Below are 62,243 nucleotides of genomic sequence, written 5' to 3'. Positions count from 1 at the left end.
ATCTGGTGATATAATTTATTACAAGAAAATGACTTTGGAATCATTGTGATATAACGTCAGGCTGTGTCCCTTTGTAATTTTTATTTTATCGTGTCTGTCCCTTTAATTTTAGGTGCTATTTTGAGAGACAACAAATGGTGAAAATGTTTCCGCTTCCTCTTAAGTTTATTTAGTCCTCTTCAGTGTATCTAAAATGGCTTATTAAAAAAACCTGTGTAGTGAGGATTAAATAAGATCTGAATTGCCCAATAAGTGCAGTTTAGCTCTTAAGTTATTTTCCAACTATTTCTGTTGCTGCTCTTTGTAACCTTTACTTTATTGATTCAGTACTTTTTACTGCTGCAATCACTGAATATCCAAACTAAATATATAATTTCTTATTGACTTTGTCACACTAAGCCTCTTTCACATGCACAGGTCTGAAGTTGAATTGCTAAAGCCTGTGTTGAACAAGAGGAAGTAATATAGATAATAATAATAATAATAATAATAATAATAATAATAATAATAATAATCTACCTATTTTGTCTGCACTACTGATCCTTCTGTTGTACATCCATTACTTTAATTAATTAACTCAATTACATTTCCTATTTCTTCTTTCTTATTGCTCTTCTTTAACACTATCACTTTTCCTGTTCTTTAAATTTCAGTTCATCTCAGGGCAGTAATAAATCATGTTTTCCTGAAACCTGCTGACACCGTGTTGGTGATTGTGGCGCCACCCTGTGGTTAAGGTAAAGTCATACTTCATGTTGACATGTTTACAATCCTGAAAACATCTTTTTTTTCAAATCCTTTTTATCAACTGCTTTGTGGATTGTTGTGCTTCATTGTTTGTGTGCTGATGATATAACTGACAGACATGTGATCTTCCTCATGTCTGTGCTGCCATCACGACGGCTCGTCTTTGTTCCCCGGTGCTGAAGCTGACCAATGTAACCACTAGGTGGCAGGAGAAAGCAACTTAATCGTCTGCACTGGTTCTTGCGGCCAGTGCATTGAAATGATGACATCACACTGAAGGTATCAGACTTCACACTGTCTGAATAATGACACAGATATAGTTCTTCTTCTTCTTCTTCTTTCTTTGGCTTATTGGCGGGTGGCATCCAACCTCATGGTGCATTGCGCCCTCCCCACAATCGACAGAGAGAGAGTTGGGAATTTTATTGTAGTTTAATTTTGAAAGTCCTAAGAAACAGAAACACCAAAGAAGACAACAAAGGCATGAGAAAAGAAAACTGTTTTATATCCAGTGCTGTGATTCAGTTGTATTGTTTGTTTTTTTATCAGCTGACTGCAAACGACTCTATCTGTTAAACCTGAGGTGGCTGGTGGGAATGTTGAATGTCAGAGACTCCCTTGTAACAAATAACAAGAGCTACAAATTTCATCTATACATTTATAATATCAATAAACAAAAACAATAACCAAGAACTTAGTAGATGGCTGTTGGCCATTAAAATGACACTTTTTGTTTAAACTCTGCATCCTGGGTCCATCTGCCTAACCGAACCTGACAGTGAAGAAGAAGAAGAACCAGAACCAGAACCAGATATTGTGTCTATTTCCAAGGCAAGAGTTCTATGAAGAGGTAACCTAGAAGTGGAGATGTGAAAACATTTTGTGAATTCATGATCAGAAACATTTCCGGGGTTTTTCTTCCACTGTTTGCAAAAATGAAAAGCACACCAGTGACCAGAGGATTCAATACAACCTACAAAAAATATCTTTGACTTGCTTTTATTTGGCCTCTTTATTGTTATATTGATAATCATGACGGTGAACTAAAGGTGCAGGCTCAAAGATGATGTTGTGACTATAATGTTGAGAGAGAAGATAAATATACTAAGACAAATTTTAATAAAAATACATTTTGTCAAAGAACTCAAAGTCACTTTACAAAGGATTCAAAGAGATTAAAAAGATTGACTTACAGACACACTAAAGTTAAAAACATGAGTAGGGACCTGAAAGTGTTGGTGCAGTCCCAGAGGAAGGGGGTGGCTAGAGACTAAGCTCTGTCCCTCGGGGTCAGACACCTCGTCCTGTGTGGTATGGAGAGGAGGTTTGCATCAGAGGAGTGGAGGCTGCGTGAGGGGGTGTGGTAGTGGAGCGTGTCTGAGAGATATAGGAAGGAGCCTGATTGTGGCGGGCTTTGTAAAAGAGGAGGATTTTGAATGGGATTGCGCTGAGGGACCGGGAGCCAGTGAAGGTTCTGGACAAACAAGAGAAACCCCTTTTACTATTTGTGTTTTCTTACTTTCTCCCAAAGTGTCTTCACAATAGAACAGCACCAAAACCATCTACAGTGATGAAATCAAGTCCGTAGGTTTCATTTGAACCTATTGTGAGTCAGCTGAGTCTCATGGATGCAGTAAAACCTTTAGAGAATAGCTAAATGGAGACAGTATCATCTAAAAACACCTAATTTCACTTATAATTAAGTTAAGCAGTTAATGATTCTTTCCCTATTACCCTTACGAATAAAACATGGCCTTTCTGAGAGCGCGGAACATGCACAGGTCACGTGACTTAAAATAAGTACAGTCTTCAGGCACGTTATGAACTGTGGCCACATATGGAAGCAGATTGTAACCACTGACATCTTAGTTATGGGATTTTCTGAAGAGGTCAGTTGGATTTGGTTGAAATCCTCAGGAGACACTATGTGAACGGACAGTTCAGAATATCTTATTACAGATGTTAGTTACCAAGGTCAATCATGTACGACCACATTAGTTTGATTTAATCTTTATCTGGTAGCATCAGAAGTCTCATGGTTTAATATCAGTTGCTTTAATAGTCGGATTATTAAAAAAACACAGATGGAGCAATATACCATATTTCTTACAAATCTTATCTATGAGGAACATAGTGATGCGACTCTGTTTTCTAACATGTCTGTATCGGAACCCAGAGATGCAGCAGACACCTCCATCACTCATGTCAAACAGACCGACTGAAACTGTCTCAGTGTGGTTAGTTGTAGTTTCGCTCTGTGTAGGAATGCTGGCACTGACGCTACTACAATCCAAAAATCCATCTACTCATGCAGGGGGCCCATATTCTTCAGCTCACTCACATCAGGGCAGTGTGTGTTTCTGTGTGAGTCACTGTTCACTGCTCTTCTCTTACCTCCAACTGACTGTGGCCAAGTTTGCTTCCTGTCCCCAAAAGGAAAGAGGAACGACGTGACAGTCGCTTTTCTCCCATGTGGTCACATTCCTGACATAGTTTGACGTCCATATTAGAGCAGGGATGAGTGAGTCCTGCTGACCTCATAGAGAAAGTGTGTTGACATAAAGAGACCGTTCACCAAGCAGTGTCCTCATTATTCTGTATTCCCACAATGTGGAATTGACAAAACCTATTTAGCAGAATGCAGCAATCAGACTCTGTAATTCACTCTTTGGAATTGTTATTGTGGCGGTGGATTAAAAAGAAAAACAAGGTGCTACTTTTAAATTAACTGACTAGATTGTAACTTGGGATTTTATGTCAGACAAGGCTAACATAAAATCTCACAACACACATGACTTTTCTCAAGCCAAGTCAAAAAAAGTTGCTTATTATTATTATTATTATTATTATGGTTGTTGTTTATAACAATAATATTAACTAATACATGTATTTATAATTTGTATTCATTATTTATTTATTTTCTCAAACAACAGCTCCATACAAAAATGAAGTAAATATTTTAAAAGGGGTCCTCTTTGGAATTTATACAATAGATTGAAATTTGTCAATTATATAATTTAAAATATAAATATATATATTTTACATTTGATTAAAATAAAAAAATATATACAAAAATAAAACGAGATGAAACACTATAGCTATTGATTGAGGTACTGTTTGCTGTAGGTGGTGTTAATACACCAAATGATGCCTAATCTGCCATTAAACCTGAAGAAAAAGACCAAGGTTGAGGAACAAATACTGCAATGGTCATTTAGTGAATTTGTTGGGTGTTGCATCTGTCAGTGTGAAATTGTATAGAAAGTCTAGCAAAGTTATTGCAGCACTTATATACATCATTTAAAAACATTATAAAACATAACAGTGTCACTCATACATCTGGACACACCTGGTAGTTTGTCTGTAAGTGACAGTTTAGCTTAATCCCCTAGGGATTCATGAAATATTTCAGATTTTGATGATGTTAATATATAGATGTTTATGAAAAAGTCATAAATCCTGAATGCTATGCAGCTAACATCAGTGTTTTGCAGTTTCCTGTTATTTCATGACATTTGCATTAAGTGGCATTGAACTACGCGTAGTTCTCTTCGTCACTTAGTGTCGGGACTTGTTTGTGTGTCATTGTGTCACAACTCATATGTTCAACCATTTCAGAGGAATTCCTAAGGATTCATGCCATCATGGCCCCGCTATTTGTTTGTCATCTCTCCATCTCACATTCCTCTGTCTCCCTCAGCAGAGGCCGGAAGTGGGAAATAGATAAGGTCACATTTTTTACACTACAACTGCCTTGTCTGGGGAGAGCAGGGGAAAGGGGAAAGGGACACAGACGGAAGTGGAAATGAGGGGGGTTACCTTTGAGATTGCGCTCATTCATCCAGTCTACAGCAATGAACAAATATTTGCTCTAGATGTTTTTGTTCCCTCTCTGTAACAAATTGTTGGTCGGATGCCAGTCTTCCTGTGAATGCATCCTTTTGGCACATCGCTTGCCCACTAACCTCTACAATGACCACACACAGATACGCATGTCTCAGCAGTGTTTTTTCCTGTCACTCCTTTTATCTTCTGTGCTGAAAAATTCCTCGACGCTCGCAAGATTTTCCAAACTTGAGTTGAAGCTCCTCAATGACCTAAACAATAGTTCTCCTTCCTGTTTTTATCTGTGACCTTTCTGTGTGGCTTCTACCTCATTCTGACCATTTATGGTGACGGTACATTTGTTTATATAACTACCTGTTGAAATTTCACAAAAACTTTACCATTGACTTTTAGAGAAAAAACATTAATGACTTTACCTGTGTATAATATATTCCCACTGAGTCTGATGTAGTAGGAAAAGTGCTGGAAAACATCTGCTTTCACAATTTTAGATATAGATGATTGTGGCAATGCTTAATGGATCAGAGATGGCAGTTTGTCTTTATTAGAAATGACTTAAATTGTGCATGTATTGTAATTCTTATTCTTATTTAGTGTTTGTTTTAAAAGGGGTCCTCTATAAAATCAATAGAATAAAACACAAAAAGGTGATATATATTTTACTTTTTTTTTTAAAGAAATAATGATTAAAAACTATTTTTAAAAAGTATATGTTGTAGATCAATAACATGTCAGGGACTTCTAGCAGTAAATAAATAATTATAGCATAATTTGTATAGTTATGATATATTAATCTTTTTTGAAATGATACATTTTATTAAATAATAATTAATACAATTTTATTGAAGAAAGGTATGTGTTGTAGATAAATTAAAGTTGAGGGAATTTTAACTAAAGTACCATAACATTATTTTTATATTGGTTATATAATATTAGAATATACTAAGATAAAAGTTTTGTGATAAAGAAAAAAACTAAGTAAACACAATATAATAGGCAGTATTTGGTATATGAAATATACATTTTAAACCGGTCTCTAATGAATGCTGTTGATGGATTGTGCTCTCATGCCCCAACAAGAAGCCTTTAAAATGAAAGAATAATATGAGGATTTCAGATTTGTCCTTTGACCAAATCTTTGCATGAGTTTCAAAAGTGTCATTCCAGTTTCTTCTTAGTCCCTCCAGTCCTCCTTGTGGTATCCTGCTACCAGAAGCACATACTGTCATTGGGCCTTCATATTTCTACATGCCTGTGGATTTGCATTATGTAATCCATTCTATAGCTGATTAGAGGAGGGAATACCTCGGCATGTGGCCATGACATAGTCTACTGTAACTGTTTGGACTGTGTGGGCAGCCGGGCTGTAGTCAAACCCATGATGTCTGTTGTTGTCAGTGGTGAGAGATAGCACGTGTGTGCATGTTTGTCAGACGACTTTCAGTGGCATGTGTGTGGGCAGAAGAGAGCTGATGTGGCAGGCGGTATCTCTGTTTCCGAAGGTCAAAGCGTGTAACACACACAGAGATATTGTTTTGTAACAATGTATGAGACCATGGTGCCATGACCTCACCTCCTCCTCAGGGGTGTGTGTGTCTGTGGGGGGAGGAGGGGGCTGCTGACAGCTCTCCTTGACTTCGTCATCCTCGTATCATTGGTGTGGCACATGCAAACCCTCCGTCTGTTTGTGGGGTCCCTTCATCTGCCGCTTCTGGCGTCATCTCATCCGCATGCCCAACGCCTCTGGAAAAACAGGAAAAACGAGAGGAAAAGAAAGAAAAACACAAAGCGTGCCATGACCTCACATAACCTGAACGTCACTGTTTCATTTTGCACTGAAACACAGTATATCTACCTTCTAATTTCACAATCGTCTGTCTATATGTGGAACGCATATCCTGCAAACCGTTCATCTTATAGGCTTCATACTTGGCATATACAGATTTGGAAAGGTGATATGTTCAATATTTAAAAATATTGAATAACTGCAGACTGAGTTGCAGACCGAGATGTCTTCTTCTTCATCCTTAGATAAACTCCAGTAGCAGTCGACAACTGGGTCAAACCAAATGATCAAAAACCATCCTTTTGATCATTCAATTTTGTGTTTCACCATATTGGACTGACACGCTAAGGGTCAGTAAAAGGACAGTGTTCGTTTCGTTGCTGCGATGCTTCATTAGTACAGAACTTTCACTAATGACGAGAAATATTTCTAAAGTAGACTCGGGAGAATTAAAGGGATAGTTCAACAACAAATGAAAATTCACTCGTTAGCTACTAACCACTATGCCGATGGAGGGGTGTGTGTGTGTGTGTGTTTGAGTCCACAAAACACTTGTGGAGTCTCAGGGATAAACAGTGTTGCAGCCAAATCCAATACAATTAAAGACACTGGTGACTCCCTCTTCAGGGACTAAACTACAGAAAAAAAACACAACATGCCTCCATATTTGACTCGAAATGGCATCATCTACACTGTGTTTTATGCCTAAAAGTCCTCTGATAAACAGCAGATATTGAGTGGATTTTCATTTTTCAGGTGAACTATCCCTTTAACACAAGACAAGCAAACAGACAGGTTTAGAATGGACACTACACTAGTTCATAATTAATAGGTAACTATGGTTGAAAACTCAAGTCAAGAATGAACCTCAACCACTCTTCATTTGTTTTAAACCATTTTAAACTGTACTGTAAATAGACGTCAGACTTAACTCAAATGAGGTGAAATAAAAAAATGGATTATACGTGATTCATTTACATCAAGTCTTCCAGTGAGCTGTTACTGTGAGTTGATACCAGGATGCTGGAACTGGCACACCTCAATGGAATGCGCTTGTTTTTAATTATTCATTTATCCTGTTATACCTGGGCTTTCTCTCGTACGACAAACCAAAATACATAAGTATCGATGATCGGTACAAATAAACTGGTAAATAATGTTTTTCAAACACAGTAAGGATTGGTTCATGTGTGTTTCTTCTTATATTATTATATGAGTATAGCTGTGTTATACTGTATTTATTAGTCATTATACACCAGTTTGACCATTGGAAATGTTTTTAATATTTGACAAATAAACACTCATAATCTGGTACTAACATTTCATTAAGTCATAACACACTCTTCGTAAATTCTGAATAGGAAGATTAAAATAAACTACAATTATTATTACAGCTACATTTTTGTCTTTAATCTTGTAGCATGTGATGGGGTTTGACGACACAGTCTTAGCTTACAATTTTTAAATTCTTTTTCCTGTTTCCTCTTTACTTCTTCTTCTCTTTTATCTTGCCACAATCTGTGTCACATTCTTTTGCTTCTCTCACTTCACCCTCTGATACAATCACACCAACTGTGGCAGAAAACAAACACACACCCACTGTGATACATCAACATGTGCACACCAACCAAATTAGTTTCAATCTCAACCAAACTCTCATATACCTCCTTCCATAAACATTGATTTTAAAGTCAAATATTGTATATGTTTTGGATTTCTTTTACTTTATTAACATATGAGAGGTTTGGTTGTTTTTTTTGCCTTTTGCCTCTTTATGTTTATGTCCCACGTGTGCTGCTTGGATACTTTTATGTTCTGACAAGACAAAATGTGGAGCAAAAACAATTTTACTGACATAAATAATCCACTTTGATGATGCTTGAAACCATCATGGAACAGGAAGTACCAAAAACAATGACTGTCAAAAATTAGTGGAAACCTTCTGACGTCCCCTTCTTTTGCTCATCTTGGCCAGTAGGAGGAGCTGACACAACTGTACACTGAGGTCAGTGCTGGAATGCGAGGAGGGCAGGTGGAGTATGTGTGTGTTGTGTAACAGCATTTGTCTGCATAGACAGATGAGAAAACAAAGGTGGGAGGGGCCATGGTGATATCTCACACTGAGTAGGGGTATAAGAAGACGTCCTGGTAGGGACATGAACACAAAACACCTGTTGCTGCTCTCCTGCCTCAACACACCAGACCTTTTAGACTTGTCTGCACCTCCTGGAGACTGTGAACTTACAGCTGCTGCACTTCCACATCTGAACATCAGACATCGAGGATGGTGATGGATTCCTTTGCGTGCAAGACCCTGATGAGTTTAATCATCATCTGCATGGCTCTGCAACATGGTGAGAGACTTGTCTTATTGGTTTAGATAGTTTTTTTTAAAGCAGCTGTGATTGCATTACCATTTTTTGTTTAAAATTTGCTTTCAAAATATATTACATTTGGTTGTATAAATAATATAAACCAGTTCTTTCTTAATTATGGGCTGTTTAAATAAGGGTTTCAGTGGTATGGTTAGAATTTGCTGAGCAATGTTTCATTATCAACAATAAAGGATTTCAAACTTTAAAATGCTTTCACACCGTAAACTAAATGATTTAATTTGACCATCTGCAGGAAGATTAGATGCAATACGAGAGCTGGCCTCATCTTTCCAGTTACTTTAATAAGTTACCCACCTTTTATTGAAGAATTATCACATTCTTACCACAGGATTACTACTACAACCACCTTGAACTTGCAGGATTGTTTGACTTGGGTTAAGTTCCATGACTTATATGATAAATAGCTTCCAGAGTAATCACAGCCACATTTGTTTGAGACACACTGATGGGTGTTAGCTCGCAAAGTGAGTTTGTGTGACAAGCATGAACTGCAAAGTCATAAAGCAAAGCATTAGTTGGCGCTTTTTAATCTCTGGATCCTTTGTGTTTTTCTAGGTTGTGGACACCCCTTATCAGAGCGGGCAGAGCTGCAAGCTCAGGCTCCACATTCACAGCATGTCAGGACCAAACGCTGCTCCTGTAGCAGCTGGGATGATAAAGAATGCATCTACTTCTGCCACCTGGATATTATCTGGGTCAACACGCCAAGGTGAGGCTGCTGATTGCTTCAGATCCTTACATCTAGCCCCTAACACCCAGACCCTAATGCAAACTTGACCCTAACACCCAGCAGCAATTAGGGATTATTTCTAAACCAATGCCTGATTTCTACACCCTCTCAGCAGAGTTGTTGCTAATACATTTCCTTTTCCTTTTACAGTAAACTGATTCCCTATGGTTTGGGAAGTCCCCCGTCTCGCCGCCGCCGTTCAACCGACCGTTGCAAATGCGGTAACTCCTCGGATAAGACTTGCACCAGTTTCTGTCATAACAGGTGAGCCCTCTACCCTTCTAACTTTTTTCCATCCACCTAGACCTACACCACAGTGAATCGTCATCACGTAGCCTCCTTTGGATGCTAGATATTATCACAGTAGCTTTTCTGTCTCTCTCCACTTTTAGTCAAGTGTAACAAGCCTGAGCAGTATGTTGTTGTAAGGGACGAGTCAGTGAGGAGACAAAAATGATTCAGTCTGTGATAATGTTACAACATTATGAGGGTAGCAGTCGCAGCGGAGGGAATGGCCCGCATTTCCCTAGAAGGTTGAAAGAAATCACAAATGTTTATTTGCTATTTTAGGAAAGTTTAGAATGTTTGTTACTTCCTTACAGTTACTGACGCCATAAAACTGCCACAATGGATTAGTAACCATCTCTAGATCTTATCCTAGGTGGTGGTTTGTGAGGCACGCCCTGCATTTCTGCCCATAAGGCATCTAAAAATATATTAGCTAGGAATTCAAAGGAATTTGTTCAGGCAACTCTAAACTACTTTTGCTTCAAGTAACATGATAATGCAAGACAGGACCCACATTAATTCCCTGAGGTACTTGGAGGGTCATGTCCTTGTTTTAATGCTCTTGTTCTCTCTGTCCACAGCTCTCAGAACCCAAGCACTGATGTTTTGGGCTCCTCAGTAAAATCTGGAAACATACACAGCAACACACTGCTGCAATCTTTCAGGTGAATGAGAAAAGAATTTACAGATGTACCTTTAAATCCATATGTTTGGTGGCCATTTTAAAGATGTGACAAACCTCTAACCTGCTATTCTTTGATTTTTTTCCCCCCTGCAGATCTGTGGTCAAGTCCAACATGGCCATCGCAAAAGACGTTCTGTCATCAAACAAGAGCATAGCTTTAGTCAAGATGCTCAAGGGCAGAACGAGGAGATAGAGGATTGAAAGGAAAACCAGAAGGGGTTTAATTGCCGTGGATTCAAATTCATGGACAGGGGACTCCTGCAGCGGCCTTCAGTGCGGGCACCAGGGTTCTACAACATTTCAAGACTCTTACCTGAAGGCACGGGAAGCACGTGGATCAAGCCTCTGATCAACAAAATAATGCGATCCTCAAGATAGAAATCAAGTCTTATGAAAGGAACAATGCTGGGTGGAGACGTTAAGAGTCATTTCTTGAACTCTGCTTGAACCTTTCCGAACCTCATAACGATCTACATGCCAAGGAAGGATCTGTCAAAACCAATGACATGGGAACTGACTTTGGAACAATTGTGCAACCACATCAAGAAAAGGCTTCAATGACCAAATGGTGACCAGTTGTTTGGTTACTCTGGACAAAGCTCTGGGTTGACTCATCTGTAAGGATACTTTTAGATCCAGAACTTATCTGCCCTGAGGATTATAGGATCATTACATATTCCAGAGCTGTATAAACTCTATTTACTTTTTCCATGGATACTCAAATGTCCTTGAAACTATTTATTCACTCTTCATTGCTGACCTTTGGTTTGGTTTAACATTCCTCTGTATCAGAGCAGATATCTGCTGTTTATGGCAAATTAGCCAACAGCTTTTTAATTATGAAGCTTACTTGAAGATGTCATCTTGCTGGCACACACTGCTACGGTGAACTGAAGGCCACAACTTTGGGATTTACTTAACAAACAATCAGCTTTATACTAGGTCTAGTAGGACTATTGTGTTGGTTACGTGTTAACTGCATAGCTCCTCTTTAATATTTGATTGACGTTAAGAGTTTCACTGATGTGCTGCATGTAAAAAAATGCTGTTTTTCTCCCTCTGACAAATTCACACTTACCTTCTCTGCATCGGCTCTGTATCCATTGACTCCATCTGTTTGACCTCAGAGATCAGGAAGTGATACACATGGACATTGTAACTCATGTAACTCAAATACTCATCCTCAGTGCCGTGCATGATGGCTACTTCACCAGCTTACTGTTTACTGTTGAATGCTGAACGATTTAATTAATTTATTTTCTAACTTATTCCAACATGTATTTATATTTGTGAATGATCCGCTGAATTGTGTATGAGAAAATAAAAGTGAAAGAAAGTATTCTTTGGCCCAATTGTGTTTTCATTATTTGATCTATGCCATTTTTATTGCTGTGTCACTTATCCTCATTTACAAATGGCATGAAATAGTGTGAACTATCATTTGAACTTTTCCAATACTGATATGATAGTCAAACTATTTTGGGATAAAATACAGAATTTCCTCCTGGAACATGCGTGTGTACTATGACTGTACACAGCATGTGACTGATAAACATAAAAGCCTGATGAATGCTGGAAAGTAATACAAGTAAGTAATAAAGGTTTGTGTGACGAGGATGTACTTTGCAATACTTTTGCATTCTTTCTAAATACTTTTGCGTTATCTCACAATAGTTTCCAGTTCCCATCATGCAACATCATAATTTCATCAAGTGTGCTATCAACTGTATCCATGCAGTTGTCCTGTGTACAAGAAAGAGCTCTTGGTCTAACAATTTGTTCAAGTTCACTTTAATATATATTACCATGCCTATTGAGGAGTGGTACTATATCAGCGTACTTCAAACCCAATTCACAGGTTCACTCGATGAATTGATCCATGCTGTGGGATTGCGCTGGAAGGAGATGAGCAGAAATGTGCAACGTATTAGAGTATGGATATCCAACAAGAGCCTGTCGGGAGGCAGGGCTGGTTCAGAGGCATATTTTTAAATGAAAGAAATGATAACAAAAAGTCAGTGCAGCTTACATCTACTCCATCAGGCTCAGGTCGGGTGCGGACACAAAAACAGAATACCTGTCGGGATCAGATCAGGCTCGGTTAGTTTTGTCTTGGGCTCGAGAATAAGTTATCTGAGACCCTAACCGCGCTCTACTCTTCTCTCTAAGAAGGAAAAGTAGATGAAAAGTATTGGGAGGTAAAAGTATAACGTAAAACTATTGGCAGGTAATGCAATATGTATTGTGACATCAAGCAAAAGTATTGCAAGAACACAAAACACCATTTAGGTGCTCCGAAGAGTCCATACTCCCGCTGAAAAAGGCTAGAGTCATTAAAAATATAAATGGATTTGATGAGAAATCTGTAATGAATAAATACATGCAGTTGTAGCTGAACTCCAAAGTGTCACTTTATGAACCAAGGGTCTAATCAGTATCAAACTGCATTTGCTGGCATGAGCCTATGTGCATTATAAACTATGTTCAAGGATCAGAAGAGAGTGACCACCTCCTGCATGTCTCTGTCCATAAAACCCTCATAAGCCCTCACTTGAGCAGACAGAGGGCAGGAATGTCTGCTTTGAAGTTGTGCTTAACATTTAACTGCTGAACGGCCCCACAGTGAGTAGTGAGAGCAAAATAAAGAGATGTATGCGGTTACTACACACACACACACACACAATGTCTTTGTCTGTAGTGTAATGTGTGGTGCTTATCTCCTTGTAGTCCCCTCGTCGCTCCGCAGGCCGATGTTTACTTTAGATAGTCTGTTGTGCGAGAGGAACATGAGCTCAGAAAATGTTTAATAAGGAGGATGGTGGCGACTGCTGGCCTCCTGGTATCTGCAGGATGTCCTTGGTTATAGGTCAAGTGTTTAAGGAATGACAATAAGAAGAAGTGTTGTATTAGCACTATTCAAACTTCACAATCACAATCATCTGTACAAGAGGCTTCATTGCTCGTATTTTGGTGAAGAAAACGTGATCAGCTCCTGTGTTGGAGTAGAGGTGGAGGGATGACATACAAACTGGGTCAGTTTGACTGCAGGAACAACATGCACCTGCGTCTCCATTAGCCTCACGTGGTGACTTCCTAGTTATTTACCATGACGTCGGTATGAACTCGCAGACCCCCCGCCCCCAAGCGTGCACTACAGAGTGTGAATAGCTGACTCAGAGAGTGGAATGAAAACAGGATGCTTTTTCTGCATTCCTGCTGAATTCCTTTAGTGCAGGAGAGACGCGGCGGAGGAAGAGAAACACAGGAAAAACAGGAGCATGTCTGCTGTTTGCTCAGGGAACTGATATGGGCTGGATGGAGGAATGAGATTGCAACCTTAATCACACCGTTGTCATAACAGGAGCCGCATTGTTTTGCTTTGTTTTAGTCTTTAAATGTCGTTGGTGCCCTGACTGTTTTTTCTCCTCTAGATGCTGGGTGGTAGTAAATCATGATTATGCGATTGAGGCTGTTTGTGAGTCTCCCTGGGGCCCAATTGGAGCAGTTGTGTTATGTTTTTGAATTCGCATTTATATGTGACAGAACAGCTTGTTTCATGATTTCATAATTTTCGCTGTGATTTAATTTCATCAATACATTTCAACAGTAGTTGACCAAAATAAAATAAGTAACTTTTAATGATTGAGCCATTTGCATTTTTTCATTACCTTTATCTTTAACCCAACAATTAAGTACATTTTATAAATTTTGGGGTTAAAACAAACAACAACAACATGCTGGGTCAAACCCATCAGCCTTACTGGGCTGTAATAAACACTGGATCGGTTCATATTTTATCCACAGCTTTGACTGTATTAGCTAAATGCTAATGTAACGTATTTACATGACCACATTGACAACACTAAGTTGCTATTGGTTTGCAGTTATAATGTTTACCTCGTTCACCAACTTAGCTTAGTGTGTTGGCATGCTAATAGGTTTTAGCTAGCACTAAACACACATTGCTATTGTACAGATACTCTATAGCAATCTGGATCAAAGTGGTGGACAAATCCAAAACGTGGCAACATAAAGAATAAAGAAACAGAAGAAACGAAAAGACGAAAGGCAATGTCAAAAATTTCCCATTTTTCTCAAAGAAGTTTCTGTCATTTTAGGTTTAGTTCACAGATGTATGTTCAAGATGATTGACAACTGCTACCGCAGCTCCTTTCCCTGATCACAATGCAGGCTCTGGCTCCTAATGCACAAGATGGCAGCGTTCGTATACAGGATATGTTGGCTACATTTCTGGATAATGGGTGGAGGTGTAGACGTGTCGCCCATCTAGCCTATGCATGATCTAATGAAACAATTTTATACACAAGGGTATAAATCACAATTGGAATTACAAATCAATAAATGTTGGGGCAAATATACATAAAAAGAGGCTGAATAATAATAACCCCATTTTATAATTATTATTATAAAATGGGGTAAAAGTTGTTATATTTTATTTTTCTAATGATGCATAAGAAAGTGCAGGAAGAAATGTTTGGTAAATACTACATTGTGGGATGTGGAAGAATTAAAAAATAAATCCCTGAAATAGTTTCTGACTTCTAAAATTAAGACAAACCTTAAAGAATAATTTGTGGCTTTGTGTCTGAACAACAAAAATTCTTGCAACATCCACTGTTTTTGTTGCTGTTGCACAGTTCTAGTCCGAAACGGTTACAATTACAGTAAGAACCGTTGTTTGCCACATTCCTTCTCTTCCTGGTTTTGTTTGCAAGGACTGGAGCGGCTTGGGGACAGACTGGCCTATCAGCACTGCCGGTCCAAACATGCATGCTGCTACCAAAACATGAAGTCTAGCCGCAACCGAGCCACCAGGACAAGCAGGAAGGAAGCAGGCTCGGTCAGGAGCAGAGGGAGAAGTTTCACTCAAGGTAACTTTCCAGTCATTTCAGAGCAAAGTGTCATGACTTCAGAGAACTGGCTCACAGTGAATAAACACTAGATGTTATGCATGGAAGACATTCCTGGATGCTTCCTCACCAAATTCAAATTAATCAGATTAATCATTCAAAGACAAAAAAATGTCAAACAATATGAATATTTAACAGTATACGTGGTCGATGTTTCCTATGGGACATGACCTGCCTGCCAGTAATGGCCTCAGACAACAACACATTCCCTCCCCCAGATGAAAACTTGTGTCTTTATGTTTCAACACTACCTTGCTGGCATGCCTGTACTGGATGGCATTCTTCACAATATGGTCTAGAGATGGTCTAGAGATGGTCTTCGCATCCCATGTGTGCGGGCACACGTACAAGAGATACAGTGATAGCTGCACACGGTGCGTCTGCCGCTCAAATTGCAACAGTATAAACAGTGTCTGTAAAATTCTGTAAACGACCAGCGTCCTCCGAGCGACACGGAAGATTGAAATCTTAATTTGCCATTCAGGCACCTGACGATGGCTGGCTGCTATCTCAGCAGGTAAATGCGGGGCAGGTGGATACGTGACGAGCTGTGGCAGGAAAAGTTTGAACGAGGCAAAGGGACGATGTTTATATGCACGTCCACAAAGACCTGATGGACAAACACTGTGTGGATGATGGCAAACACAATGAAATCTATACATAATTAAAGTAAATATATATGTTTTAATTAAAGATAAACACGTAGACATACATGGCATGTCGGTTACAAGTACAACATTTACATTAAAATTATTTATTAGAAAAATATATTAGCAATTCAAATAAATTATTGATTTGAATGCAATTATATAAAATAATAAATTATGCTTTTTACTCTTTCTTCTCTCATAGTAAAGATGAGGAGAGAACTTTTCTGTCTGCAAATGAAGAATTGTAACAGTTAAGTTGCATTTTAAGGAAACCTTATCTCAAACTAAGACCAGCAGGTCCACACATATTTAACACATACAGGAGGGATGTCTTTCTCAGAGAGGGACAGGGGCATGGTGGTAGTTTTCTTCAAGCTTTCAGTTTCCTTTTATTCATTCATCCGCAGCAGGCAGAGGCGCAGAGACAGTGACAGCAGATACATGCCAGGCATGCCAGCTGATTGCTCGGGTGCATCAGAAAGGACGATCACAGACCTACACAGCTCATGTGATTTAACAACCACAATAACACAAATTGACTCACAACCTTGTCTGCAGACGTCCACACAGATTCCGGGGACTTTTTGTTTCTGACATGCAGTGAGAATTGTGGGACATTCTATACACATATTCTATGTCCAATCATGTCAGTTTCCCACAGGTGGATATACAGTCCACACCTTATGGATAATTAAAGTAAACCAGACGTACCTGACTAAGAAATTTTAAGAAAAGAGGTGAGATCATTTTAACATTATAGGTTATTGAGGTGTACAATAGTAGCAATTGTATCCAAAATCAACAGGACAAAGGGAAGGGGGTGAATACTTTCTGAAGTGTTGATGGTGTCCTGATCTTATATTAATAATATATGATCATAATAATATGTTTCTGAGTGTGGTGTCGATGGACACAACACAGTTGTACAAAAAAGTTTGTATGAATTGGTTAAAGATAACTTTTATCTGACTTTTGTTGGACACTAGAAAATGAGGGGAAACCCAGAGACAGAAAGAGGGAATAAGTTAATTTAAATAAAGGATACCACAGTTGCATTGGATGCATCCTACACCTCTTAGCAACTGTTTTAGTACAACCTTTTGAAGGCGAAGGAGGACTGACAGATTGAGGAAAAACCTGGTGACATAACAGCATACTGTGACTGAGTGTAAGAACTATCTCCAATGATATTAGCCAGAAATAAATTCCTAATTCCGTGTGTGACTCGATACACTGAATACGGAGTTTTTGAAAGCTGCAGCTCACCAGAATTTGTGGCTCCCCAACCGCAATTTCTTCCTAGGAAAACCTCAGAGAGGACTTTTATTCATTCAGAGATCTTCCATTAAACTTTGTTTTACACTGGACTCATAACAGAGACTGTAGATGCCTAAAGAAGGTGGTTGATGTTTAATACTCCACAAAAGTGACAACATGCATTTGTGTCCCGTATTCAGAATGATTTTACATGGCTGGATTCTTGTTTTACTCATGTCATCGCTAACTTCCTCCACACAGGACATCGCCACAAAAGGAAGTGTTTTGCCTTCCCACCTGCACATATAAGTCATTCAATAAGAATTTCTGCCTCCATTCTTCTCCACGTGGGGTCTCCGCTCAGTTGATTATTAAGTGCTTCCTCATCTCCTCTAACCATTATGTGGACCATAAATCTGTGACACCCTGCAGCCACCTCCAGCATCTGCAAATAGAGAGAGTGAGCGAGCACTGGATCACTGCATCTGTTCGTTTATTATACTGAAACAGGCATCAGGCACACAGTTTGTTTGATTTTCTGGAGACCCTCGCACTCCCGCAGACCTCGCCCTCCTCGACTCACACCTCATTTAACAAAGCTGTGCTTGTTTGCCCAGCCGAGGAGATTAACCGGCGCACCAATTTCCAGAAGATACGATCTTTGTCAAGAGCTGGTGACCTTCTCCGAAGTTGAACCTCACTTTCGGAGAAGGTCAGGTATAAGTGAAACAGGCATGTCGATTACACACAGGAATTCTTTTAACTTCAGAAAAATACTTTAGCATATTGATTCATGTCATCCCCACACAAGGTGTAGCCGAGTAAGTTTGGAATTTTCTGTGTTATCACTAATGTCAGTGAGGAATGCTGATTGAAATGTGATGACGTTATTACTAACAGATGAAGATCCCATGACAGAGAAACTCACTAATATGGTAATAATCTGAAGAGTGGATTGCTGATTCACGGTGACACACACACACACACACACACACACACACACACACACACACACACACACACACACACAAACACGTTTGTACAGCTATCTTAGTGAGGACACTCATTGGCAAAATGAATTCCCTAGCCCCTTTCCCCCTTTAAGGACCCTTTAAGGACCCTAACCATCCAAACTAAATGCCTAACCCTTAACCTACAAAGTGAGGACCAGCCAAAAGGTCCTCACTTTCCCAAAATGTCCTCACTCCGTTGGTCGTAGACTCAAACTGGTCCTCACAAAGAAAGCTGTACAAGAGCACACACACACACACACACACACACACACACACACACACACACACGCACACACACACACACACACACACACACACACACACACACAAACAGAGAAATAAAAATCTTACTTCTGAGAAAGGCTCAGTTATTTTTTAGAAACAACTGGGCACTGTAGTTTTCCAGTAAATGTTTCTCAAACAGGAGGAACTATGTATTTGTTCGGGAACGTAAGAAAAAGGATTGATGCACAGCTAATCTTCAAGTGAATTGTATGTGTGTGTGGCCTGACTGATGTGTAATTTCTTTGAAACACTGTCACCAGAAACCAGAAAGTAATAGTTTGACATAGTAAAGAAAAAAAACATGATATTGGATTGTTATTGTTATTGAGGAGCACATGGTACCTTTTAGACTTGTTGTAGCAGGTAAAGCATAGTTGATAATTGATAAGATTAAAAACGGCTGTGTTCCATTTAGTGTCTCAGTAAACCATCACAGTGAGCACCACAGCAGCTCAGTGCAACTGGCTCAGCTGAATGGAATGTAGCCATCTCTCACTGTTGTAACTAACACCTGTGCTATGACATGTTGGCATTTCTGTTAAGAAACTAGTCTTTTAAAGTCATTCACAGAAAATTCTAGCATCATATACATTTTTACTCTATTTTGCACAATTCCCTGTTTGTTAATGATCATTGGAATAGTTATACAATCTGAATCTTTTTGTTATTTTATTTTATCACCAACATTTCTTCAGCTGTCTTCATTTAAAATAACTTTGCTGAAGAATGTAAACAGGTACCAGGTCACTGTTGAATGAGGAAGACAACTTGTAAAACCACATCACAACACCACCATCACCTTATAACAATATCAGGCATAAGTCAAACATAAAATCATTAGGAACTTCTGATAATCTCTATCCATTTATCTGGTAGGACAACACGAGCAAGGGAGGACAAAACATGAAGGCATGGCATAATCTTTTCAGTTTTATTTCAGTCAATGAAATAAAACTGCTGGATTGTAACTCTTTTTGTAGCGGCTTTGAAAATCTAAAAACAGACAAAGAAACAATAAAGCAATTTACAAAATGTAAAACACTTAAATGCCCCAAAAAATCTTTTCTTTGCCTGTAGTGGCTTGACAGAAGAAGAAAAAGGTATAAAAAGTATAGATGCGATCCTCTTTAAAGAACAGTTCACCCTTGAGGAAAATATACTTTAAAAAATGTTTTTGTGAAACAACCCTCTTGCACTGGTGACGTATTTGTGCTAACTTTAACTCAAACCCATATGAGTCAGTCTCAGGTGTCAATTGTGTCATAATCTGTTTTATAGTATCAAGTAACTACTTTAAAATCAAATATTAGTATGATAAGAACTACCGAAATGACAAGATAAACATCTGGGTTATATTGTTTGTAACTAATTTGTAAACTGACAGAAATATCTGTAATTTTTGTTTAGTTCAAGTAGGTTACATGGCGGAGCTGTAGTTTATTGTGGTATCTCTCTCTCCACTTGAAGTGAGGCTTACCAGAAAATATAAAAGCACAAATTAAAGGAATATTTGTCGTACTTTGTTTATGGACGGGTTAAAGAAAAAGATCTTGATACAGCATGTAAACACATAAGATACAAAGATGTTGAATCTTTTTTTGTTAATAAACATTAACATTATATTAATAATATATGTTTTAAATAAAAAATATATACTTTTTAAATAAAGTGGCACTCCCACAGTTACAAATTTCTCTTCTTGCTGAAACTTTCTTCTCAAACATTTGATATTCTGAACCTAAGTATCACCATCTCTGTTTTTCTGCAAACCAGGACACCTTGACCCACATCTCAACTCATCTCATCCGAAACATTACCTGTGCTTGAGGCAATCTGCTCGTCTACAAGCCAACATGCCACGGTTCATGGAAGATCAGAGAATGGGAGCGGTTTGCATTGCAATGACACCCTTCATTTGTGCCGCCTACTCAAACCGCAGTAAACACAATTAAGCAGCTAATCTCCAAACATTAACACTGCCTCCAGGTAGTACATGACGACCATCCTCGGCATGAGAGGAACTAATGTTTCCAACATTCCCATCAAATCCTGTTTTAATGTGACCTGGGCTCGTCCTTGTTTGACTCAGATTTTTCCACTTTTAACAAGTTGTTCATCAAAAACTGTGGGAGGTAAAGACATGACAATGACCTTGTTCACAAAGGAAGGTGAATTCCAACGGGTAAATTCCATCTTAGTTCTAGACACTAACATGTCATCATTGTAAATGTGGAGTAAAACTGAGCTATTGCTCCGTTGTTGAATGTTTATCCCCTTAGAAACATTACAGACACTAGCCCACACCTCAACCTCTGTAATGTTTATCCCCTTAGAAACATTACAGACACTAGCCCACACCTCAACCTCGTCAATGGACACTCTGACAAATTCCATAACTTCAGACAGCTTTGTTTTATTTCCGAGCCTAAATATATCTGACACTCTGCAGATCTTTGGGTAACTAATTATAGTCTCAGGAATCTCCTCTTAAAACAAAAACTCTTGCCACAGACAACAGTTTTATCAAGTTCCCATGAGGCTCCCCGTTTTCTCCACATGCTCCCATTCTTAGCTTTATCGAGTGGGAATGCCCAGGATGATGACCTTTATTCATGATGACTGGAGAGGGGGTGGCAGGAGGAAGGGTGGATCCAACTGGGATATGCCTCGTCATGGCAACAAATCAATCTGCACATTTTTGGAATAATATTGGTTTCTAGAGTCTTGGCATAAGCTGTTTCCCAATTTAGGTGTAATGCTGCAGGCTGCTTTTAACTCCTCCAAATCCTGATGAAAAAGCTATAGGGCCAATTGATAAAATGCTGAGCTAAAGGCTAACTTGTTTGCTTGTCAAAAGGAGCTCCCGGAGCTACTTACTGTTTTCTCTTTGTTCTATAGTTTACTCGCCGTGTAAACTACACACAAATTGAATTTTTTTGTTCAATAATAATTCAACCAACAAAGAAACAGTTATCTAGGCTTGTGTCTGGCATAGTCATTAATGACACAAATTTGTGGGTAGAAACTAACTGAAACATGAAAAAAACTCTAATGGATTTTGTCTTTGACTCAGTGGGTAGATTCTAGATGAAACTCTGTTTCTCCTTTCCTTGCTTGAATCTGAACCTTGTCCCAAACCAGTTGTGTCTGTGATGCTTAGCCTGACCCTTACCTTATAGAGTTACCTCTGCCAACTCTCAAACCTTGGAATCTGATGTTTACCCTTTTCCAGCACTGGATGCTGATAATGATGCTGATAATGTCAGGCACGTTTTCGATCAAAAAATCTTAAGTTTGTTATCTGACTTGGTTTTATTTACAGAGGATGTCTTAAAAGTTTCATTATCACAATGAGCTATTCTATCTTGCCTTTCCAGGGTTGTTGGCAGGGGGAAGCCAGTGTATTAAAGAGGATGATATCAGCTGCAGTCAGTAGCTGTAATAATACGGCTAATGCAGCTCATGACAAAATCCTGTTTTTCTTGGACTAGGTGGTCGGTCAGTCTCCTGGCTATCAACATGGCTAAAAGCTGAGGGTTTCTTTTTAAATTTGGCCCAAAACAAAAACATCTTATGAGTAAACATCAAAGAAGCGCTAGAGAGTCACTTTACAATTCCACTCTAGTCCATGAGATTGTAATACATGCAGAAGGTGCTAGGAGCACTATAATCGCTATTTTTATATTGAGAATAACTGATCAACCATTTGAAAATGACAGGAGCTGCTTGTAGTGATAAACACACAGAGAAAAATAGTTATAGCACAAAATAGGTAAAGCACTTGGTTGATAAAGAGACACATTATTGTTTCTGGAGTAGGTGGAGACCAAATCAAAGCTAAATGGACTAAATTAATCAGGTGGACACACAACTCCAAGTAGTGATCATTTTCATTAATCTGCTTTAAATTGCATTCAACCTGGTCCTTTTAAAGGAGAGAGTATACTAACTAGCTTAATGTTAAATCACCTCATACACCACATCTCTAACTATGATGGATAGATTACGAAAGGTCTTTGAGTCTTTCCAACACGTAATAAAGCAAACACTGTATGTGAATGCTACAATTTGAGACAGTGACACTAATGCTTCCAGTAACTGATGCTGTATTTCATATATCTTCTGTCCCCCTGTCTGCCCATCATAAAACTGTATTTGTTCTGTGCAGTCACATACTGTTTCTAATGTCTGAGTCCAGGTACAGACGATGTATCATTCTTCACAGACATCCTTCCAGAAAACCTAACCTGATAACCTTGTCATTTGTGTTACATTTGCACAAATACGCCTCCTGCACTTTTCCTAAAGCCCTTTACAAGTTATGGAAACATTTCTAAACGATACTATTGACTTTGTCTGATTACGCAGACTCTCCTGTTTGATCTGTCAGGCAATAAAAAGGCTGACAACCTGTTCTCTAGTTGTGTTAGTGTGTTGTGTTGCTGTAATATGACTGTTTTTAACATTAGTGGTGCATTTTCAACTATTTGCAACTGCATTTTCCGGAGCGTAACTTCTAATGTTGATGCTCTGTGCTCCTATCTGAGAGACGTTCCTTTTGTTTCCATATTATCCTGTCACCCATCGGACTATCGGCCACTTTATAACAACAATCGAACGCATCTGTGCCTGTCTTTTCACAGCACACATCAAGACAAAAGATAGAACTGACAAGAAAACTGTGTGAGAAGTCACAGTTGGGGTGAGATTTGTGTCATGTGTGATTTGTATCATTTCTCTGATCCTCAAAGATTGCGATGTCAGCCTTCAAGCTCACACTATCAACGTATTTCAATCTGCCTGTCATTTCAAATTTCAGTTTCTTGTATCTCTGTGAGCCACAGCTAAACCAAGCTCATTTTCCACTTTCTCAGGGTGGATTATATTGTCAGCTGGGTCAGCTGTGAGGTGCCTGTTTCTTTTTGAGTGACTTGGATGTAAATCTAAAGCGAGAAGAATAGGGCTGAGCGAACCATTTCCATCAAGAGCAATATTAAAATGTATGGATGTAATGTTTATTGTGAAAGCATAGTGAGGAGGTATGGAATAATTGATCTACCTCAGATTTGTAAGTGTTATCATGTGCAATTCTGTGATCATAAAGAGGAGTTTAAAACCACAACCTTCAATCAGGAGCAAAAATCTGATTTTAAACTATAAAGAAATAATAATGTGACATTTATAGAACAAGAAAGGTTTGATGATGCAAGAACAACTTCATTATCTCTATACGACATGATCATAGTGTTTTTTTCCTTCAGACACCAGGTGCTCAGACTCAGATGACACACCTTTGGACTTCATTCTGTGATAAGGGGCTTACTCCTCCAACAAGGGAACGTGAGCAGTAGCAGCAAATGACGTGGTGAAACCAGCAATAATACCTTGTTTGTGTTCTGTCATCAGACGTTTTTGTGACGCTAAAAGATTAGGAGTCTATTTTAATAACAACCTGGATCTCACACATTCCTCCTGTGTCCTTTTTATTGCTTATATTTTCGTATTGACAGTTCGTCTTGCTGTTTTTTCTCTGGTGCATCATGTTCAACGTCACAAACGCACCAAAACCTTCCGTCACCTTGTATAAAAACTGGTGTTGTTAGGTTTTTGGACCAGTGGAAAATGGGCTTAAGTGACACTTTTACCATAGTTGCTAAAAAGCCAGATATTTCCCTCAGGAGTTCGGGGGCGAAAGCAATGAATCTGAAAATAGAAGGGTGGCCAAAAACACAACTCCAAATGAATGTCAATAAAGATCTTGGACGATTCGACAACTATGTCGCTGCAGCCAAGTGGTCAAAAGATGAGTTAATGCAGGTTTATCATGATTAACATAATGAACTTAAAGTATCAAAAGCAGCTAAAACTATTCAGTGCAGTGAGTAAAGGCCTATGCTTAAGCCTAGTAAGGCCTATACAACAAAAACTATTTCCATACCCAGTGACATTGGAAACCTTACAGCCTGTAAAGAATGAAGAGTTGAAAATCCATGAGTGAAAGGAGTGCGAGTTGGAGGTGTCAGTGAAGAAAATTAACAAAGGTTTGCTTTTCGTACGCACACCAAAAGCCAAATATGTCACGGTTTTGTATTTTTGAGTGTTTATTTTTACGCCTCTTTATGAAGAGTGTTTTCTGTTTAATTATTACCTCGTGTTTCTTGTACATCCTTGTGGTTATGTTTGTCTATGAGTTGTTTCGGTGTCACATGTTTTCTGTTTCCTGTTTTATTTTGTAGGCTCTGTTCCTAGTGTTTTCTTCACTTCCTGTCTTTGTGATTGTCTGCACCAGTCCTCATGTGTTCCACCTGTGTCCAATTGCCCCTGCCTTCCCTGTGTGTGTATATATGTGTCTGTGCTTCCCCTTGTCGGTTCGTTGTCTAAATGCCTGTCTTATGTCCCTATGTATCCCTTGTCTCCTGAGCTCCCGTCCTCTGCATCTCCTCGTAAGCTTCTGGTGTTTTCCCCCGTGTGCTTTTGTTTTTTCTGTTTTGACATTTTGAGATTCCTTTGTTTGTTTTTTCGTTCCTGTTGGACATTCACCTATTAAAAGGACACTTTTTGTTTAAACTCTGCATCCTGGGTTCATCTGCTTCATCGAACCTGACAAAAAAGGTGTAAGGCAGCAACTCTTTTGCTGCTCATTAAAACTCATGTAAATACAGTTGAATACTTAATCTAGGTCTGTAAAATGAATTATGTTCTGATCATATGTTTGCATTGAAAATCTTATGTAAAGTAGGTCGTTTCTCCCCTTTAAATAATGTACTTACTTGCATTTGACCAATGCATCCATGTGTTTTTAATAACCCAGTTGACCTGCATGGACGGTTAAAGCCTGTCTACTCCTAATAGTTTACACTTGACTTGCTGACAGCATTATTTATATTTACATAGTATTTAGTGTTGCATGGTGCAGCTTGCTATGGCAGATTACAATGCTGACAGAAAGGGAAAGTGTTCAGTGTCACTGCTCTCTATCATTGACTGATTTATAAAGCAAGGTCAATAATGAGGGTTGCAATCACGAGTCCACCATAATCTGTTGTTCAGGATGGCTTATCTAATTGTTTTCCTGTCTGTTTCCTGCACGCTGACACGAGGGAAGTGTAGGCGGCTCTATTATCAGGACAGTGGTTTCACCCGTGCACCCAAATATAACCCACATTTGTGTTTTTGCTGTTTCACGTTTTCCACTTGTATATTATGGTCATGCGTATAGACTCATTTGCACACAAAGTATGTTCAGCTGTCGTTGCATGCAAGAGTCTAAATTACACACCACACAATTTTATTATTATTTTCTGCATTGTGGCAGCAACAATAAAACATTTGGCTGCAATAAACTTCTCCCAGATTTATTATAGAGTATTCCTTCCTATAAATGGCAAGTACATATTACATGCTGGTATTACTTCAGTCACTGAGTTACATTCAAGCGTGAATATGTTAGTTTATCCTATAGGAAGGATAGCAATAATGCTCCCATGAGCTATCCAAAAGGTGAACATTTCCACGTCTGAATTCATCTTAACACAGTTTGCTTTGTCAGCAGAGGAAGGTTGTTATAATTTACCAACTACTTTGCTTTAAGGTTCAGCGATTAAAAGACATTTCACTACAGATTAACGTAAAACATGAATGCAAATGCTCCAACACAAATAAAAAAGCCATGCAACAGAAACAAAACCACAGTGGAAGTGAGCAACAGAAGATGCTGACAATGAAAAGCGTTGAGTTCTGGCCCAATCAAACATATTCAAGTGCTTCAGTGGCGAACCTTCGCCTCCTGTTCACTTCCAATTAACATGAGCAAGGAGGCGTTCAGGTGGAGTTCAAGTTTGGTGAACTTACATTAATGCACTTGTGTTACATGGCCTCTTGTGAACATTATACTCTGTTTTATTTCTATTTTCTCTAACTTTACTGAAAAAATACAATTGTTAAATTACTTGTTAGATAATACATTGCTGCGGTTTTACTTAAGAGTTTTAATTTTCTGCTTATTACGTCTCCACATATTATAGTGAAATATACTTTTTACTCCATTTAGTAGTATAGTTTAGTTTAGATTGAACTGTTTAAATGGATATTAGTGATCATTTCAAATGAGCTCCACCTCTACCATTTACATCATGTTCATTCAGCCTTATAATAACTCAACAATAGACCAATTACACTGCAGATATTTTGACACACATTTTTTCACAGTAGAAAAATCACAGGCATAAATAATGAAATGAATTACTGGGACCCTTGAATAAAACATTGCTAATGATATCAGTTACACTTGGGCCTCTCCTTCTGTGACAACTCAAAATAACTGCTGTAAAAGAGACTTATGTAAAATATAATACATACATTCATCCATTTTTCATTTGTCTATGTTTAATATGCAAATTTTACTGATAATAATTCGGGCTCCTTACTTACATAAACATTGTATAACTATGTTAGAGATGTACTTTACCCATTGGTGATACTGTAGTAAAGTATGTGATTGGGCTAATGATTTGTTGTGGTTAAAGAGTTGAGATTTGACAAAAAACTGAAGCTCTCCAATCTAGTCTAGCTGAATTTATTTTATGCAATAACAATTGACTAGCTATTTGGGACAGCTAATACTGTTTAGCTAGTAACTACTATGTCATTTATTGTATCTGCAACATGCTGCAGTCTAGTAACTGTGAAAGTCATAAATGTGTAATGACCCTTGAAATCCAAACGTTGAGCTCTGTGTTTTCCTACATACCATTATTAGTATAACATCATCAAAGCTTGACCAACTCTACAGACCACATATTTACCACATTTAGTTTTCCACACCTGCTCCACAAACTTTTCAGGGATATGACGAAATAAGAGGATCCCATTATACACAGGCGCTAAAGGCAGGGAAACACTGAGTTGACACATTTAAGCACAGTTACTCTTGTTTCAGAAGTGTTGTCTTCTATTTACTTGAACCGTCTTGTTTTATTTTTGCTTTTTATTTATTCCATAGAATTTGTACAATCTTTAATTTGGTAGATAAACTTTTCCACATGGAGTAAAGACATATACAAAAAAAACAAACATGCAAAAAATAACACATAAGACATGGATAGCAGTTTTTCTATATTTTAGTTCTTAGTTATTGACATGGCTAGTATCTATGGTACTAGTGTGCATTAGTTGGTTGGTGTTTCTTCGTGTATTGTTGAACTCTGTGGATAACTTCTGCCAGTGTTCTTTTGTTTTCATGGTTCATCTTAATTTCTTTGCAGATTGTTTTCAGTTAGTGATTCATTGTTTTCTTATCCCCTGTTCCGTTTTGGGAAGGGCTTTTTGTGTAGACCTTACGGTTATTAATACAGATACTTGATTTTACTTGAACGCATCCTGCTGGTTACTTGTTTTTTGCCCAGTTTATTTTTAATTGTTTGTCCCGCATACCCTAGACATCTTAGGGACGTAACATGCTGCTTTGTTTTCATATTATAAATTTCACTCTTATCAAATTAAAATTTGTATTTTTATGTGGAAAACAAATTTCTCCTGGCATCAATGTTTGTTCACAGGAATACTCAATCTGATATGACTTTGAGCAGAGAGAAGCAGAAACTCTCTGTGAGCCATCCCCTATCTATTAATATGTAATGTTCTGAAATCTGACAGAAAATGTATTGAGTTGAGGTGATATGAATCAGCGCCTTTCCCCTCTCATTCATCCATGGAATTTATGGTCAGATCGTCCACATTTGTCACAGGAAATGAACGTCTGAAAAAGAGACGCAACAAAGGCTGACACATAATCCTAGTGAGTAATTATAGAATTGAAGATGTGGGTGTAGCTAATAAAACAGCACCATGTATTGTGCTGTCTCTATTCACTATGAAATGGTCAGAGTATCTAGCATATTTATAGTTAGCCTTTTTGGGGTTCAGAGACGCAGGTTTCCTCTGTTTGTTCACTGTTTCAAAATGCCATGGAAGATCACAATGCTGTCAAATTATTTTTACAAGAGGAAATTGTGGAAAATTACCAGAAAGAAAGGAAATGTAGATCATGTTCAAGAACAACATTTTGGTGGGGGTTTAGGTTGGAAGAAGGAAGAATGGGCCCGAGATCTTGATTATTAAAGTTTGAAAGAAAGGTGTGTTTTTTCAGCCTCATTGTTCCAGAATTTATTTTCAATTTATTGATATGTCATGATATTTAATGAAGTGAAAACACAATGGTTATTCCATTATCAGATGTGTCAGCAACTTTAAAGCTCTTTAATTGTGTATAAACCATAAACCAGACCACAGAGGCATCTCAGCATGTAGACATGTGTGCTGCTGTTTATGTGGGATTTTATGGTATAGTATTTCTTTACTAGCATGTGGACATGTAAAGTTGATAAATATAGTGGAAGATAGGCTACATAAATGTACATCAAGCACTTATGGGCCATATAATAATAGCCATTATGCTTGAAGATGCATGTTATTGGTTCATGTTAAAGTTGAACAATATAGATATACTACTGACTCATGCACGTTGCAAGTCATTTAGTGTGTTGCTATCATCATCTAGAACTAAATCACCATCTGTTTCCTCACTGTTCCAGCAAGTTGACAAAGAGGGCTCCATCCCAAATCTCATAAAACTCAAAAGGGGTTGAGCAGTGGCCCAGAAAATATGCCTAAGATCAAAATCATAAAAGGGTACTAAAAATAAATACAGTAAGAGGGTGGGATGCCATGTCTGGCACAGCAAGACTGGGTCCACCTAAAGGTCACGAGCAGAGAAAACAGAACTGCAGACTGGGAATTGCCCTGGCTGCTATTCTCACAGCAGGCAGCACGTCATGGTGTTTACTTCCTAATACCAGGCAAACAAAGGGCGCATAATTTTTATCAGAGTTGCATGAACTGGACGGCACCACTATCAGTTCTGGCATCAATGTGTTGCTCTGGGATTACTGCAAACATTACTGGAGTGAAAAAAAGATCTGAAAACTGTTTTTGTCTGTATTTCTTTCCTGTTTGTTCAAATTTGTACAAGAGATTAATGTTTAAAGGTTCAGTGGGTAGAATTTACTGGCATCTAGTGTTGAAATCACATACTGCAACAAACTAAATACTCTCACCTCACCCTCCCCTTTCAAGCGTGAAGGAGAACCTACAGGAGCCTGCAGTTAATGTAAATGTGTGATAGGTCCTCTTTAGACCCAGTGTTTGATTTGTCCATTCTGGGCTATTGTAGAAACATGGCAGTCCAACATGGCTGACTCCGTGGAAGAGGACTCACTGCCAATGTATATATAAAGGGTCAGGCTGAGGTAACGTGAACATAATGATTATTAGTTTTAGGTGATCATACATTATTAATACTACATGAAATGTACATCTACATTCTATGAAACAAACAATACTTCTTGATGCAATTACTTCTGTGATTATATGAAAAGACTTATTAAATAATTTTGGATGGAATTTTTATTAAAAGAGTCATCCACACAAGCACTAAGTGACATAGTTGTTACCGGCCCAGTAGAGGGCGGACAAATCAATGCCACTCATCCATGGTGAACAGTCAAACATGTAGTGCACTCATGGCATGTAGTTCTGCAAATGACCAGAAGAGATCACAGTCTCCAAACTTTTTAAAATATGGGTCTACTGCGGAAAAAAGATGCATGGTGAGCTCATGTCCAAAGACAGCAGATCTTTCCCCTCACAAAAACTGTGGGACGTATGTGAGGTGAAGCAAAAGCTCATGTTTCACTGGATATTTTCAGCATAAAGTTTAAAATAAATAACATTACTTTCTCACTTTCAGTCAAAATCTCCAATTATTAAATATATCAAAAATAGGTAATATCTACATCGCACCTGATTCACTTTGGTCAAATCAAGTACAATTGGACACAAAAGTTTAAAGCATTTTCTAGAACTGTATTACACCCTCGGGAATCTGGCAAATCAAACATAATAAAGAAACATATGTTAATCTATGACAACTATCTTTATTCAAAAGCTGTTTAACAAACACACTCTTCATCTTTTCTACTGCATTACTCATGTGAAAGGGTTTTATCTTTTCCATATTCAAGCAGTATCAATAATGAAATGGAGTGTGTCATATGCAATACCATATATATGTGAAAAATAAGAAAAAAAACGAACATATAAATGTTGATATATGTGTCGGTGCACTGTACAATACAAAGACCATTTTCTCCCTCAAAATAAATAAATAAATAACTGGGCTTTAAATGATCTGTATTTATATAGTGCTTTAACAGTTTTATCGACCGCTCAAAGCGCTTTCCAATACAAACCACATTCACCCAGTCGCCTGAACATTCATACAGCGTTACTATATGCTCCAAATTGTCTTTCACACACTACTCACACAGTGCCAGCCCAGCCGATAGAGTGGACGATTCTATCCCCGGAGCCACAGTCACCCTTTACATTTGGATTTTCACATTATCCATCACATCTGTTCATCACTCAATCACACATCACACAATCTTTCTTGTACTGTCTGCAAGTAAACACTGTGGAAATCAGTCTTATATTAGGCCCCTACAAACATTCAAAGCACATTTCCTTTTGCTTAACATCTATGTGTAATCCTGCAGTGCAGTTTTTGATAAAATACACTGAATTGCAACAACCAGATTCCAGAAAAGTATTTTTCACAAGGCTGAACACGCAGAAGGTTTTCCATAAAGGCCAGTAGAGATGTATTGTTTACCATGCATTAGTTGATACACTTTTCTAGTGGGTTGCTGCTGCGGATATTAGCACATCAGTATTGAATATTTTCATATTTTATTGTAATATTTTTAGATTCTATTTACTTTATATTCTTAACTATCTATGGCATAAGTAACAACTAACTTCAAAAAATTCATTAAAATTATATAACATAAAAAGGTTGTAATAAATGGTTGGTTTCAAATTAACAGGAGATACGACAACCGTGGCGATAGTATACATATCCTCTGAACAAAATTCAGAAGCTAGGATATTAACTGGAACTATAAGAGATATGTTCACATCACAGCTGTTTTATCTGTTTTTACATTGACTAGCAGTTTATTTTAGGATTGGTTTTTAAATGTTCTTGATGACTCTGAAGACTCTTAATGGCCTGACCCAAGGCTCTGCCTCTGATCCATCCATCTGCGTTCCCTACTTACCTCTGTGCAGCTTTCAATCTTGGGCACGGATCTGTGGTCACTCATAGGCAGAAAACTAGGGGGGGGGGGCAGAGCGTTTGCCATATGGCTGTTTGAGATGGTGTCTGCTTTTGAATCTCAGCGAAAAACACACTCTTTTTGGAAGGCATATTCCTGACATTTCTTGAGGTGCCAGGCTATTCTGGTCTTTTATCTCTATTATGATTTTGATGATGATGATTTTGATGATGATGATGATGATGATGATGATGATTATTATTAATCCACCTCCTTCTGTATTTAACCATTTCCTCTCTGTTGTCAATCAATCAATCAATCAGTATAGCCCATATTCACAAATCACAATTTGTCTCATAGGGCTTGTTGTGCATCACTTTGTACTTGTTGTGCATCACTTTGTACTTTGTCCTCTATAATTAAAGTCCTAATTATCATTCTAAGTGTTTCGGTTCCATAAACATATCAGTACTTTACCTACTTATATTTTTTTTCTCTCATGGCAACAATCTTTACACAACTTGAGTGAAGAAATGATTTGTCTCCATGTCATTGAAAGCTCGTGTGGTCACGTGGTTCCTCGGGTTCCTTCAGAATTGTTTTCACTGGAGTGGAGGGGGGGGGGCGGGACGGTGTGACGTCCCAGTCTGTCAGTGCGCATGCGCGGCAGCATTTAATCCTCCCACCGAGTTACGTGTACGACACCTTCTGACAGCGGAATATGAAGAAAGAAGTTTCGATCACAGATTTAAACTTGTCTCCTGGTGTCTGTTGTTGATGTCTGGGCGCTTCATTCCCGCCGCCCGCTTCAGAAAGTCACTTTAATGACCTGGTTCGGGTGCAGAGGTTTTGTTAGTGAAGCTAGTTCCGCCTTGGCTCTCTCCCTGTGATGGACAGCGGCGACAAGTGTCAAAAGTAACCGGGGGTCGACGAGATACGAGGGGGGAAACACGTCTCCTGTGTGGCGGACACATCCACACGAGCGAGGCGGCCACTGGAGAAGGTGAGCGGCCGTTGTTTACCACCATACACACGTCGTGTAGAGCGACAGCTAATTTATGTGAGCTAACGAAGCTAATGCCACAGTGCAGGGGCTGTAGCCACCTGTTGCTGGCTCCACTCTTGGCTAGCAGCAGACACGGATTAGCATTATGACTGCGGTTGTTTTGTAATGCGGGTCTATCTTTAGCTCACAGCCCTTCTCTCTGTTAGGGAAACCAGAAAAAGAGGGAAACGCACAAAGACAATACAAAAAGTAGAAAGGACGCTACTCAGGCTGTTTACGGACACCTGAGGCTGACTGTGCACAGTTAGCCTCAGGTGTCCGCTGCCTGTACCTGTATCTGATGTAAGTGTCCACGTATTGTTTGCACTAGGCTGAAGAACGGAGCAAACCATTCTTATGAGTTGTTTGAACTACCTCTTCTCCACAGGACAATGAAAAAAAAACACCTGTGTTTTCCACAGGGGGGTGGGGGGAGGCTTCAGGTGTGAATTACTTGAAGCATTCCACTGCATTCCTTTCACAGGCCCGTCCGCTTGTTCCAACAAGCACCCACAAGCTTTCAGCAGTGACTGGAAGCGACAATACGCCCCATAGGAGAGAAGAGAGAGGACAAAAGGAGCTGCAGAGTATTGTACTCGGGCCGTACATGTTGTTGAGTTTGAATACAGAGAACTGTATGTTGTTGCATCTCACAAAGATTATCGAGCAGAGATGTTTAATTTCATCGCACACAAGGTGGGTAGCAGCATGGAGTGAGGTTGACCCTGAGAACCAAATAGAAACCCACCATGGCATGTAGCTGCAGTCATGTTTACGATGGTGCTTTCTTCGGCAGATAACCGGCTGTTTGTCTGGAGGGGAATGCTGTGGTCCTTACACATTTTTAAATTAGATTTGGTGGGAAGTTATGCACATACACTATCTAGATTTACATATAATTACATATTTCTAAACCTGCATTCTGCAGCTTTGTACAGGTCTTTTAAGTCAATTTTGATTTGAAGTGGCAGACTTAATTAAAACGTGCTTCCACGGTTGTTAGAATAGAAGTGGATAGAACACGGAGATGTGTTTGAGCATCTGAATATTGTGGGTCCATATGTGTGCGCCTTATATAATCAAAAGTGTGAACCATTAACAGCTAACAGCTACCCATTGACAGTGTCTCTTTTAGGTCCATGCAGCTCGCTCACTAACAAACTCCACTTTGGCTCTTTATTTAGTGATTGCTAAGTCTGCAGAATGAAACTTGGCACAATGGCTGATTGTACTCCTCTCCGCTTTGCAGAGGTCGGCCCCTTTATCCGATGAACTGGGAGTTCTTAATGAGCTAACTGGGAGCTTCCTGTGAACAAACAGGATTGTGTAAAATTTATAAACCACCGTGCAGTGTGAACCAAACGCTGCTGATTTTAAACATTGACTTTCCAGAGGAATCGCAACGGTTAAGAATGCCAGTGAGAGTATGAAGTACCTCTGACATGTCGCAAAGTGTATCATTCATCGAGCTGGCAATCTCAGGAGATGTTTTTACTTTGCCAAGGCAGCATAATCTCTCTGTTGGCTCCCTTTAGAACTGTATGGAAATGTACATTATTAAGGTTTATTTAGTTTGGATTGCTACATTAGTAGCAAGGAAATGGTCTTATTTTCTATATTTCATATTTGTTCGAATAAACAATCAATTTGTAGTCTATGGCTGTTAGATGAAAGGAGTTTGTGTATTATTTGAATGACAAGCAGCAAGGCAGGAACTAAACTTACCCAGTTAGCATGACAGCAAATGAAAGTGTTGGTTTGTAATCTTTTCTGTGGCTTTGATTTATGAGAGTGAATTACATCTTGCTTACCATGACTCACTTACTGGTGATATGATTAGTGCAGGCAATCACGTGAAAAAATATGCACTCTCAGAAAAGCTTGGTTGGTTATAAGCGGAAGGAATGGTGGTGAAATGATTGTTAACGAAACAGATTTTTTTCAGATGATGCTGAGATAGTGAAACCACAGACAACAGTTCATTTCAAGAAGAAACTGATACATAAAATGTCAATAGCACACCATGTGCTCTGATTGCGATTGTATTAGTTGTTGCATGATCATATAATGCATACATTTATAAACATACTCTTGTTCATTTACAACCTGATTTAGTCACCTCAGTTTATTGTTCTGCCATAAACATGTATATTAGACTTATGACAATGTACTGACATTTTTGCTGAATTTAACCGGTACGAGGTGTCAGTAATAACGTGTCCTAAATAGTGTACACATTACTCAGGGATTTGCAACCTTATTGTGTAAACAGGACTGAAGCCTCACCTCCATTAGGAATACAATAAAGGTGGACACTTACACTTGCACTTGCGTGTAAGTGCTGAAATACCACTGTTGGATCCTGTTTCTAAACCTGAAAATCCGCCTGCCATTTTTCCGACTGTTCTCTGAGTTGTTCTCTTTATAATGCTGACATAGTCAATGTGGGCCTGATACACAAAGAACTGCATAGAAGTCATAACTTGAAGCCGGGCACACGTTAACTAAGAGCAGGACGTTTCCTCTTGAGCTTTTGGATGCTCAGTGAGATAGGGACAGGGCTGGGTGTGAACCTGTGTGTGTGTTTGTACATGTTCATGTGGTGTCCTGAAGGCTTCAGCATTACAATATGGGGGATGGCCCAGCTGCTGTCGTTTCCTCTGTTATATGCTCACAAAGCGGTGCACATTAACTCACCTCTGTTTGCTTTGCTGCCAGCCTGCACCAGCTAACTGCTACACACCGGGAGGATATTTGAGAACAGAATTGGGTTTCAGTGGTGCTGAATTTTATCTACTGAATTATTTGTTAGTTCAAGTGTGTATCAACTTCTCCCTCTTTATGGGCATGTTGGAAAAGATGAATAAAAAGTTGATAAAGTTTTTTATTTTATTTTTTTAATTGCAAAACAAATCAATCAAATCAAATTGGGCTGCCATATTTGGTCAGCTGAGATTTTATAGATATTTTGTGTATTTGGGGGGGGCACAATATATTATTTCAGCATCATGATCACGGTCAGGGGTTTACGTACCTTTTTAAATACAAAATAGTGTTGCACCTTTTTATGGTGGTTATTGTCCAATTTTTAAAAAAAAAGTTTGAGTCAAATTCAACTCCATTGTTTACTGAGCATTACCTGTATATGACAGTTCAGAAAACAATCTCACCTTGCCCCCGCCCCTTCTCACTGTTGCCTGGCATCCGACCCCTGCTTTCCCCTCCCCTCTCCTTAGCTTACAGCGCATGATGGTTGCACACTCTCAAGACACAGTGTCTCTTGCTAACTGACTGAGCTGCTGTGGGTCCTTCCATGCTGTAGAAACGGTTCCATGTGACGCAGCAGCTCATCAAAACGGGACACATGCATACGGTGGACTTTTCCCTTTTAACAGCCATACACAGATAAGATGTTTCTCCGATGTGAGACGCTATAACCTTTAGCGCAAGTCATAGGCGAGTTTAGCCTCTTATTAGTGGTGATTGAGCACCCCCCCTAAAATTATTCTCTGCACCCCTAACAATATAATAATGTCGCCAGATATTAAAAAATATATATTTTGGCCTGCATTTCAGACGTTTGGGTTTCATGTCACTCCATCTTTGGGTTTTAAATACACTGCTCAAAAAAATTAAGGAACACTTAAATCACAAATTAGATCTTGATGAACAAATTATTCAAGTTGAAAGTCTTTACTGATGTACATTTTATCATTTGCTGAGAACAAAATTATGCAACAATGGTCAATCTAAACCAAAATCATCAACCCATTGAGGGCTGGATTCAAGACCACACCGAAAATCAAAGTAAAGAATTTAAATCACAGGCTGATCCAACTTGTATTCATTTCATCACGGCAACTCATAATGTGACTCAGTAGTGTGTATGGCCTCCATGTGCCTGTATTTACTCCGGACAACGTCTGGGCATGGAAACAACAGAGATCGCAGTGAGATGAGCAACTAAAGGTCTTTGGTTTGTCTTTTAGATATGCCCTGTTACTATTGATGATAGGTGTTTTTATCTGTTAGAAATAGATCGTTATTTTACAAAGGTAAATAGTTGACAGTCATCCTATTTACCTTTAGTATTTCCAGATGAATCCATTACTAAAATGGTAATGGGCCAATGAGAGTGTTCATGGTCTTTTGATTTATTATAAATTTTTTTACTATTTCCCTTCTGAGGTCATTGCCCACACTAATTGAACAGAGCCTTTTCATTCTGCCAGGGGTTAAGTTTCCTGAATTAGCTCACTGTAAAGATTTAACAGCATTTGATCAATCATTAAGCTCTAAATCTTGCAGGTGCTCCTCTGAATCATCTGCACTGTACATTGTACACTGATTGTTGAGGACATTGATAACCTGAGGAAGATATGGAGCAGTAGCATACAGACTAGAGGAATGCTCATTGGCATTTTCAGTGAATCATTTGAGGTGGTGTACAGTCTATACATGTGATCCTGCCTGCAGCTGTTGAGCATGTGTTGTGTTTACATTATACACAGACACTGTGTTTACATTATACACAGACACGCATAGGTGTTCATGGAGTAAAATATAGCGGATTTCCTGAATACCATCTTTGAGGCTTCAAAGCATCAAGGAAGACTTAATCACAAATGTTAGAAGCTTTAAGGGAAGGGGTGGTTGGAACAACGTTATACTTTCTTAGCATGCAGGTTGGTCCCATATGAATAACCAGAGACCGAAAAAGAGATTTTTTTCAGTTGTAAGACAGCTCAGCTCCTACTTCCAATAATGACAATAATATAATTTATGCAATAATGAAATCCAACTAAATTTGTCATCGTGAAAGGCCTAGTGGTAATGTATAATAATAATAATACTGATAAAAAAGGAACCATTCGAATACTAATTAACATGGCAACGACCAATGTTTTTGGTTTGATTCAAATTTGAGTATCACACATCTTTTTTTCAAAATATTTTTTTATTGCCACACTCGTTCCTAATTGTTTTTTTTTTATTGCACTGATCTAGTGTACTAACAGTTTGTATGGAATGTAATTTTGAATTTCAACTGTAGATAAGCATATCATCGCAGCCCTATGATAAAAAGGTCAAGTACTTTCTTCCCATGTTACAGTCTCTCTTTTATTCTGCAGTTTGTATTGTGCAGGGTAGTTAGTCACATGGGTTGGGTTCTGCCAGTTTGGGACTCTTGACATTCCAAAGTGCAGACTGATACTGCTGTTTGCAACCTCCCCTTTCTGATACTGCACCTACGGTTGTGAACCAATTACAGGCAGGGCCATCATTTGAATAGTTGCTTGCTGTGAAGTTCAGTGGGAGAGAGAATGATCACTGATTGTCTGTATGATTATTAATTTGAGCTGCTTATCTGTCCTTATCATCCTGAAGTTGACTCTCTGCTGCTCACCCCCTTCCACCCACTGATCTGTCTTAAAGCTACAGCACAATCACAAATTGTGAATTCCTGACTAAGTAATGATGGCTTTATTGACATTAGATTATAGAAAGTAATATTTAAAGTTGCAATAGAATGCAATACAATGCATTTTACAGGAAAAAGTCAACTGAAATAAATCTAGATGGATGTAAATGCATTGTTTATTTCAGTCTGGACTAAATAACAGACCTCATAGAATTTAGTGGAAGTGGTTTCTCCATTGTTGGTACTTTGTGGAGCTTTGTACTGGAGGAATGTTGAATGAAGGTGACCCAGAGCGGCAGAGAAAAGGCGGACTTGAATTAACAAATTCAACTAGTATAGAACTGTTTCACAAAGCTGACTTAGCCCTAATGGGGGCATTCTTTTCATGGACCTCCTGTTTAATTGCATATAATAAAAACTGCCATCCACCGTGGTGTTTGGACTTCAATAAATGTCTGATTTTAGTTATTCAGAATTAAAATGTATTTTAGCAGTTTTCTTCTCACACAGAACATGACGAGTATGGCTCATTTTGTGTCAAATCATCCCACTTTTGGGCTTCACCATCACATATCTAAATTAAATTTGGCATACTGATTTGGTCATATGAGAAAACTTGGAGCTGCAAGTTTATGCATTTCGGATCCTAAATAAGTGTGATGTTAGCTAAAGAAGTTTGAACTTTTTGGGGGATTCTACTAGACATATCTGCTGTTCTAGAAAGTGCTTTAAAACAACCCCCAAACCATCATCTCAGTTTATTAGGTATATTATAGAATTAGCAGTGCATTACCGACAGACATGTCTACTATTTTGTTTATTATTACTTTAATGTATGTATATTTTTCTTTGTAAAACTACAGTATTTTGTCTTTAACTTGCTCAGGTAACACTCAGTTACCATTTTTGTGTCACCTGTGAGCTTTACACATCACCTCATGGAAGAGATTAATAAAACGAAATTGCACACAGCATGCATCAGCCCCTCTTGTAAATTAAGAGTGTATTTTCAAAGCAAGATCAATGTGCATTTGGGGAAATAATGTATTCCCTGTATTCCCCAGCTCACTGCCGTTGTGTGATGACATCTTAAGAATTAGACATGTTGCTCTGGCAGGATTCAGAATTGATTTTTAGTTGGCTTGTGAGCTAATGAACACACTATTTTCTCTTCACTAACACATCAGAGCTTTTGTTAGGCTTCGAAGTCTCTCCCCCCCCCCCCCCCCCATTAGCTGCAGAGAACATCCAATCTGTTGAGTGCCCTGAGAGCCATTCATTGACTTACTGAGTAATAATGGACAACCAGAGTCTTAAGTAATTGGAAAACATTTTGTTAGAGTAACTTAAATATCTGCTGCGTTAGGATTGTGCTTCCTTCTACTTCCTTTCACTGAATTCGTTTGAATTCACTGCAAATTACGCTATATTTCTTCAGTGACAACAAGTGAGATTATTTAATTATTATAAAAAAATAAATATTTGTTTATCCCGGAGTCTCTTTTAACAAACATCTTATAATGAAGTAATGTGTTGTGTTCTGCTGTATTATTGAATATCTACCAAATTATACATGTTTCCTTTTGTTTATCAGTTTCAGGAGCTGCTGACTGCTGAGTTTTGGACACCGTGATGGAAAATCCTGGTAATAAAAATGTTTTTTTAATACTGCAGTTTAAAATTTGTTGGCAAACAAAGACTCCTACAAAACAAAAGTTCTTTTTTGCAGAAAACCCAGTCTAACAGATTTTAAATATTGTACTTAGGAGTACAGTAACTGTAGTGAGACTAATGCTATATATAACTATAACTGTAGTATCATGATGACAGAAAGTGGTGAGTCAGAAACACAGTGCTGTGCTATTACGAAGCTGTCCATCAAGGGGTTGGCCCTGTGTGACGCTTTGTGCTGCTGACGCTGCAGCCATCTGATTGGCCCTCACCCAGAGGACACACCTGTAGGTAAGCAGAGCTGCTGGTTTTTCTCAGTGCCAAGCATGGCCTTGTGCGGGTTTCACCACTGACCTCGATCATTTGACGACCTCAGCGTATCACGTATACACTCACATTGCTCAGAGGACCTTTGTTCCTGAACTGAGGTGTTGTTGTGTATTTGTGGAATCTGTGGGAAACGCTTGGGATGGCTGTGCAGTCTGAATATGTCTGTGAGTAAACCTGCTTTCTTTTTGTTGTTGGATGTTAAAATTTGAAGGTTATCATTTAAGTTTCAGATGTTTTAATTTACTTTGGAATGTGTTCTAAACTGTAGTTCACTTGTCCTTTGTTGACATGCGATACAGCAGTGAAAGCAAATGATTATTATTATTTTATAGTTATTATTTATACACTTATATTTTGTTCAATGCCAAGGCAGACCGGTGCAAAGCTCCACGAGTACCCTACTGACAATTAGGCCATGGCAGGAACAGATTAAGTAAGCTTGATCAACTCATCCCTGCCCGGCCAAGCAGTAAAAATAAACTGGACTTCCTCCTCAGCAATTTTCTACAAGTGATGTTTCTCTCATGAAGCCTCACATGTTCACGTATTTTGATCAGAAAGGATAAAGTCAACCAGCGTGTTGGCTCACATGATGTGAGTTGTATGTTTTGGGGATTGTCATGATGACATAATGTAACAGCACTTTTCTGAGTCATCAAGTTGTTGTTCTGGTTTCTGTGAGGCCTCGTGTTCTCAGGTTTGTTTCAAAGCCTGAAATATGTGTTTGTCTCCATCTGCTGCTTCTCTTTAGAAACAATGAAAAGAGGCTTCAATGCCGCAATGAGTCATGAGTTGGAAGTTGTCAACCCTATTTATTAAACAGTGATTTTCAAGGATCGTTTTCCTGATTATTGACCTTGTACCAAAAAGCCAATGTGTGGTCTTGCATTCCACACATTCCTGTGTCAGTTGCTCTTCTGTGCTGTAGCTTTAATTGGACTGTAGAGGGAGCAACATATACGTGATGTGAGCTCCTTTTGATGTATTATATGTCAGGAAACACAGGGATAGTCAGGTCCCTCTTTTGTTACCACACACTCTTCTTGTTTTGACCTTTTTTTAAAACATAAGTTTAAGGCCACATCTATTAAACCCTGATAGCAATATCATGCTGTTGTTAATAAATAATAATAACTAGAGAGTAGAGAGTAATATCTAATTTAACTTTTTGGGGGACTCTGGACTCGATAAAGTCTTATCAGTGTCCACGTGCATTTCATAGTTTAAAGGGACATTCCTAAGAGAGTCACTGGACTCCCCCACTGTGTCACTTCCTCTGCTCTGGCACTGAGCTCCACCTTGGCCCTGACTCACCTTCCACTTCTCAAGTTACCTCACCCTGCAGAGCCCGCCCCTTGTCCTTTAGGGAGCACTGTTGTGTCAGTCTGGGAAATGTTGCTAGTGGGGGGCCCCACTGCATCCCAAATCCCTCAGGGCTTGATGGCTGGACCTGCCGAAGCTCAAAGCTCGCCTACTGCGAACTTTGCCCCTGAAAAATCTACTCTCAGGAATGAAAGGCATCCGAGACTGCCGGATTACCTTTTTCGCGTACCTTATTTATGAAGTCAGAGCTCCAAGAAGGGAGGGACCAAGAACTGAGTAAGTGAGTGTGCTTGTGTTTTAAAGCGAAAGAAGGAGGGAGGACGGGAGGGAGAGACCAAATAACATAATCGGCAGGGAGGGGGAGGCAAGAGAGGCTAAGACGACACAAGTGAGCAGTCAAGACAGTCTTGAGTTAGAGGAGCTCCATGTTTAGTTGGAGAAGAGCGAGGTGGCTTTGAGTTTTCCTCTCCTGCCGCTGGCCTCCGGAGAGGCAGGGCTCGGCAGGCCAGTTGGGACAGAAGCTGTAGCATGGGACAGAGTGCTAGCAGTGAGACATTGGCACAGCAACCAGCCCAGAACAACACGGGTGAGTCCGAGGGCAAGGCTCAGCACTACACGGTACCCAAAAACATAACTTTGACAGATTTTAGATGTGGAAGCAATCTGGCAAGCATGTTTGCATTTATTTAGAATGGAAAGCCAACATCAGGATAGTGTATACATATTTATAAACAGGTGTTTCGTAAACCAGAGAGAAACTGGATGGTGGCATGCATAGACAAGTGTAGAAGAATGCATGTAGATGGAATGTGGTGATTGTGAAATCTACAAACCACACAAACTCCTCTCTGTCTGCATGCTGGGCCCCATCTCCCTGTAAAAAAAGAAAAACAGATTTGAGGGTACAAGACACCAACTAACACCAGATCTCCGCCTGTGGATCTACATTTTTAACTTCAGTCACTTCTCAAGTCGTATATTAGTTCCATAGGTACACAGTGAGTCATGAACCCCCTTACTGTCTGGTTAAGCAACCGTAGTAATAACAGTTCAAACACATCAGAACCTGTTTTTGCTGTCAAAAGCAGGATCTTGTCCCAAGTTGCATTTGCAAGTTTAATAACACAGCTCGCAGCTCTTGGAATCCAGCATCTGTGTAATGCAGGCCACCCGTTTGTCTGGCAGCTCTTTCCTGCTTAATATCAGACTGTAATTTGGTCCCAGCCTTCATTATGTTAATTAGAACCAATGACTTAATTTGCTATTTGTTGGATCAATATTTGCTTTATTTTTTTCAACTGTCGGGTTTCCCTACAAACACTTTCCTACATGAGGCGATTGACATGAGGACATCCTCTTTGTTACATATTTGCTCTCTGTGCAAGATGTATTTTTAACCCCTGGTGTGAGGTTCTTTGTAGCTGCTGGCAACATATCATGTGACTGGCATGAGTCATACTGTATGGACAGCTTGACCAGAGGAGTGCAGGGTTATTGCATTAGTGTCAGCTGGGTAGTGCAGCTTTCATGCTTTTATTAGGCCCTTGAGTTTGAATGGCTGAACATTTACAGGAATCCACATTGTTTAGTCAGTCTATAAATGCAGATCTGTAGTCTTTGTGTTAGTGTTAAGTCTTTTTCCTCTCAACTGTCTTTAACTCTACAGTTGTTCTGTGAAAAGCTGCCATCTTGTTTTTTTGTGTTCCACTGTAACACAATGTCACTCACCACATCACACTTTGATTCTGTTGCAGCTAAACCACATCAGTATTATCCCAGTTCACTGCCACTCCACCCCGCCCAGTTTTACACCCGCTGGTGTCCAGGTTATGTGTCAGGAATAGCTGCGAGGGCCAGTGTACTGCACAGAGTTCATTTCACAGACCCCTTCAACAGCCTGGTTCTCTTCACACAGTGTGTCGACAAAGTAATGTAAACATTGTATGGAAAGAATGTGATGCAGTGGTCGTCAACACAGGGTAGATGCCAACTAAACTCTACTTTAACATGCATGTTTTGGTAAATAATCAGTGCATAGTAACATTTGTTTTCATGATAAATTTATATGCCAATAACTTTTATTTTATACCTTAGAAAACAGTGACATTTTTAGTTAAAAAAATTCAGTTGGAATTTTCACATTTGTTTATGAGAATAGAAAAATGATGTGTGACACAACACATTATCTTTGTAATAGTTTGTCATTCATCCACTATTTCCCTTATGTGTTGTGCTGTTTAGTGATGACCAGATGAATTGAACATAGTGTTCATAGTGACCATGATATTTATGTTGTTAATATTAATGTTGCTGTTAATCAAACATTTGTCATTCTCTGCACATAAAGAAGAGTTAAAACCACAACCACCATTCAGACTCAAAACAAATATTATTGTGATATATATCATTATATTAGTGCAGTGGGAGAGGCTTACTGCCATCAACAAAGTATATCCAATCTGACCTATGGAAAACTACTTGTGCACTCACAGAATGTGGTCTGATTGTGGTTTATCCACTGTCCACACAAAACATATATTTATCTCAACTGTATGGAAATTGGATGGAAGCCACAAAAAATTGACAGGGACAGAACCAATGTCTGCAGATCTACGTTGTCAGCTCCTATAATCCTGATTGATCAAATTCTAGTGGGGGATTAATAGATGAATAGGTCATGCATTAATCATTAATACCACCATTCAGTACAGAAAAACCAGAGGAGCCTGGTGTCCTGAGCTTTTAAATTACTCTTAAATATCGGCTACATTTATCTGCGACCTTGAGAAACTCATCCACAGGATATCTGCTTCATGTGGATTAGAAAAGGGTAACGATCCCTTTTAAATCCCTCGGTGTAATATGTGTGTGTGACAAACCCGCAGAACCTAATACCTACCCCACGTTTAATTTAGACCTGCCATCAAGTTAATTAGCGCTAATACAACAAACCACCAGCACATTTGTTATTTTAACAAATGACAGAGATGTTCAGTATTACATAAAAATGAGAAGCTGCAGTGCTTATGGTTTTTGCTAAACCTGAATGCTACCTTTATGCTCTACACTCACTAGTATGTTGCACAATGTTGTGTAACTGCTGCCAAACGACTCACTGCCTAAGAATTATAATGGTGTTTTCACACCCAGTTATTGCTCCCATTGCATTTTCAATAGTATAAGAATAACTTTGGAATTTTGACTCATGGCTTCTGTTTTCTTTTTTTTTTTTACAACTCTGGATGCATAACTCTGTTTATAAGAAAGAATACTAAAATCGTAGAATGTTTCATTTCCAATATGAAAAAAAGTAGATATTACGTGATCCTATTTGTATCACCACCATGTCAAAAATCACATTAATTCACACCACGTTGTGAATAATACCAGAAGAGACTGACCATATTTCACAGTCTGTGTCATGTGACAGCTGACACAGCGAAGCGGACACTCAGAATGGAATTTGGACCAACGTTTTGAGGTTCGGTCCTTTAGTGTGACAGTTTAATAAAGTAGCAGCACTGCCCTGTGTATGGACTGACTGTTGCTGACAGAAAATATGGATTAGTTTGTTTTTGGGCATTGACACTAGTCATGCACTGAAACAGGAGAAGTCTACTGTTGGATGTAGTCGCAGGTAGTTGTCATCTGAATGTGGACATTTTGTAAGACTGCAAATTCTTTCCATTGTACCCAGTTTTAACAGAGGCAGAGATAACCCTGTAGAATATGAGGGTTTGTCAATACAAGGTATCAGCTACATTCACACAAACACAATGAACTGCGCTGTGCTGTCAAAAATTGTGTATGAATGTATGAGCAGTGGAATAAATGCTGACGTGCATCATTTTTGAAATGTTCTTCTGTCACAGGTTTTTAAACTTATCTGATTGTACTGAAAGAGTGCCTGGTTATTGCTTTGGGCTTCAGGGTACTCCCAGATCAAATGAACTAGACAAAACCAAAGTCATTTTAGTTTTCTTTCAAGTAATATTTTGCAGTGATAGAAATGCAGCATGAAGCTCATTGTAGTTATTCCTGTATAAATAAATCAGTGTGAAGGTTTTTGATTATCTGCAGTATTGGTGTCAATAAAAAAACATGTTCACCTGTGATCTTGTTTGTCACCATGCCATATTCATGCAGACGATGAGGTAGACCTGCAACACAGCACAACAGGGGGTGAAGAAGAGAACTCTGGTGGGGGAACACCTCCAACCAAACGCAAAGGAAAGTTCTCCAAGATGGGAAGAATCTTCAAGCCCTGGAAATGGAGGAAGAAGAAGCCAAGTGAGAAGTTCACTGAAACATCTATAGGTATGAGAGAGTGGACTATTTTCACCTGTTGTGTTCATTACACTATACATTATACTTATTTATTTTTTCTCCTTTTTTTTAACAGCTTTGGAAAGAAAGATTTCTGTTAGAAAAAGTCGCCAAGAGCTGATTTCAAGAGGGCTTCTAAAGGACATCCCAGAAAATGGTATGCAGGGTGTAATAGTTTTTTTTTCTTAAACATTCTCCGAGTGAAGTGGCTCCTTCTTTAATGACAGTTATTTCACTGTTTGTGTCTTTATATACAGTGAGCAACAATGTAAATCACTCCAAAGCACCGCCAGTGAAAAATGGGCACCCTGTGTCAAAGGACGTGGACAGGGTGTCGGAAGCTGGTGCTCGAGTGCCTCGAGGGGAGTCTGACCCGAAAGGGAATCCCCTCAAGATGCTCCAGGGAGATGATCGTCGAAGCAGAGCCCCGTCTGATGCCTCCCGAAGTAACAGGGCACCTCTGGATGTGGACACCCACGCACGGATGACTGTGGACGCAGACCGACGAAGCCGTCTGCCATCAGATGTTGACAAGAGAGGAGGATCTTTATCCAGAGGAGCTCCTCAAGATGATAGATACCGCAGAGAAGAGAGGAGAGATGGAAAAGATGATAGAGAAGAAAGGGGAAGAAAGGACAGGGAAGACATGGAGAGAAAGGACAGAGATAAGCAAGAATGGCGGGATGACCGTGAGAGGAGAGACGAAAAGAGAGATCGCGATGAGAGGGAAAAGAGAGATCGCGATGAGAGGGAAAGGAGGGATCGAGATGAGAAGGAAAGGAGGGATCGAGATGAGAGGGAAAGGAAGGATCGGGATGAAAGGGAAAGGAAGGATCGGGATGAAAGGGAAAGGAAGGATCGGGATGAAAGGGAAAGGAAGGATCGGGATGAAAAGGAACGGAGGGACCAGGACGAGAAGGAACGGAGGGATAGGGATGAGTGGGAAAGGAAGGACCGTGAGGAGAGGGAAAGGCGAGATCGGGACGAGAGGGAACGGACGGACCGTGATGAGAAAGAAAAGAGGGATCACAGAGACAAGAGAGAAGATAGGGATCGGCGGCCTGAGAGGGAAAAGAGAGAGAACCGAGGCGAAAGAAAAGATGATAGAGAAGACAAGGGTAGGAAAGATGTGCGGGGAGAAAGAGACGATAGAGACAGAAAAGATGACAGAGACCGGCGGGAAGACAAAGACCGGGCCAAAAGAAATGAAAGAGAGCGACGAGATGATCGGGAAAAGAGGGAGGAGAGGAGAGACAAAGTGGATGACCTGCGATCTTTAGTTAGACCGGTCTCTGAGATGAACCTGCGGCCTTCTCTACAGAAGAGCTCGTCAGAGGACAAGAAGAAGCCTCGTCCTGCCTCAGAGTCTGACCGGAGGACCACCCTGCCCAGATACAGCCCATCCACAGAGTTCAGAGAGCGCTCAGGTAATGTCTCCTCTTTAACTTCATTCAGCACTGCAGTTATTATTCAGAAAGTTCTAGTGAGAAAGTTGATGATTTGTCTGAGCCCGAGCCTTATCAAAGGAAACCATAAAAAACCCAGCAGCCATCACGTTGTCTTGGCACGCTGTGTGACGCAATTGATTCTGATGTTTCACAACAGGATGAAAAGGGGATAAGGCACACAAATGAGGCAGAATCTTTTGTCCAGCTCTTATCATGCAGAGAGAACTTGGTAGAAAACAATTCATTTCCTCGGGCACTTGTGTTTATCGGTTTTACCAGTTTGCCCTGGACATTTCTGATATTGTTACTTCTGAAACTCAAATTTAAAACAGCTTAAAGCTCTTTCATCAAAGATCTGATGTTCTTTTTTTTTTTCAATATTGATTTAACCCTATGGGTCTAATAAGATGAAATAACATAGAAACTATGTGGATTATGTTGACGGTTGAGATTTTTGAAAACAAACCGAATAAATAAAGGCTCATTGAGTTTCTTTTCTCTGATTGTAAACACATTTCCGATGAAAGAAAAACATTTTTTTTTTAGAAAAAACATTCTTCTCCTCTGTGTGATAATGCAAACTGGATTAATTCAGCACTTTTCCCTACAATGCATTTGTACTTTTACATTGACTGAGTAATCCTCACATAGTCTCCATGTTTCAAACACAATGATGTTGTATTTGTGGTGGTAGGTGGCCTCTCTTATATTATGTAATGCAGTATACAAGGTGCTCGTCTGAAAAGGTTTTTGCCTGTCAAGTAGTTTATGTCAAGCTGCTGAAGAGTATATAGCTCTATCTCTGTTTGCTCTGTCTCTCCTGCTACCTTTGCCACAGCAGCAACTGCGATGCTGTCCTCCTCTTCCTCTCACATCTCTCTCTTCGTGTCCCTCTGTTGCTGCTTCTGCTGCCACAGAATCACTGGTCAAAGCCTGGAAATAATCAAAACTAACCAATAGGATTACTAGTGACTCTGGTCAGACTGTTTCTGCTTTCTTTCTTGTGCTTTAAGTTTCGGGGCTTTCTGTTTTGCTTGTATCTGTGGTCGGTGGACTTGGCGCTGACGAGTCTTCTCTGCAGGGAAAAGCCAACAGCAATCCTTATTCTTATGCATGATCACGTTTTGATTCCGTGTGCATATAGAGATGAGGGGCTGTTCACAGACAATCCATAATCAATAGGAGAGTAGATGCCGAGCAAATCAATATAAAAGACTACTCGCCATAAATCAAAATATGGGAAACGATGTAAAAGTGAATGAATGGAAGCTCAGTTGATGTGGTTTTAATAAATAAACAAGGTAACTTTACAACATAAAATACATAAATATAAAGCTGTGGTCTCAGTGCTAACAAGCTGAACTACATGCTAAGTTTGTCGCACTGTGGCAGTGACTCAGATGTTAAAAGCGATGACTAAGTGTGTTAATGTTGAGATGATAAGCAGTGATATAACCAAGTCAATCGAATTTACTACACAAGATACATAGAGTACAGCTGATTTTTGTCAGAAGCTCATTCTAGGGCCACTTTATTAAATCTACAATACTTGTTCATATGATCATCCAAAAACATGCTGCTGTCGCCTTGATGCTGAGATATGATGTAGTTGATTAAATACTGCATTCATTATTCACTAGTGTCGGTGAATGTTAGGTTGCTAACACACAGACGTTCTGTCACTTGGGTTCAGCAAAAGCTTTTTCTGAGTGAACAGTCAGTGAGTGAGTGTTTTTGCTATGTTGAAATGCCAACAGCAGATGTGTAAACCAAAGTCTCCTGATGGTGCTGTCGAAGCATATAGAGTAAATGATTAAACTGTTAGTCTGACAGGGGTTATCCAGCTGGAACAGTAAATATCAGGCTTTCAAACATGGATTTAGGTGAGCATGAAAAGAGGGAAGAAGAAATCATTAGGACTCCTCTGTGCTTCTTTGATCCGTCTCCATATCTGATTCTTGTTACCTCTCTAAACCTCTCTACCGTAAAGTCTCTGAAAGACCTTTATGTTTCATTTCAAGGTTTTCCAGCCTGTTCTCAGTGTTTTACTGTATGTGAAGACCCTTTTTATACTTGTTATACGAGGATCTTTAGAACCCTTGTTGTAACCTCCTGTTAATGTCTGTGTTTGTGTATTTGTGTTTGTGTTCTGTAGAGTCTGCTGTTGTCCGCTCCACCCTTGCCCCTCATTCTGCACAAGACTCACAGCAGGAACCTGCCCCTGCCCGGCAAGCTCTGCTTCCCCCAAAATCCCTCACCGCTCCCTCCACTGAGTCCGGTAGGAGTTCGACCCCTTCCTCCTCTTCATCCTCCTCCTCCTCCACTTCGTCAACCTCCTCCTCTGCTCCCATAGCTGTGGCTAAACCGCCAAGGACTGTCTCCCTAATAGTCGATGACCCATCTCGACCCTCCCTCGCTGCTCCCTCCTCAGCTGACTCTCACATGCCGCCCCCTGTCCCTCCCCATGCCAAGCAGCCTCCCGTCCCGCCACCCAAACCCACCAACCGAAACAGCAACCCTGCACTGCTCGGTGAGTTTGTTAGCATCTGCTTCTGCAGTTTTATTGCACACATAAAATTTGCCGGTTTAGACTTTGTGTACTTTTCTTTGTGCTATTAGTCAAAGAAGCTCTGCAGGAATTTAATAAGGGAGGAGACAGTACTCAACGTTGCTGTTGCAGTGTTTCTCAGAACTGTAAAAGTGTATTGGATACTCTGACTGACACTTGAGAGCACAACTGTGTATTAGTTCAAACGCACTATAAATGCTTATTATGAACATAGTGGAGAAGTAACATAACTAAGTAAAACAGGTTCCACCCCACAAGTTAGTATATACCATAGAGTAAAGATATAACTTAAAATGTATCCAAGCATCCCAGAACACATGGAAGTGAATCGATTTCACATTTGGCACAAACATTCACTTAAACTTGGTTTTCATTTTGGTAGCCAAAGGTCAATGTCACAGTGGCCTCACAAAGTATACTTTCCCTTGGACTCAAATATGAACTGATTAGATTGTGGTGACTGGAGGTCAAAGGTTAAGGTCACAGTGCCCTCATGTTTCTGTGAAAGTGATATTTCAGGACTGCCAGTAAGGAATTTCACTACATGTGGCACAATTAACTTGAATGGATGACTTGATTAGAATTTTGCGCTCAAAGGTCACTGTGACCTCTCAGACACATTGTGAATGTAATATCTCAGGAAATTCTCAAGGGAATTCTTTCAATTTTGGCACACATGTTCACTTGGACTCACTAAGTAACTGATTCGATTTTAAACATGTTTTTGGCATCTTAAAATGTGATATTTCAAGACTGCCTTGAGGGAATTTCTTCATTTTTTGATCAGTTGTCAACTCATCCTGGACTCAAAGATGAAGTGATTATATTTCAGTGGTCAAAGGTCACAGTGACCTTATAAGAATCTGGGGGGGAAGTAGAAATATGTGGATGGAACCTGCACTGGTTGACAGAGCCGTACAACCGTAGTGCTGGATGAACCATCACTCTCGGAGACAGTGTTTTTGATTGTAGTCAACGTGGTTAGGATGTAGTTTGAGGAGATTGTAAGACTGCAGACATTGTTAATTCAGTGTGAAATTTAGAGTTGCATTACATTATACAAGATATGTCGAGCTAGTGCTAACGGTGAAGAGCACCAGTGTATCTTCACCAAAACTGTAAAACAACATCAAAGCAGAAAATGGCTCTGAACAAGAGAATACAAAGATGGTTTTGGTTGGTTAGGGCTGAGGCCAATATTTCAGGCCTCAGCCCTGAAATATTCTTGTCAATCAGAAGCTCATTCAAACAAAACAACTTAAGTGAGGTGTCAGTTAAGATTTGGATTTAGATGGTATGTTGGGTGTGCAAGGTTAGTGCCCACACCTATTTCAAAGCTGTGGGCAGTAACCTCGCACACCCAACAAGGTGTTAAGATGTTACTTTGTGTTTGTTACTTTGTGTGGCTGTGATGATTGTTTTTTCATTATTATTTCTGACAGACTTAATGGTTTGGTTTGTGTGTGGAATAGGGAAGTGAGGAAGAGTCTGGATGGTGGAGCAAGATATTCTTTGAAAATATAAAATAATAATTGATTCGTGACTGATAAGTGAAAGAAAATAATTAACAACTAGATATAATCTGTTTTGTTTTGATGTTTCTCATCATATTTAGTTCAGTAAGTTTATTCCCTGCACTGATGACTGATTACTTTTTAGATATTATAATGGTTTCTTATTGCAGGGTATGTGTTTGAAAACACATCATGAAGAATAAAACTTGTATATGATACTAATAAAATATTAGTGTAGTAGCACTGCTAGAATTTGTTTACATTTGACTTAAAGTTGTCAATGTGCTGCTGGTTGGTGTCATTTCTATCAGCTTTATACATTTAAAATTAAACACATAGTACATTTCCAAGGCTTGTAAATGTCCTCTCCTGAATCTATTTGTGAGATGAGTCTGTCAGTGAGTCAGCTGCCCGTTGCTTTGTAGGTGTTTTCCAACATGTTGCTAGTGTGCATGCTCAGTGTCCATAACTACCAGCCTCTGGGGAGGGGACATGCACTGGCTTATCTCTGTACCATTTGTGCAACACCAGCACTTTTCCTATTTCATATCCTTTGTCCCCGCATGCCGCAGCTGCTCTTGTTTACAGCCCATCCCTGGTTTTTCGGTTTGTAACAGTGTCTGTGGCAGTGACACAAGTTTCTATAGAGACTACATTTCATTTGTAACTGCTACAGATGTGATATTTTATAGTACCGTATTGCCACTGAGATTACAGTGGTAATGTGCTGTACACTGGATAGTGTCTGTTTCAGTGTATGCAACTTTGGAAATAGTTTACATGTATTCAAATTAGGGGTGCTTGATTATGGCAAAAACCTAAATTATTATGGTCAATATTTTTATCAGGATCTTTTAACACGATAACTGATTGACTTTGGAAACATCACACATTTTTTTAACTTAAGTGTCTACATTGCCTGTATGAGCAGGGAAGGTGTGTGTGTGTGTGTGTGTGTGTGTGTGTGTGTGTGTGTGTGTGTGTGTGTGTGTGTGTGTGTGTGTGTGTGTGTGTGTGTGTGTGTGTGTGTGTGTGTGTGTGTGTGTGTGTGTGTGTGTGTGTGTCTTCACACGAACTGACAATGACGTGTATTAAGTTATTTATCGATGATGTCGGATCATGAATCCGAGTTCCAGTTACTTTAATCCGGATGTTACGTCTCGTGTTGTGTGTGGCAAGTGTTGGACATTTTTTTCAATGTGTTTAAATGCATGTCTCAAACTCTAGAGTGAATCAAACAAACACAAAGTACTGTTCATGACCTAGTAACTTGTGATAAGTGTTGGTGCTTATTGTTAACGTGTAAAGTGAACGTAGGTTATTTTTATTATAGATCCTTTTAATTGTTTTTTTTAAGTTGTAGCCAGGATACATACTAAGTGGAGCATTTTACAATGTAAAAGTCAGCTTGTCAGTGGAGAAACTTCTTAAAGGTGACAGCTTTGCTCAATCAAACCCAGTTTAGAATTTCTGCAGGGGAGGTTCTTGTTACTATCACCACATGTATGCACTAGTATCAATATATCTGCAGTAAGCATATATCAACAGTTCTAATAGGGATGAATCCGAGGAAACAAGTTCAGCAGTTTTACCATCATGGATAAGCTGGAATTTGAGAAAACCATCATAATGAAAGTATTTGTCAGTGGGAAGTACCACTTTGCCTAAACAGGAGGATTCACTAAAGCATTTTTTATCTTGTGTTTAGAAACTTGAGTTATTACTCTACAGAGGTTGTTTATCATCTAAGGATGGATGTACGCTCTGCGTCTGGACAGTGTAAAACCCAGACAAACATTATCCCTCTCGTATTCTCTCCCGGCTTGGAATGTAAACCCAGCCCCATCCCTGACATCTCCACTCATTTTTGCCAGCTTCCTCATTGAACAGGGGCTCTAAGGCCAGGCAGCCTTGTTACTGGACCAGCTGGAGACGTCAGAGTGAGCTCGGCCTCTACCTCTCTCTGCCTTTGTACCTGCGCCAAAGAGCTGCAGGGACCTGCTCAGGTACCCAGCAAGGGCGCACGATCTCAATCCATCTTAGTGAAGTCTGTCGAGCGGTGGTACAGGTCCACATGCTTCGCTGCAGATGCAGTTCTCCACCTCCAGTTTAACACCAGCACTTCATCGCATGCGTGTTGCATCCATTGAAGCTGTCCGCTCATCTAACTTAACATTGCATGGAAACTGGATGGATATCTAATGTGCAGGAATGCATTGGATGTGTTTTCTGATCACTTTGAATGTTCATGTAAGACTGTTGATACAGTTGTTTGTTAATCTGCGTGTGTCACCCTCCACTGACTCAGCATAAAGCTCAGCTGCAACAGGACCGTTCCCCTACTAAAACTTTTGACGAATTTGCTTTTGTGCTTATTTCAAATAACATTAACTTCACCCTTTACAGAGTGAATGTGCATCTTCCCATTCTGACAGCAGAGAATGTTTGTGACAATCAATTTATATCACCAGTACTGATTATTGTTCTTGGCTGGTTTATTCACAGCGGAGCTTTCTCAGCCTGGCAGCGGCATCATCATTGTTCCAGCACATGCAAAGCGCTCTCCACCAACTCCACCAAAGAGGATGACCCCTGTCACCAAGCGCCACTCTGTGGATCCTTCCCCTCCTTCTCAGGTCACTGAGTCTGCAACCGCTGACCCGGCTGCTGCCCCTGGACCGGCGCACCATGCTGGCCCCAAAGGATATAACAATGAGGAGAAAACAAGTGCAGCAGCTCCTCAGACTGCCACCGACACTCTGCCTTCACCGCCGTCCCACATACCTCCATCACCTCCCAGGGCTCAGTCGCTCCAGCCGCCCGACACCACCTCCTCTGGTCCTGTGTCCATCATACAAGCGGATCCACCCAGCCCAACCACTGAGCCTCCCAGCCATCCTCCAGCCATTCCACTGCACATCCTCATCCAGAGAGCCCTGGCCAGCCCTGGCCAAGCTCAGCCCAACCCGGAGGGTTCTCAGAGAGCCCACTCACTACTGTTTGAGTCTCCTCCAGACTTCCTTACCGAGATGGGGGATAGCTCGAGGCTTTCACTTCCCATCACCATCGAACCTCTCAGGCTGTAAGTGTTCAATTTACTGTAAGACATTACATAACAAAACATGATTGCTCTGAAAGTTAAGAATAAAGGGTCTTTAGTTTGCCCTATTTGTACTTACCCTAGTCGAGAAGTTTGTGATATGTTTTATATTATTTGGTTTAATTCCTGTAGCCTTACTTTGAGTAAACACATGGCTTGTCACTTGTAGTTACATGGACTTACACTGTAGGTATCTGTTAACAGCACAGACACAGATATTATAGACATTCAAAGATTTCCCCTTGTGTTCTCTGGAATAGTAATGGGTCTCTCACTGTTTCATTTGAGCACCACAAACTTCATCCTCCAGAAGAAATCACACAGATTTTAAATTACTTGATGGTTTAAACCTAATTAAAACTGATGTCAATGCAAGGAGCAAGAATTTCATCCAGCCTTACACAGCCTCCAATTTGATGATTAGAGAATAGTTGCCTTCAGAGAATCATCTGCAACAAATGGAAATAAATTCTGTGACTGTGTTTAATTTGGCTTAGAGGCAAACTAACAGCAAAAGGCCAAGATCAGAGTCCTGGGGTTCTCCATATTTTGACACCAGTTATTGCTGATGTAGTGCTATTTTAGCTGCTGAGCTTTAGGAGCTGTAGAACGCTTCCAGTTAGTAATTTTACCATTTGTGCTCTAAATTCATGCAGCCTGGTCTCAGAGCATGTGTCTCTTTAGTAAAATGAAAATGGGTCCAGGAGTCTGGACTAGCTGTGTTAATTGTCACTAGTACATTTTTCAGTGTCATCATAGATAGCCTAGCTTGGATTTGAGAAGTTTTTACAAAAGCTGTGACCAAACCTCAGATCTAACAGTAAAACAACCCAATGTAAGCCTTCAGCCCTGTTATAGCTGCTGTGTTTCTGTTTAGACCTGAAGACGATGACTTTGACATGGAGGAGGAGATGCGGAAGCTTCAGCCCCAGAGGCCTCCCCGCCAGCCTGACATGGAGCCCCGCAGCCGGAGGGGTTTGATTGGGGACCCCAGAGTCAGCATCATCCCTGAGGTAGGAGGCCACGAGGACAGCGAGGGGTCTGACTCTGATGGCCCCATCTTGTACCGAGATGAGGACGACGATGATGATGATGATGATGACGACGATGAGGAGGGCCCTCCAAGTAAGTTTTGGCTGTCTTGTACTGCTACGTTAGATCTATGGGAGAGATATAAGTGCTGTGGTTAAGAATACCTCTCAACATTCAGAATGTGAAAACTACCCTAAAATACCCTCAAATGTTGGACTGTTGATCAGACAAAACAAACGACTGGGGCTTAGGCTCTGTGAATTTGTTCTGTATATTTTCAGAAAATAACAATTGTTAGTAGCAGCCCTTGCTTTGACTCTCTGAAAAGCATCTCAAGGCTAGGATGATCCTAATATCCATTTTTACAAACCTTCAGCTCTGAATTTGTTGTAGTTGAAAGCACTAATACAAATGAATGATTAATAAGTAACACTTTCCCGAGGCCCGAAAAAATAAATAAAAAAAGGCAACATGAAACATAACAAATTTAAGAATGGAAGAAGTGAATGACATTATATATTATAGAAAAAATATATATATATCAGGGCTGTCAAACGATTACAATTTTGAATCAGATTAATCACAGGGTAGCTGTGAATTAATTAAGATTAATCACCATTTGTAGAGTCATTAACTCTGGAGCGAATCAAACAAACACTAAGTTACCTCATGTACTGATCAGGTCCTGATAACTAGTGCTGAGTGTTTATTAGTTAAAGTGAGAGCAGAGTGGAGGAGGAAACAGAAACTCCAGCTCGGTACAAACCAACTGAAGCGTTTGTCTTCACATTCCATATTGGATTATTTTGTGTGGCCATCCTTTGACACCATACTGTTAATGTGTACTATTTGTGTAGTTAAATGTTGTTGTACAATGCACTGGTTTGTTTCTTGTTGCAACACACTCTAACACAGAAATGACGACAGACTGACAAGAACAATAGATCACATCCCTATTCGTGAAACCTATAAGAACTGTCGCTGCTTGATTTTAGTTTTAACTAGTGCAGTGTCTTTTCTAAACCTGCCTGTTTGGAATGGGCTGTTTGAGTTTTAATATGAGCTGAAGCCTCAAGCAGTTATTAAAAATGTACTTACTAATAGTTTACTTTGTTTAACTGTGTCCTAGTGAAAAGTGGATTTTACTTCACATTAAAGTTTGTTTTCAGACTTAACTACTCAAAGTTAAAAACAGTCCTTTGTGCTGTTTTTCGACACGTTGTGTTATTTTTGTCTGTGTGCATTTCCAGTACCCTCTAGCAAGCCTGTATGTATAAGTATGTGTCATGTGTGTAACAGGTGGGCTGCTGAGTCGTGTGAAAAGGAAGGACACATTAGCCCTAAGGCTGGAGAGACAGGAGAGACAAGAGCGAGAGGAGAGGGACCCTCAGGAGAACCATGACAGCAGGACTTGGCAAAACAAGGAGCAGTGGATGGCAATGAGGAACAAGATCAGCAGTACGCTGACAAGGTAAAGGACTCGCATCATGTCAGCTGACTGATGAACATGATAATGACGCACAGTAGATCTGTATCGTAAGATTGAATGTGGAAAGCAAGTGTCATCCGTCTGATTTAAAAAAACTGTCACGAAGCTGGAGGGATTACGTCCATTATTTCGAATGTAATTCATATGTTTGAGAGGCTCTCCATCCACCATTTCATCCATCTCTGAAAGTGGTTAATCAACAGTGTTCTCCATCTTCAGGCGCCTGAGTCAGAGACCGTCTGCAGATGAGCTGGAGCAGAGGAACATTCTTCCAGGTGAGAGTCTCACTCCATCCATCCCTCACCTTTTCATTCGGGTTTGGTTATTTCAATTCGATTCTTCAACACCAGAAGTTAAAAAAGCACATTTTTCATTTTTCACATCCTTTGCTGAACTCAATCATCTGCATCAGTCATTTGTTCAGTGGATAACTTTATTTTTTTTCAAATTCTTCTTGCCTCAGGCATATTAATATTCAGTAAACACGCAGCAGTTTTTACAATGTTGGTAGTAAAGTATTGAGATAATGTCTAATTTAAATAACAGTGAAGCTCCATGGAGCAGATGTGTAAACCATGTGCTAACACCCCCCCCACACAGTGTATGGTATTTATAAAGATGATCTCCGTGATATTGTGAATATTATTTTTTAGCCCCCTCACAGAATAGTTCAGATTACAGTTATCAAATGCACATTGCAAATGTATTATTCTTTCCGTTGATGTGCATTTGTTGTATTCCCTTGTTTCCTTGCTTGATCTTTTCTTTTTATCGTTTTTTTTTGTGAGACACATTGATCTTATGAAGAGAGAAATGCTGCATTGTAGCAGATTTAGCTGATGCAGTGTCTACCTGCAGTCCCTGGGCAGGTGTAAACCAACAGTAATACAACTATTGAACTTGGTCGAGTTTGATATTAGGGCTATAAACTATGTCTCTGACATTAATGACAGTGACTGAGATAAAGGATCACTGCCAGTGATCATACGTATCTGTGATCAATGAGACACTGACACAACAAGAGGCTGTAAAACTGCAGCTGTCTGTAATGACAGGCGGCTGTGTAAAGGCATCACCATTCTAACTCGGTAAACCTCAGCAAATCATTTGGTAACCATGGTAACAGGGCAGCACATCAGGACACGAGTGCATGGCTTTTCCTGATCAGACAGTCAGAAGCATTGTTTTGTGTAGCACATTGTGTAGTTGGCGATGTATTGTGACATAGATATCCAACAGTAATATGTCCCATAATGCTGCTGTTTAAGATATCTTCTTAATATAACACATCTCAGTTCTATTGTCATTAACTATAACATGCAGTCTAATCAGTGTCACGTTGTATATTCAAATTAGAAAAGTATCATAATATATACCATTGTTACAAACTGCACAAATTCAATTATCTATTGGTCAATAGGATTGATAAGTGCCATATTTGCTTCCAACACCATTTATCTAAATATTTACAATAATCCAACTATTTAATGTTATAAAACTATTGTCAAAAACACATAAAAAGACATAGTATCAAAATACTTAACAGCACATAAACCACAATATTATTGAGTATGATATAATAAATAACAAAGCTCAAACCCAGGATGTTGGCTTGTACACTGTACTCAATGCACCCCCTTGACAGAGGTCTGTGCTCTATTGAGCACATTACCTAGTTTTTCTACTTAGTTAAATAAAATAAAAATTTAAAAGCAGGCTCTCTCTCTCTTGTATGTTCTATGATGTATTATTCCATTTCTTCTACTTATCCTTGGTTTTTGCTTTGGTATTATTTCAGTACTGTATACAGGATTTCAGACAGATACCGTATCATAAAGGCATAATTTTGTTGTCGTGAATGCATTGTGCCTAATAATACCAAAAATACCATATTGTAACAAACAGAAACAATATACATATGAACAGCTAAACATTTTGAGCAGAGTGTAGTGAAGCGCAGTAAAACTTGGATCCCAGAACCAAGAATGAACATAATACTTCTCAGAATCAGTCAACAGGTTTTGATCCAGGATTCATGCCACCACACTGTATCTCGCCTGTCCTCAAATGACTGGGCCAAGATGACGCTTTGCACTTGCACTAAAACAATGCAGCACCTTGTGCAGAGCGAGGCCGTGATTTAAAGGTTCCTGTTACCGCAGAATGCCGACGGCAGTTGGGATGAAATGTACCTGACTGGCTGCAGTGTTTGCCCCTCTCTCACGGAATGTGTTTTCCCCTTACAGCCAAGAACGAATCAGATCGTCGATTAGAGAGATCCGAGATCAAAAGGCGGCTCACCAGAAAGGTCAGGAAGAGACGTTATCGTACATTTGACAATATATCTGGGTTGTCATCGTAGTGTTGTGAGCACTTGGCTTCAATAATTGTCCTTTCTTTCACCAGCTGTCCCAAAGACCCACAGTGGCCGAACTCCAGGAAAGGAAGATCCTGCGTTTCCACGAATATGTTGAGTGCACCCACGCCCATGACTACGACCGGCGAGCAGATAAACCGTGGACCAAGCTCACTCCTGCTGACAAGGTGAGACTCAACACATTCTCATTTACTCACACACATTAACTCAACATCTTTTTCTTGGGTATTTTTATGGCTTTATTGTGAAGGGACAGTGAAGACAGCCACTAGCATTTCGATTGGGAAGAATCCCAGGAATGCAATTCAGACACTGCTGAATGACCGGGTTGAATTTTATCAAGTTAATTACCTGGTCCAGTGAAGCTCGTAAAACATAAATTACATGTATGTTACATGTTGACTTTTTTCTATAAGGAAAAAAGAATCCTTATAGAGTCTGTTTAAATTTGTCTTGTTTAGTAAGAGTGAAAAAAAAAATCTAACTATACAGCAGAGATTTCATCACATGCTTCCTGTCTTCCTTCGTGTTGTGCTATAAACGGATAAAGCCGATCCTGCTGAAGTGCTGTTTTTGTCATGTCTCCTCTCAGGCTGCCATCCGCAAGGAGCTCAATGAATTCAAGAGTTCGGAGATGGAGGTTCACGAAGAAAGCAAGATCTATACACGGTCAGGCTCATACACAGCACCACATCAATAATTCACCTCAACTGTTTTCTAAGTTTATTCAGCAGTCTCATCCATATTTTATGAGCTTTTTTTTTCTCTTTTGAAGATTAGCTTTTATTTCTAGCTCTTAAGCATCTAGAATAACCTCTTGTCCTTTTCCTTCCTTTCCCGCAGGTTCCATCGGCCTTAGCTGTCCATAGTCAAACACTCAGACTGGGAGTAGAGAGGCGGAACAAGCCCCTTTCCACACAATGAACAGAACTTGTGGCCCACTTGGTTCATTTTTTTTAACTGACTGCCTGCTAACCTGCTTCAGCTGATAAACTGGAACCAAAGCGAAAGACGCAACGACGCAATGACTACGGCTGGTTCTCAAATTCTTTGACTGTGGAATTCAGGACAGGAGGAGTTTGTTTGGTGTTCGGTGCCAACACTAAAGAGTGAGGAATCCCTCCCCCTTCCCGCTGCTGGAGGCTCCGAGAGGGTGCGATGGAAGCGAGAGGGTTACTCATGGAGGGTTATCACACAGCCTCCCTCAGGGGAAACCACTCACCATGCCTTTACCTGCTGTCATGATGCCATCTCCTTGCAGAACAGGAGGACTATGCACATACAGCGATGACTGTAGTTACCACTGAATGAATCTGGTGTCTGTTCAAACACTGTTTATGTATATGTCTATACATGTTTGTTCTACAAATGTCCACCCACAGGTGCCACATGGCATCAGCCTTAATGCTCACATGATCTAATGCACTTGTGTAATGTAAAATTTTAGACAAAATGTGAAAGAAGCTGGTCCGACAGTGTGTTTATTTAAAACTCGGTCATAGCCGCTTTTGAACCGACAGCTGAGCTCTGTGTGTAGACCCTCAGAGCATTGATTCCAACCTACTGACCTAAAGTGTACATTTTACTGTATTCTGTTGATCATTTAAAAGATTGTAATAGAGCACATATCAACAAATTGATCTAAGGCACCTTGAGTTCCCTAATTGAGCATTTAAAAGTTTTGAGCCTCAGTTGTTGTTTGTTTATCATTGAATTATTCAAGCAGGAAAATGTACATATTTTGATTTTCCTAGTTTTATGGTACTTTATATATTTAAGTCTATAGATGGCTGCAATTGTATAGCTCAAACATGTAGATTTGATTAACTTTATATTGTATACCTACAGTAATGCTGACATGTTTTAATTGTAAAGTATTTTTCAAATGTTATTTCCAAGTAGTAATGGTACAAAACTTTTCTTTTTCTTTTTTTTTGATACAGAGATCTTTAAACTTTTTGCAACCACACTGTATAAATGACAAATCCACTCAGAAATTAAAAGAACCAGTGATTTTCATTTCAATGTGGTGGTATTATTATTATTCCACTTTTAATACTTCTGTCTGCTGGAACGGTGATTTGGAGTGACTGATAGTTTTAACGGCCTCTTAAAATGACCAGATGAGGGCAGTGTTATATAAATCCACACACCAGTCACCACCACCTCAGCCTGAATCCAAACCTATGGTAATAAGACAGGGAAACTCATGATTAGAATAATTTCCTCCTCCTCTGAGTTCTAGGCCTGTGTGATTTACTCTCCTTATTGGAGAGTAATTTGCATCAGTTAAGTCCACCTGACATTTCTTTCAACAAACGCACACTCTGGTGTTTGTCCTTCAACCTCCCCATGCTGCTAATTAGCTGCATATTGACATGGAGACAGTCAACAGGGATGGAGCTCTCCTCCTCTGAGCCTGCACGTAGATACTGAATATCAAATGATTTAAATTATGTCATTTTGTCAGCATCCTTATTTCCCACTTAACCATAGCATGTTGGGTTTAATCAATCTGTAATTGATTATGTGTTAATGCCAAAATTCTAATATCTTTATACAAACACCAACATTGAGAAGAAATATTATCTTGTTTCACCAAACATGTTTAGAGTGTTATCCATCATTTGTAACATCAGGGAGGCGTCTGATCGCTCCTCAGTTCATTCAGCAACAAAATAACAAGGCCAAACACACAGCCAGAGTCATCAAAAAACAAAACAAAAAACAAATAGAACTGTGTTCAGAGACAAGAAGATTAAAATGTCCGGCAGCAGATGGTGTGGACCCCACAGCGCCCTGATCTAA

The 62,243-nt window shown here is 39.5% G+C and overlaps 2 protein-coding genes across 11 annotated transcripts; both read left to right on the top strand.

Annotated features, from left to right (window-relative positions):
• The first annotated feature begins 8,536 nt into the window (after nt 1-8,536).
• edn2 (endothelin 2) lies at nt 8,537-11,817 on the top strand. Its single transcript, XM_034600474.1, has 5 exons — nt 8,537-8,733; nt 9,331-9,484; nt 9,656-9,769; nt 10,375-10,458; nt 10,572-11,817. Exons 1-5 carry the CDS (start codon nt 8,664-8,666, stop codon nt 10,669-10,671), a joined length of 522 nt encoding a protein of 173 aa, XP_034456365.1. The 5' UTR covers nt 8,537-8,663; the 3' UTR covers nt 10,672-11,817.
• Nucleotides 11,818-32,459: 20,642 nt separating this feature from the next.
• phactr4a (phosphatase and actin regulator 4a) lies at nt 32,460-61,460 on the top strand. 10 transcript variants are annotated; one of them, XM_034599822.1, is made up of 15 exons: nt 32,460-32,792; nt 39,857-39,901; nt 45,727-45,897; nt 45,983-46,063; nt 46,164-47,333; nt 49,510-49,884; nt 53,312-53,443; nt 53,943-54,519; nt 55,415-55,662; nt 56,869-57,040; nt 57,278-57,333; nt 59,305-59,366; nt 59,465-59,602; nt 60,028-60,104; nt 60,279-61,460. In XM_034599822.1, exons 2-15 carry the CDS (start codon nt 39,889-39,891, stop codon nt 60,292-60,294), a joined length of 3,288 nt encoding a protein of 1,095 aa, XP_034455713.1. In that variant the 5' UTR covers nt 32,460-32,792; nt 39,857-39,888; the 3' UTR covers nt 60,295-61,460. The 10 variants fall into 10 exon arrangements, with proteins under 10 accessions (XP_034455713.1, XP_034455719.1, XP_034455712.1 ...); XM_034599823.1 differs by lacking the exons at nt 32,460-32,792; nt 39,857-39,901 and adding an exon at nt 41,925-42,166 and having other exon boundaries at nt 46,164-46,678; nt 46,751-47,333; XM_034599821.1 differs by lacking the exons at nt 32,460-32,792; nt 39,857-39,901 and adding an exon at nt 40,271-40,421.
• Nucleotides 61,461-62,243: the final 783 nt, after the last annotated feature.

This window comes from Hippoglossus hippoglossus, chromosome 11 (assembly GCF_009819705.1).
Source record: "Hippoglossus hippoglossus isolate fHipHip1 chromosome 11, fHipHip1.pri, whole genome shotgun sequence".
In the NCBI taxonomy this organism is placed as follows: domain Eukaryota; kingdom Metazoa; phylum Chordata; class Actinopteri; order Pleuronectiformes; family Pleuronectidae; genus Hippoglossus; species Hippoglossus hippoglossus.
This window is presented reverse-complemented; position numbering and strand designations above follow the sequence as displayed.

Bases quoted from the DNA above. Each gene is read 5' to 3' on its own strand.
- edn2 (XM_034600474.1), top strand. From the start codon at position 8,664: ATGGTGATGGATTCCTTTGCGTGCAAGACCCTGATGAGTTTAATCATC. The intron at 9,485-9,655 runs GTGAGGCTGCTG...TTCCTTTTACAG, and splicing joins ATCTGGGTCAACACGCCAAG to TAAACTGATTCCCTATGGTT. The intron at 10,459-10,571 runs GTGAATGAGAAA...TCCCCCCTGCAG, and splicing joins ACACTGCTGCAATCTTTCAG to ATCTGTGGTCAAGTCCAACA.
- phactr4a (XM_034599819.1), top strand. From the start codon at position 42,109: ATGGGACAGAGTGCTAGCAGTGAGACATTGGCACAGCAACCAGCCCAG. The intron at 55,663-56,868 runs GTAAGTTTTGGC...TGTGTGTAACAG, and splicing joins CGATGAGGAGGGCCCTCCAA to GTGGGCTGCTGAGTCGTGTG. The intron at 59,603-60,027 runs GTGAGACTCAAC...GTCTCCTCTCAG, and splicing joins AGCTCACTCCTGCTGACAAG to GCTGCCATCCGCAAGGAGCT.